Source organism: Chiloscyllium plagiosum, unplaced genomic scaffold, assembly GCF_037043375.1.
Source record: "Chiloscyllium plagiosum isolate Xiang-an unplaced genomic scaffold, Cpla_swu_hap1 HiC_scaffold_7, whole genome shotgun sequence".
Classification (NCBI taxonomy): Eukaryota; Metazoa; Chordata; class Chondrichthyes; order Orectolobiformes; family Hemiscylliidae; genus Chiloscyllium; species Chiloscyllium plagiosum.
This window is the reverse complement of record NW_028270145.1, coordinates 17,914,535-17,986,241: the sequence shown is the minus strand read 5'-3', so window position 1 is coordinate 17,986,241 and position 71,707 is coordinate 17,914,535. Positions and strand designations below refer to the sequence as shown.

Below are 71,707 nucleotides of genomic sequence, written 5' to 3'. Positions count from 1 at the left end.
CTAAGGAAACAGGGTAGGCCATTTAGGACTGAGATAGGGAGAAATGTCTTCACCCAGAGAGTGGTGAGCTTGTGGAATTCATTATCACCCAAGGCAGTCAAGGCCAGAACATCGTGTGATGTCAAGAAAGAGTTGGATGTAGTGCTTGGGGCTAAAGGAATGAAAGGACATGGGGGAAAGTGGGAACATGGTATTAAGTTGGATGTGAGACGGCCAGCCGGATTTTCCTGCTCCTCAGATGCTGCCTGACCTGCTGTGCTTTTCCAGCAACACACTCCCAACTCTGATCTCCAGCATCTGCAGACCTCACTGTCTCCTATTAAGTTGGATGATCAGCCATGATCACAATGAATAGTGGACCAGGCTGGAAGGGCTCCATGAACTACTCCAGCTCCTATATTTTGTGTTTCCATGAGTGAATGTGATGATGAGTCAATTGTTGATCAATGGCAGATTGTTCCAGGCTATTGGTGTGAGTTATTCGAACATTGTCATCTCAGTGAAGCCAGAGTTGGCAGCGAAAACTTGAAAAGAGGCAAATTTTGTCCTAAAGTGGCCCATCATTTATGGAAACTGCAAGCGTGCTTCAGGATAAGGGGATATTGCTGCAACATATATCATGTAAATATGACAATGGACTGTACTGGATACAATGGATCGAGGAGGGTCTGGGATTGGAGCACAGCAGCATTCTCTTTTGATATAATTGATTGGCCATTTTGCTGTTGACCACTTCACCAAGTTGGTACAGCTATGCCAGCTATGTACCATGCACAGTGTGGCTTTGTGGTTGTTACATTAGACAATAGACAATAGACAATAGGTGCAGGAGTAGGCCATTCAGCCCTTCGAGCCTGCACCGCCATTCAATATGATCATGGCTGATCATTCCTAATCAGTATCCTCTTCCTGCCTTATCTCCATAACCCTTGATTCCACTATCCTTGAGAGCTCTATCCAACTCTTTCTTAAATGAATCCAGAGACTGGGCTACCACTGCCCTCTGGGGCAGAGCATTCCACACAGCCACCACTCTCTGGATGAAGAGGTTTCTCCTCATCTCTGTCCTAAATGGTCTACCCCGTATTTTTAAGCTGTGTCCTCTGGTTCGGCACTCACCCATCAGCGGAAACATGTTTCCTGCTGCCAAAGTGTCCAATCCTTTCATAATCTTAAATGTCTCAATCAGATCCCCTCTCAGTCTTCTAAACTCAAGGGTATACAAGCTCAGTCGCTTCAGTCTTTCAGTGTAAGGTAATCCCGCCATTCCAGGAATTGACCTCGTGAACCTACGCTGCACTCCCTCAATAGCCAGAATGTCTTTCCTCAAATTTGGAGACCAGAACTGCACACAGTACTCCAGGTGTGGTCTCACCAGGGCCCTGTACAGCTGCAGAAGCACCTCTTTGCTTCTATACTCAATTCCTCTTGTTATGAAGGCCAGCATGCTATTAGCCTTCTTCACTACCTGCTGTACCTGCATGCTTGCCTTCATTGACTGGTGTACAAGAACACCCAGATCTCTCTGTACTGCCCCTTTACCTAAATTGATTCTATTAAGGTAGTGATCTGCCTTCCTGTTCTTGCCACCAAAGTGGATAACCATACATTTATCCACATTAAACTGCATCTGCCATGCATCTGACCACTCACCTAACTTGTCCAGGTCACCCTGTAATCTCTTAACATCTTCCTCACATTTCACCCTGCCACCCAGCTTTGTATCATCAGCAAATTTGCTAATGTTATTGCTGATACCATCTTCTATATCATTAACATATATTGTAAAAAGCTGCAGTCCCAGCACGGATCCCTGCGGTACCCCACTGGTCACTGCCTGCCATTCTGAAATGGAGCCGTTTATCACTACCCTTTGTTTCCTATCAGCCAACCAATTTTCAATCCAATCTAGTACTTTGCCCCCAATACCATGCGCCCTAATTTTACTCACTAACCTCCTATGTGGGACTTTATCAAAAGCTTTCTGAAAGTCCAGGTACACTACATCTACTGGATCTCCCTCGTCCATCTTCAGAGTTACATCCTCAAAAAATTCAAGAAGATTAGTCAAGCATGATTTCCCCTTCATAAATCCATGCTGACTCTGACCTATCCTGTTACTACTATCCAGATGTGTTGTAATATCATCCTTTATAATAGACTCCAGCATCTTTCCCACCACTGAGGTTAGACGAACTGATCTATAATTTCCTGCTTTCTCTCTCCCACCCTTCTTAAAGAGTGGTATAACATTAGCCACACTCCAATCCTCAGGAACTGATCCCGAATCTATCGAACTCTGGAAAATAATCACCAACGCATCCACGATTTCTCGAGCCACCTCCCTCAGTACCCTAGGATGTAGACCATCAGGCCCCGGGGACTTATCAACCTTCAGACCTAACAGTCTCTCCAACACCAATTCCTGGCAAATATAAATTCCCTTCAGTTCAGACATAAGATGGTTGAGCCACTGTTACCTCTGGGAGATTGCTTGTGTCTTCCCCAGTGAACACAGATCTGAAGTACCCATTTAATTCTTCTGCCATTTCTTTGTTCCCCGTAATATATTCCCCTGTTTCTGTCTTCAAGGGCCCAATTTTAGTCCTAACCATTTTTTTGCCCTGCACATACCTAAAAAAGCTTTTACTATCCTCCTTTATATTATTGGCCAATTTACCTTCGTACCTCATTTTTCCTCTGCGTATTTCCTTCTTAGTAATCCTCCGTTGCTCTTTAAAAGCTTCCCAATCCTCAGTTTTCCCACTTATCTTTGCTATGTTATACTTTTTCTCTTTTAACTTTATATGTTTTTTAACTTCCCTCGTCAGCCACGGCCACCCATGCCTCCTCCTGGGATCTTTCTTTCTTTTAGGAATGAACTGATCCTGCAACTTTTGCATTATACACAGAAATATCCGCCATTGTTCCTCCATGGTCATCCCTGCTAAGGTATTGCACCATTGAACTTTGGCCAGCTCCTACCTCATAGCTCCATTGTTCCCTTTATTCAACAGAAATACTGTCACTTCCGATTGTATCCTCTCCCTCTCAAATTGCAGATTGAAGCTTAATGTATTATGGTCACTACTTCCCAATGGCTCCTTCACTTCGAGGTCTCTGACCAATTCTGGTTCGTTACACAGTACCAGATCCAGAATTGCCTTCTCTCTGGTCGGCTCCAGCACCAGCTGTTCTAAGAATCCATCTCTGAGGCACTCCACAAAGTCTCTTTCTTGAGGTCCAATACCATCCTGATTCTCCCAGTCTACCTGCATGTTGAAATCCCCCATAACAACTGTAGTAAAATCTTTGCGATAGGCCAATTTAAGCTCCTGATTTAACTTACATCCGACATCCAGACTATTGTTTGGGGGCCTGTAGATGACTCCCAAAAGGGTCTTTTTACCCTTAGTGTTTCGCAGCTCTATCCACACTGACTCTACATCCCCTGACTCTAGGTCCCCCTGCGCAAGGGACTGAATATCCTTCCTTACCAACAAGGCCACCCCACCCCCTCTGCCCGTCAGTCTGTCCTTACGATAGCACGTGTACCCTTGAATATTCATTTCCCAGGCCCTGTCCACTTGAAGCCACGTCTCAGTTATCCCCACAATATCGTATCTGCCAATTTCCAAAAGAGCCTCAAGCTCAACCATCTTATGTCTAATGCTTCGTGCATTCATGTATTGTATTTTTAATTTGTTACTGCTCTCCCCCTTCCCATCAACCCCTATTTCACTCAACCTTACAGCATGATCCCTTTCCGAGTTTTCTGCCTCATTGATACAGTTGTCTTTCTTGACTTCTCTTGTTCTAACTTTCCCTTCAATTTCCTTTTTAAACATCCAGTTTGTCCCCTCCCCCCGCTACTTAGTTTAAATGTAGCGGTGTTGCAGTAGCAAACCTACCTGCCAGAATACTGGTCCCTAACCTATTAAGGTGTAAACCGTCTCTCTTGTAGAATTTATGCTTACCACAAAATATACCCCAGTGATCCAAGAACTTAAATCCTTGCTTCCTGCACCACTTCCGTTGCTGGTGAGAGGCAATACCAGATTGCTAACCCTTGTCCAGATGCACTGTGGCCTCTCAGTGATGGCATGGAAGCAAGAGATGCCAGTCTTTCGGCAGATAGCCAGTAAGTGGTGAGTTGTTCCACGTACCATGTGGGGTGAGGTGGAATCGTAGATGAGAGACCACCACAAGGATGGGGTAGATACTTGAGGAGAAAGTGAGGTCTGCAGATGCTGGAGATCAGAGCTGGAAATGTGGGGTAGATACTTACCGAGGGGTGAGTTTGGGAAGTTGCAGAGAGAAAAATTGCTGGACCACACAGTGAGAATCCTTCCAAAATATCTGATGCAATGTGCCCCATTGTTTCCAAAAGCCTATCACTGCCCTCAAAACTAAGTCTGAGATCATCAAATGATTTCTGTTGACCAGTGAGGTTGTAGGAAATAACACACATTTCAAATTCACTTAAGTATCATTGACAAATAAACAGACTCATGATATCCTGAGGAAAATTTTAGATATAATGAGTGTACTATTAACTGAAAATCATCTCCTTGCTTGCAGCAGTCTCATGTTGCCATGTGAATTCTGTGTGAATTCTAGAAGCATAAGTGTCTCAGCTGCATGGGAACACCACCATATGTAAGTTCCTCTGCAAGCAATACACTATCCTGATGTGAAACTATGTCAACGGTCCTTCACTATGTCCTTCACTATGGGTCAAATCCCTTCCTATTAGCATTTCAAAGCATCCTGCATCCCAAAGTCTTCAGTGGTTCAAGAAAGCAGTTCATCACCACACCCTTCAGGGCAATTAGGCCTGGGCAGTAAATGCTGGCAGAGTGAGCAATGCCCACATCCTGTGAATGGATTAAATTAGTCGAGTGTGTGGTGCTGGAAAAGCACAGCAGGTCAGGCATCATCCGAGGAGCAGTCCTCACTTTCCCCTCATGAATTAAATTAGTTGTGTATCAAGGACAGTATTGGTGTCTTTGAATTAATGGATGTGGTATTTTGATTATTATGCATAATGATTGCAACAGACACTACTGTACATGAGAAATTGGATTTGTTTAATGGCTTCAAGGTAGATTTTGGTGGTTTCCCAACAATACCTTCAGGCTCCGTACTGCACCTACCAAACTCACCCCAGAGATAGCAGTGCCTGCATAGGGACTGCTGTGAGTTCTTGTATTAGCAGCGGACTTGAATAAGGACTGTCAATGAAATATGTCAGATCATCTTTCTTTGATTTGGAGAGTGGTTTCTTTGCTTAGGAATAATATTACTGTTACCTGTATTTTAACTAAGGGATTAGGAGCCACCATAATGCTGAGCAGCATTGCATCAGGCTCTCTACCAATCTCATTGTGAAAGGAATATATTTCATCATCAATATCGAAGATGTTGCTTGAAGCTGTTTGTTCTGCAACTTTATTGCTTATGGAGAGACTCAATCATCTAAAGTTAGCTCAGATCCATGAGATGAGAGCCAGTCTTTACATAATGTTGTCCACATCTGCAGGCACTTCTGCTGACTTCCAACTCTATTCTGTTTGGTTTATTCATTGTTTCAAAAGGGAAAAAAAAACTGCATAAAATTCTAAAGGCATTGGTCAGAATCTTCAGGGGGTCGGAGAGGTGGCTGGCCTGGAGGTAGGCAGGCAATGTAATTAGTTGGCATGGCAACATCCCAAAACCTTCCTGCCTCCATCTCAATTAAGTGTTGGACAGGAAGATGCAAGCTCAATTATCCCACAGCACTGACAATTGGGATCCTTAAGTGGTCAATTAATGGTACAGTTGAGACTAGTCTTCAAATACTGTCAGGAAATCGAGGGCTGGATTGGGAAAGTGGAGTTGAAACTCAAGACCAGACATGGTCATATTGAACGATGGGGCAACCGTACAGTTTGCCTTACCCCTGCTCCTAGTTGAATGTGAGGACTGCAGATGTTAGAGATCAGAGTCGAGAGTATGGTGCTGGAAGGGCACAACAGGTCAGACAGCATCTGAGGAGCAGGAGAATCGACGTTTCGGGCATAAGCCCTTCATCAGGAATGAGACTTGTGGGCCGTGGGGACTGAGAGATAAATGGGAGGAGAGTGGGGCTGGGGGAAAGGTAGCTGGGAATGTGATAGGTAGATAAAGGTGAGGGATCTCCTGCTCCATGTTGTATGTTGATATGTAACCGGCTGTGTATTTGGCCGTTTAGCTGCTTCTTTTGTCCTGGCTCTCTGTGTTGATTCTCTCCTGTGATTTTCCATTTATTCCTAACGAGGTGTTCTTGTGGTGCCATGAAAATGATGTATCTTTCATCAGGAACTTCAAAACCCTACGGCTTTGACAAGAGATGACAACAGACTATGATTGTCTGACTCACCAATGCGGAGTTGAGGTCATTTTTAGAACGTCTGTAACCTTTCTAATTTGTCACTTCCATAATGAATTTCATGAACCAGCACTCTCCGATATTCACCAGCATGTCGTGCTTGACAGACCGTCTGTGACAAAGACTGTTGAAATACCAGTGAGTTAGCAGGAGCAGCAGCTGAATGCTAATTCATGTTGCTTTTTACTTGGTCTAGCTTCAGCTAAATGGGGAGAGAGAGAGAGAGAAAGAGAGAGAGAGATTGAGTTGAGTTTGTTAACACAAATCTTTTGCTGAGTTAAGTTTTTAATCTATGGAAATGGTTGTCTTTCTGGCTTTTATCTTTGGTAGTTAGTCCCATGACTCATCTTCACTATTTGAAGCAAAATCTGTGTAATATGCTGCAAAACTAATAGATACTGGCACACTTCCTATTGTCTTACTTCAGATACCACACACTGTCCATTGCAAATTAACCATCTTTATATTTAACATCACTGAATCTTTCAAATGAATGCACAATCCTCCTCCAGTTCTTTTTTTACAAAGATTGGTGGGGTTGTGGATAGTGAGGAGGGCTGTTGTCGGCTGCAAAGGGACCTGGATATGATGCAGAGCTGGGCTGAGGAGTGGCAGATGGAGTTCAACCCTGTCAAGTGTGAGGTTGTCCATTTTGGAAGGACAAATAAGAATGCGGAACACAGGGTTAACGGTAGGGTTCTTAGTAAGGTGGAGAAGCAGAGGGATCTTGGGGTCTATGTTCATAGATCTTTGAAAGTTGCCACTCAGGTGGATAGAGCTTGTAAGAAGGCCGATGGTGTATTAGCATTCATTAGCAGAGGGATTGAATTCAAGAGTCGTGAGGTGGGATGTTGCAGCTGTACAGGACTTTGGTTAGGTCACATTTGGAGTACTGTGTGCAGTTCTGGTCGCCTCACTTTAGGAAAGATGTGGAAGCTTTGGAAAGGGTGCAAAGGAGATTTACCAAGATGTTTAATTCGGTGACTTTTACTCTAGTGATGGAGAGGGATAAGTGTGCACTACAGGGCAAGAGTTATAGCTGGGGGCAGGGAAATTATGATGCTGTGAGGCATGACTTAGGATGTGTGGCCTGGAAAAGTAAGCTTCAAGGCAAGGGTGTAATTGATATGTGGAGCTTGTTCAAGGAGCAACTATTGAGTGTCCTTGATAAGTATGTACCCATCAGGCAGGGAGGAAAGGGTCGTGTGAGGGAGCCGTGGTTTAATAAGGAATTGGAATTCCTTGTTAAATGGAAGAGGGCGGCCTATGTAAAGATGAGGCGTGAAGGTTCAATTGGGGCGATTGAGAGTTATAAGGTAGCCAGGAAGGACCTGAAGAGAGAGCTAAGAGCAGCAAGGAGGGGACATGAAAGGTCCTTAGTTGGTAGGATGAGGGAAAACACTAAGGCTTTCTATAGGTATGTCAGGAATAAAAGAATGACTAGGGTAGGAATAGGTCCAGTCAAGGATAGTAGTGGGAAGTTGCGTGTGGAGGCTGAAGAGATTGGGGAGACACTGAATGAATACTTTTCGTCAGTATTCAATCAGGAACAGGACATTGTTGTCAATGTGAGTACTAAGTCACAATTAAGTAGAATGGATGACTTTGAGGTATGTAGAGAAGAGGTGTTGGAAATTCTGGAAAGGGTGAAAATAGATAAGTCCCCTGGGCCTGATGGCATTTATCCTAGGATTCTCTGGGAAGCAAGGGAGGAGATTGCAGAGCCATTGGCCTTGATTTTTATGTCCTCATTGTCTACAGGAGTAGTGCCAGAAGATTGGAGGCTAGCAAATGTGGTTCCCTTGTTCAAGAAGGGGAGTAGGGATAACCCTAGTAACTATAGGCCGGTGAGTCTCACTTCTGTTGTGGGCAAAATCTTAGAGAGAATTGTAAGGGATAGGATTTATGAACATCTGGATAGGAATAATGTGATCAAGGATAGTCAGCATGGTTTTGTGAAGGGCAGGTCGTGCCTCACAAACCTTATTGAATTCTTTGAGAAGGTGACTAAGGAGGTGGACGAGGGGAAAGCAGTAGATGTGGTGTATATGGATTTTAGTAAGGCGTTTGATAAGGTTCCCCATGGTAGACTACTGCAAAAAATCCGGAGGTATGGCATTGAGGGTGAGTTGGAGGTTTGGATTAGGAATTGGCTGGCTGGAAGAAGACAGAGGGTAGTAGTTGGTGGCAAAGGTTCATCATGGAGTGCCGTCACTAGCGGTGTTCCGCAAGGATCTGTTTTGGGACCATTGCTGTTTGTCATATTTATAAATGACCTGGAGGAGAGGTTAGAAGTTTGGGTGAGCAAGTTTGCGGATGATACAAAAGTCGGAGGAGTTGTAGACAGTGAGGAAGGATGTGGCAGGTTACAGCGGGATATAGATAAGCTGCAGAACTGGGCAGAAAGGTGGCAAATGGAGTTCAATGTAGCTAAGTGTGAGGTGATTCACTTTGGTAAGAGTAATAAAAAGATGGGGTACTGGGCTAACGGTCGGATACTTGGTAGTGTGGATGAGCAGAGGGATCTTGGTGTCCATGTACACAGATCTTTGAAAGTTGCCACCCAGGTAAATAGTGCGGTGAAGAAGGCATATGGCGTACTGGCTTTTATTGGTAGAGGAATTGAGTTTCGGAGTACTGAGGTCATGTTGCAGTTGTATAAGACTCTGGAGCGGCCGCATCTGGAGTATTGTGTGCAGTTTTGGTCGCCATACTATAGGAAGGATGTGGAGGCACTGGAACGGGTGCAGAGGAGGTTTACCAGGATGTTGCCTGGTATGGTAGAAAGATCGTATGAGGAAAGGCTGAGGCACTTGGGGTTGTTTTCATTGGAGAAAAGAAGGTTTAGGGGTGACTTGATTGAGGTGTATAAGATGATTAGGGGTTTAGATAGGGTCGACAGTGAGAATCTTTTTCCACGTATGGAGTCAGCTATTACAAGGGGGCATAGCTTTAAATTAAGGGGGGGTAGGTATAGGACAGATGTTAGGGGTAGGTTCTTTACTCAGCGAGTCGTGAGTTCATGGAATGCCCTGCCAGTAGCAGTGGTGGACTCTCCCTCATTATGGGCATTTAAGCGGGCATTGGATAGACATATGGAGGATAGTGGGCTAGTGTAGGTTAGGTGGGCTTGGATCGGCGCAACATCGAGGGCCGAAGGGCCTGTACTGCACTGTATTCTTCTATGTTCTATGTTCTATGTTGCCTGGAATGGAGAATAGGTCGTACGAGGATAGGTTGAGAGTGCTAGGCCTTTTCTCATTGGAGCGGCGAAGGATGAGGGGTGACTTGATAGAGGTTTATAAGATGATCAGGGGAATAGATAGAGTAGACAGTCAGAGACTTTTTCCCCGGGTGTTACAAGGGGACATAAATTTAAGGTGAAGGATGGAAGATATAGGGGGGATGTCAGGGGTAGGTTCTTTACCCAGAGAGTGGTGGGGGCATGGAATGCGCTGCCTGTGGGAGTGGTAGAGTCAGAATCATTGGTGACCTTTAAGCGACAATTGGATAGGTACATGGATAGGTGCTTAAGCTAGGACAAATGTTCGGCACAACATCGTGGGCCGAAGGGCCTGTTCTGTGCTGTATTGTTCTATATTCTATGTTCTATGTTCTGTGATGCTCTGTCTTAGACTGGCCTTGCCTGGTTTGCTTGTTGGTTTTCAAATGGTCAGAACATCTCATGTTTTGGTTTCTGCTCCTGCCCTCATCGGATCTCTTATCTCTGGTGTTCCCCCTATATCCATCCTTGGCATCCTCCTACTCCCTAATTCATTTTGTTCCTTGGCTCCATTATGTACCGACCTGGGACATGTACACTGACATGTGTGCAGTCAGATGGCATGTCCGTGATCCTAACATCAGCTGAGCAAAACTAATCCCCTTGTCAACATTGCAGACACCAAAGACATGGGGAGAAATTTTATTTGTAAAGGAATGGATGATTTTGGGTTGGATGGGGTTTAAAGTCAGAAATGTCTGTCTTCTGACACCCTAATATGCAGCATGGTGACTAAGTAGTTTGCACAGCTGCCTCATGGCACCAAGGATCTGGGTTCGATTCCACCTTGGGTGACTGTTTGTATGGAGTTTGCACATTCGCCCTGTGTCTGTATGGGTTTCCTCTGGGTGCTCCGGTTTTGTCCCACAGTCCAAAGATGTTCAGGTAGGTGGATTGGCCATGTGGGGAAATGTGAGGTTACAAGGGGAGGGGAGGGGGTGGGTCTGGGTGGGATGATCTTCGGTGGATCAGTATGGACTCGATGGGCAGAATGACCTGCTTCCACACTGTAGGGATTCTATGATTCCATACACCTCCATCCTGATCAATACCAACTCCAATGGAGGCTGGAAAAAAAGGTTTGGAAACCCCATTCAGGGAGGTGGATCGGAGATTTAAATAATGCAGGCCATGTGACCATTCTGGTTTTAAACAGGTGTTGGTTTGGTTTCCTAAGCGTCATGAAGATGAGGATTCAGGGGTAAGTGCCTTCACTTTGAACTCTGGGGTTAGGCTCTGTGTTTCACTGGCACCACCCCTTGCAATGACATTCCATACCAGGTCACAGGTCACAGCACGTGGCCACTGGCATACCCTGCCCACAACAGGAGGTCCCAGTCTCTCCACAGTGCAACCAGGCACTGGCTTTTCCACTGTGATCGACAACTCACATGATGCAACTGCTCCCCACCCAGCCTTCCCCTCCCACTGGCACCTCCAACTAGTCTCTCACCATGCATTTACCAAATGTCACAGGCAACAGTGAACTGCCCCTTGCTCCTGCTAGAGGCCCAGCCGGGAGAGAGTTGACTGAGTGCACGAGACAGGGAATAATTGCACACAGGAGAGTGAGTGTGTGCACTTGCGTGTGTGTGCATATCTGAGCTGAGTATCTGGCAAACAGTAGTGTTACTATTTTTATTGCATTTTGTGTTAGGAGTGGAGCTAGATAGAAACAGCTAAGACCCAAATCATCAGAGATATGATGAGGAGTGGGCTGAGGATGAATTAAGCAGTTGCTTTTAATTAACTCCACCCTTATGTTTACATCTGGTCACATTTATTCTGAGCTGGCCTGGATAGAATTTACATGAATCCTTGGATATGTGTGTGTATTCAGCTCACTCCCTCGTCTCAGGGTATATGCACTACACACACGTACTGTTTCAGAATCTTTCTCTCACTGATACACACTCATACTCAATCTCTTACACTTTGTCATGTCCACACACACTCACTCTCACATTTACTCTCTAACATGGACACGCACTCACTCTCTCACATTTACTCTCATTTGCATACAGACTCACTCTCTCACACTTACTCTCATGTGTATACACACTCACTCTCTCACATTTACTCTCATGTGTATACACACTCACTCTCTCACTTGTGTACCCACAACACACACTCTCTCTCACATGCACATGTGCATGCACACACATCAAATTCAGCTCCATCAGCAGTCTGCAATACTCAGTGTTCTCAGCTGAGTTAAGAGATGTTTTGCTATGTTAAAGGGGATATATGAACATATTGTGTTTATTATTGGTAGATGGTAGAAATGGCCTCAACATCCTGGGTTTGGGAAATGGGCAGGGCAAAAGACAGGCAGAGATTCCACTCTCTCTATTCAGTGACTATTGGTAACTAATGGGAAATGGCCTTCAGCCACTCAGCACTGAAGCTCACACAAGAATTAGAGATCAGCCAGTGCTCATGGAACTAGTGCTCAGCAGGTTCAATATTTTGGGAGAGTGTTGGAATTAAAACAGCCAGACAAAATTGTGCCGTTGTCCAAAGTGACTCATTTTATTTAGAGATCCATTACAAGCATGTTTAACTGTTCACTGATTCAGTCTATCGCCTACACTAAGAGGTATTGTTAATTCTTTACATGATTAAACAACTTTTGGCATTACACAATCTTCGTCAGCCTCGCTTGTGTTACATTGCTTTCCAAATTAGTGCTGTTCATCAGTACCTGGAGCTGAAACCCTGTGCATTATGCAGCATAATGGGCTTCTTCACAACTACACAGAGGTGAAGGTTAGTTTGCAAAACGGTGTTTTGCTTGGAACTGCTTATTACTTCTGCAGTGTCTACATAGGCAGTACCCTGCTCTGAGATTTGCTTCCAGTGCCCTGTGAAGGAAAAGAAAGTGAATGAATTGAAATAATGTTGAGTACATTTTAACCAAAAACAAATCTGCTGATATGCATTTTGAAGGACCTTTGTCTGGGAACCTAATGATTCACTGCTCTGCAGTTGAAATAAAAGCATTTCCTAACATATACAGGCAATCACTTATGTGACAGAAGACTTGTTGGAGGTCATTGTTTATTTACAAAAATGGAATTTAAAACAGGCATGACCACCCACTTCCATAGTTGCAGGATTCTCTAGAAACACCACATTTGATGGTTATTGATGGGACCTGTGGTGTGGGCCATGGGGAGCTGCTCTATCAGAGGTGCTTTATATCTACTGCCTTTTCACTCAGAGACAAGGGTGCTATAAACTGAGACAAGCTGAACTCTTATCAGGTTTTCTGCATTTTGTAAGATATCCCTGATCCCTGCACTCTAAAGTACACAGAAAAAGAATTTTACCAAATCAGATCTTCTCTCATACATTTTACCTCTTTGACTTGGTTCTTTTCTGAGCATGATGTTTACATAACCTCAGGCATTCCATAACTATACAGTATTCCACCACCTTTATCCTTGTAACTCCCGTTCCAGCTATTCACAGTTCTTTACCAAATAATTTTACTTGATTTAGTGATCTACCTGGATCCTCATTTCTCATAGTCACTGTTTTATTGTGTGCAAGCATCCTTTCTGAATCTTGCAGGAATCTTGCTTACTTTATATTCAAGTCTTACAGCTTGTTCTTCTCACTCTGACCCCTAGACTGTTATTGCCTGTCCTTGGCATGCTGCAATGCTCCAGTGAATCACACTATAAACTGGAGGAACAACATCTCATCTTTACACTAGGCACTTTACAACTTTCTGGACTTAAATATTGAGTTCAGCACCTTCAGATTGTGAACCCCCTTCCTTCCTTTTCTTTTAGCTTGTTACGTTTTCTGTCACCATGTCCTCTCTCTCTTCTTGCCACTCCAACGCGATGCCTGTTCTTTCAAGTCTGGCAGTTAGACACATCATTGTTCTGCCATTCTCACATTCCAATGACTTAATCTGAACTATCAACACCTTCTCTCTCCAGCACCGTGCCCCCATGTCGCTCCCCCCACCCCCTACCAATGATAGCATAAATGCTGCCCCCCTCCACATTCCATGTCAGCTCTGATGAAGAGTCATCTAGATTTGAAACATTAGCTTGTTGTCTCTCCCTGGATGCTGGAGGAGAAAGTGAGGACTGCAGATGCTGGAGATCAGAGCTGAAAATGTGTTGCTGGAAAAGCGCAGCAGGTCAGGCAGCATCCAAGGAGCAGGAGAATCGACGTTTCGGGCATGAGCCCGAAGAAGGGCTCATGAAGGGCCCAAAGAAGGGCCCAAAGAAGAAACGTCGATTCTCCTTCTCCTTGGATGCTGCCTGACCTGCTGCGCTTTTCCAGCAACACATTTTCAGCTCTCCCTGGATGCTGCCTGACCCGTTGTCATCTCCAGCATTTTTTTGTTTTCAGTACAGATTCCAGCCTCTGCAGTAATTTGCTCCTGCTGTTGATGTGGCTTGGGCTTTTAGAAACAAGTTTTGTGTCTCCCCTTTGTCTTTCACCTCCATCATCTCCCCAGCCTCCTCCACATTATCATTTGGGGAGAAACTCCAAAGATCCAATCAATTTCAAATAGCTTTATCAATAATCTTTGAGATGCATTTTATTGTTGCCCTTATCTCCTCGGCCTTCTTCCTACTGCTCTCTTTCTTTTTGTTTGCTTCTTTTATTGTTGCAGGTTGGTCCATTTTTTATATTTTTCCCGAGTTTGGTTTGTTAGTTATTAACTCCCCAGATAGTTCTGTGTTCTCACAGAGTCACAAATGCTGCAGTGCAGAAGCAGGCCATTTCGGTCCATTATGTCTGCACCCTGCTCTCTGGTGCCAAATTCATGCCAAACTCCTTCCTGCCTCTTAACCCCACCCTGCGCAACGTTTCTATTTCAACAGTCATCAAATGTGCTCCCAAATTCTTCAACTGAACCTGCCATCACCATTCTTACAGGCACTGCACTCCACACCCAGGCAACCCACCCTGTGAAAAGTTTTTTTCCTCACTTTGCGTTTGCTTCTTTTGCAATACCCTTTAAAACCGTGCTCTTTGGTCCACTATTCTTTCATGAGGAGGACTAGATGCCCCCTATCCGCCATATCCAGATTGCTCTTAATTTTGAAAGCTTCAATCAAATGACCCCTCAGCCTTCTCTTCTCCAAGAGAAAACAGTTCCAACTTCTCTCGTCTATTTTCGTAACTGAAGCTCTTCATTCCTGGAACCATTCTTGTTTGTCTCTTCTGCATTCTCTCCAATGGTTTCAATCCTTCCTAAAGTATGGCACCCAGAACTGTAACGCAGTACTTCAGCTGATATCTAACCAGTATCTTATACAGCTCCTGCGTAGCCTTGCTATTTTTGTACTCCATGCCTCTATTAATGAAGCCTAAATAGCTCTCATTACTTGTCCTGCCCCTTTCATGACTTATGCACATAAACAGCCAGGTCTATCTGCTTCTGCACACACTTTGGAATTGTACCCTTTATTTTGTTTTGTCTCTCAACTTATTTGTACCAAAATGTTTCACCTCACATGTCTCTGAATTGAACTTCATCAACCGCTTAGCTCTCCACCAACTTGTGAATATTCTTTTGATGCTGCCTTCCTCACGGTTTACAATTCTATTAGGGTTTTGTATTATCTGCAAACTTTAAAATTGTCCCTTCCACACCAAGATCTGCAAGGGTCTCAGTATTGACCCATGAGGAATTCCATTACATCAACCTTGGAAAAAGCTTTCTGCCTGAAGAATATCCTTTACCCATTATCATGTCTTCATCTTCCAGGCGGATCCTCTTTGGGTTTTCCTTCTAGTCCTGTCAAGCACTTGATTGCTCCGCTAATCAGGATCTCGATTCCCAAGCTAAGAGCTGCTACTCATCCCCTTTCACAACGTGCCCCGCCACACCCCCACCTTTAACTGGTCAGCCATGCCATCCTCTCCATTCAAAGCTGTTACTGTCCCATTAATTCCAGTCAAAGCCATATAAATTCAACCCCAAGGAATTTACATAAAGAATCCAACTGAGAAATTCAGTCCCGACCATGATTGTAAAGGGGTAGAGTTACTAATCTAGGATGTATTACTGCGCCATTGTGCAAAGTCATCTTCCTTTGTCCATAGTGCACTGTAGCTCTGCCAAATAAAGGTCCATCACAAGTAAAATATTTTTGACATGACAGTTTAGTTCAGTGTTTTATTCACTACGTGCAATCAATAAGCATTGAGTGTTCTGTTGCACGATGAACAGCAAAGAAATATTAACTTGCTATGATGACAACTCTGTCTATCCATATTTTCTTTCAAGGCACTTGTCCTTATTTCAGATATTTCTTATTCATGGTAATCCAGACTAGAAATCAAATAGGGAAGTTCTTGAACATAACTGTATAGCATAGCCAGCACCTATTCCTCTGTACTGCATCAGTCTAGTCTCGTATCAGTAGAAATGGTGAAATAGATGTCAATAGATATGTGTACAGAATGTGACTCCATCACAAGTTAACATCAAAATCTAATGTACTGAATAGCAGTGATCTGATGTGATGCTCAGGGTTAAGAAGGGAGTTTGTAGTGATTCGGTTGGTTGTGCTTTGTCAGGTATGATGAGACATTTTGTCTTGGAGTTTGATCAAACAAATTACCAGAAACTTGACTAAAGTCACTGTAGATTGCTCACGAGACAAGCCCACTTCCTCTGCTAGCTGTCTGTCTCATTTGTTAATGAATACATGTTTTGTAGTATAGAGAAGTACAAGCTGGCTACACCATGCGCCAATGCCGATGGATTTCCCTGCCTTGGTACGGCACACGGTTTAACACCAAATCAAGTTCAAAAGCTGCCCAACCTCACTTACAGCAAAGATGTGATGCAGAATTAACTTTTCTTTGCATAATATGTCAATTTCATACAGGTGGAGTGGAGGGATTCACTTCAAGTCTGGATTACAACGATAAAGAAATATGCGACTCTAGTACAAGTCCCTTGAGAGACATTATGAATAAGGAGAGTCGGTGCTATAGCAAGTTAATTTTGTGCTGTTGGTTGTTACTCTAAGCTTTCACCTCTGCATTCCAATGATGAATCTAAAGCAGAATGATAGGATTAAGCTGTCTCCTGCCTTTGCCAGTTGTGAGAAACTGCATATTATCGAGCTATAGCTGCAGACCCACAGAATAATAGTGCCCACAACCAGGCCTAAATTGGCACCAACTTGGCAATGTGACTCAGGCTTCAATCTGGCCTGCTCAGTGATGCAGAAAAGAGTTGACAGAATGATCTCATACCAAGCTTAGTCCCTTTGTCTACCATTTCAAATCATTCTCCAATTCTTTCCAATTCCTTAACCATAATAAATAAAAATGCATTAGAGGCGATGACTGGCAAACAGTAAAGACTGAATTGGAACAATAGGATCTGTGAGTCACTGTGGAAGCAGAAGGCTGTGTACTTGATATCATAAATTCCAGTCACCTCACAACCATTCAGAGAGTGCTTCAACTACTAAGGAGTTGCAGATTTTCACAAAATACTGAAGCCACTCCAATTGGGTCTTTCTTTTAACAAATATAGCCTAGCAAGCAAGTAGAGGCACTAAGCAAACTGACAGTTATATTAATATTAATCATTTGGTTAATATTGTTAAAAAGGATGAAGAATACCAATGTTGGGAATTTAAATCTTGGTTCAGCATTTGATAATGTTGGTTTGGGTCAGTGGTAGCACTCTCCCCTCACTATTCAAATCCCCATCAATGACTTCAGAACTTAATCTAGGCAGACAATCCTGTGCAGAGTGAAAGGACTGTTTCAGTGCTGAATACACCACACTTCAAGTAGAATGGCCCAATGAACATTGAGGATCTCTGACACTGTTTGAAGAAAAGTTGGCTTGGCTAAAGTTTTATCTCTAGTCCACATTAACAGGAGCAGGTTAATTAGTTCTTCAGTTCATCATTGTTTACATGTGACAAGATAACTTGTGGATTTGCACTCATTAATGATTCAAATGACATGCAACATTTTAAGGTGGTTTTGCAAAATTATAAGTTAAAGTTCTTTCTTTTCACCCCATGACATGAACTCCCAGATTTGGTGCAAATAAAGCTAAGGTCACCATAGTCTTACCAGACCACAGGGCAACTCTCTCATTATTGAGAGGGAGAGATGACTGGTGGTGGCTTAACCTGAGGGCAGCTATGCCTCAGGTGAAAGGCTGAGAAAGAGAATCCTTCATAACAGCTTCAAGTGGCATGGGGAATTGAACTCATACTATGGTGGTACCGTGTATCATAAATCACTTGTCCAGCCAACTGAGCTAACTGACACCCAATGCTTCCAGACCTGGTACAGCATAAGGTTAAACCCCAAATCAAGATCAAAAGCTGCTCATCGAAAAGCCCAACCTCACTTGTAGCAAAACTGTGATGTAGAATTAAGTTTTCTTTGCATAATATGTCAATTCTTACAGGTAGAGTGTCGGGATAAATAGGGCATTGTCAAGCTGACAGATTGTGATTGGCAGAGTGCTGCAACAATCAGTGTTGCATCCTCAACTATTTACAATCTACCTTTGTGATGTAGACAAAGAAACAGGCAGTAATGCATCTTAGTCTGGTGACGATACAAAGCCAGGCGGAACATTTGGCTGAGATGGATGATACAAAGAGGCTTCAAGGAACAAAAAGGCAATGGGACCAGAGTAGGCATTCCACCACTTGATCAAGCTCCACCATTTGGCAAGATTATGACGGGTTACTCTGCAGGTGAAGTAAGAGGGCAACATGGTGGCAGATGGAGTATAACATGAAGTCTGAGGTATTCCATTTGGTGTTAAGAGTAGAGAAGCAGAATCTTTTTAAAATAGGAGTAAAACTTGTGGATCTTGATGTTCAGAGAAATGCATGTGCGGTTACATAAAGATCAAAAAGTTTGGTAAAGCAAGCAATCAGGATAGCAATGGCATATTGGCCTTTATTGTAAAAGTATTAGGAGTACACGAATAAAGAAGTCATGCTATACATATATGGGACTTTGGTGAGATCACAAGATTACAAAGTGCAGTTTTGGTCCCCATATTTAAGGAAGAATAAACTTGTATTGAAGGCAGTACAGCAAAGGTTTGTTAACTTGCCCCTATCTTGGGAGGTCATCCCATTATGTAAAGTAGGTCTATTTAGAAGAATGAGTAGAGATCTCATTAAAACATTCAAGACTATGAAGATGCAATGTTTTCTTGTTGGGGAATCTATAATACAGATCTTCATTTCAGGTGAAGGAGCTGCTCATTTCAGACTGAGGTTAGGAGAAATTCCTTAACTCAAAGATGTGAGACCTTGGAATTCTCCACAACAGACAGCTGTGCATGCACCATTATTGAATACATTTCAGGCTGAAATAGACAGATTTTGGTCTGCCAGGGAATTGATGTAATAGGCAGGAAATTGGAGATGAAGGTCAAAATCAGCCACCATCATGTTCTTAGGTGGATCAAGCTTGTTGGGAGTATGCTATATTCCAGCTGTTATTTTTTATGTTCTCTACTCATGCCTAGTCGCTTTTAGAAGCAAAAGGAATATTTCTCAATGTTGTTCCATTACATGTTCCCTACATTTATCTTTGAAAAGCCATGTCTAACTACAGCAGTGCAAACTTTAATAGATAAAATACTGCTTTTCAGTCTGAGCTCAAACGTAGCTTAACCATGGATCCCTGGATTTCTGTAGATCAGGCTGAGCGTCAATAATTTTGGCATATGATACTCATTAATGACTCTTATTTGCAACTTGACAAGTTAAATTTGATAGCCCCATCACTGGCTCCTCACAGGCCATTACAAATAGAAAATGATCAATTAAGCAATATCTTACATTGTGCAGTCATATAGTCCATTTACTCATCCTCTGGGAAAAAGAACTCATGACAAGCTGCGGTGGTCATAGCAACGAAAGCAACAAACTCCTGAAAATCACACTCAGCATCACCGTCACTATCCAGACTTTCCATCAACTTGTCCAGGGTCTCTTGGTCTTTAATGTCCTAAGAAGTTTTTTCAAAATAAAAACAGAACTCAAACTTCAAACAGCAAAACAGATTTTTATGATACAGTGTTCTGTGTATGTTTACCTTAATCTAACACTTTTCCCTTTAAAATATATGTGCATGGTCATTTAAAGTGAAGCAGTCCAAACCCTAAGTATCAGAATGCAACATTTGATTCCCTTGCAGAACTTATTCCAATGTGGCATCCACTTCTTCCAATTGTTTTAATGAGACATAAGCTGTTAAAAAATAATTCACTTGCAAAATGTACCTTTAATGTCCTTTAGCCAGTTGATTGAAAGAAAAGTCAAGGTTTTTAAGTCAAATACTAACATTTCCTAGGCTTAGAAATATAGCAAATAGGTTGTTTGTTTCTTCAGACCAATGCACTACATTGTTCCTGCTTTCTCCACATAGTCTTTGATCCCTTTAGAGCTAATAACTATATCTAATAGCATCTTCAAAATATTTCACGCTTTGGTCTTACTCATGATCTGTGGCAGAGATTTCCACTGGCTCACCACTCTCTGGGTGAAATATTGTCTCCTCATTTCAGTCCTGATTGGCTATCCCTGTCATCCTTAGACTGGGCCCCTTGATTCTGGACTCCCTGTTCAATGGGAATATCCTTTTTGCATTTATCCTATTTGGTTCTGTTAGAACTGTTTACGTTTTTCATGAGACTACCCCCCTCATTCCTCTAAACTCCAGTGAATATAGTCCTAATCAATCCAGTCTCTCTTCACACTAGTCCTACCATTCCAGGAATTAGTCAAAATGTGTGGTGCTGGAAAAGCACAGCCACCCAAGCAGCATCTGAGGAGTAGGAGAGTTGACATTTTGAGCATAAGCTCTTATTCAGGAATGATGAAGAGTTCATGCTTGAAACGTTGACTCTTGCTCCTCGGATGCTGCCTGATTGGCTGTGCTTTTCCAGAACCACACCTTTTGACTCTGATCTCCAGAATCTGCAGTTGTCACTTTCTCCATCCCAGGAATTACTCTGATAATCCTTTGTTGCACTCCCTCCATAGGCAGAATCCTCTCTCTAAACAGACATTTATTCAAGTTTCCTTCATCATAGCTGTTCTTTCGAACTTATTTCTAATCCTGCCCTGTCCAATCCATAGAGGCTGTCTAAAGCCTTAGAAAGCATTGCCCAGACCAACAGCTTTCACAGATATTCAGAAAAAAGAAACATTAGGATATTTACTACTGTCAAATTCAGTGCAATCACTTGTTCTTTCCCACTTATGTGAAATAGTCTTAAATGCTGTGTAAGATTTGCAACCCTACAATACCCCGATGGCTTAATAATTCTGGTTTGACAATTGAACCTACGCCAGGTTTCAGTGAAGTGTTTTTTTCTGCTGGTTTCCACCTTCAAGACAATTACATCAAGGCACGTGTTAAAACTCAGCAGAACAGAGTGCAATGTGCTCTTTATTTAACGTCTGAGCAGCTCCACTGTTATTTAGTAATTCTGGAATGGGTCAGAACTGTTAATAAAATAAATTACTGAAGGGAAAAATTCCCCAAAAATGTAATCAATGCATTTTCATTGGGCTGAGCTGGGCTATGCTAGTGGCTTGTAAAACAATCATCTGAGTTGACATAGCATTGCAGATCACATGAGATATTTGTGATCACTATTTGTGAAACCGTAAGCTATTAAGGTCCTCAATACTTTCCAAGGCATATTACGCAGCACACCCAGAAGCTGAGACATAGAGATCACACTCCATCTCTGATCCCTACTCTGTTAGCTTTTCACATTTGGAGGATGGTTTAAAGACTATTGCTCGCATGATAGAGAGGTCATGGCACAGAGGAGGACATTTGGCCAATGAAGCCCATTCTGATGCTCAAGCTGCACATCATCCTCATTCAGAACTATATCCCAGTAGTTTCAAATCCCTGAACAGCATTATGGATGCACCTAGTCCACATGGGGAGCAGTGCTGTGAGAAGGCTCCTCACCACCATCTTCTCAAGGACATTTCGGAATGGTTAATAAACGCTAGCCTAGCCAGTGATGCTCACATCCTGTGAAAGTATTTAAAAATACAGTTAATCTTATATTTCCCCCACTTTATTCCTGCAACTGATAAGCTTTTTTCCCTCAATTGCCTGTTCAATTTCCTTTTGATTTCGTTGATCATCTCCAGATCCACTACCATTGTGAACTGTAAGTTCCACATAACCACCACTCACTACAAAAAATAGTTCTTCCTCACATCCCTTGGCAGGTCTTGTCCAAAACCTTAAATCTGCATCCCCTAGCTAATGGAAATAACTTTTCTTTGTCTATTTTGTCTGAACCTGTCAAAATTTTGTGTAATTCAATCAAGTTTCGCCTCAGGAGAACAGTCCCTGCTTCTCCAGTGTAACCTTTTAACAAAATTTATTCATCTCTGGCCCCATTCTGCTAAAGCTTCCTGCACCCTCTCAAGGATCTTCACATCTTTCCTATTGTATAGCAACCAGAATGGAATGGAATACTCTTCTTGTGGGTTAGATGGCTCAGTGGTTAACATTGTAACCTCAGCAATACTAAGGATCTAAGTAATAGGGTAAATGGTATAGAAAGTAGCTATGACACTTATAGGAAATACCAAGATTTCTAAGGTTTTGCAGATAAATGTTAGGTTTTGGGGTTTCAATTGTCCTGCCTTCACTTGCTGGTGCCCATGCTTGGGATTTCCTTCTTGATCCTCTCGGACTCTCTACCTCACCTTCCCTCTTTAAGCCACTCTTTAAGACCTACCCCTTTGACCAAGGTGTTGGTCATTTGACCTCATGTCACCTTATGTGGTTCAGTTTCCAGTTGGGTGACACTGTTGTGAAACACACTGGGATGTCTTATGAGGTTATTGCTGCCAAATAAGCAAAAGTTGTTGTTGGTGTTATTTATATATTTTTAAACCAGTAAATGGAAATGACATGCTGTCCCAATTTGCTCCCTAAGTTTATTTATTGAGTAGCTAAGACAAGGAAGATTTAATTCTCAATTTATGCTGATTTGGCTGATAGCCACTGAGTTTTCTAAGAGAGTCGACTTCTGAGTTAGGCCTGTGAAATTCAACTAGCTTTGCTATTCCCGACTATTTTAATACTATCTGCTGGATCTCAATAAAAGTGAATATTCGATCCTACTAACCTTATACCTGTACTGATTTGTGGATAAACGTAGGTGGTGCACTCATTACCATTATAAACACACAAATGGTTTGCTTCCGACGCAAGACCTCAGACTGTTGGACTGTTTTGCCCTTACAACAGAACTCTGTCAGCATGAAGGAAGAGAGGAAATTTAAAAAAAAGCAATATAGGCGCACAATCCTTTATCCGAAATGCTCGGGACCAGCTGGGTTTCAGAATTCAGAATTCTTCGAATTTCAGAATAAGCCATAGAGTCATAGAGATGTACAGCATGGAAACAGACCCTTCCATCCAACCCATCCACGCTGACCAGATATCCCAACCCAATCTAGTCCCACATACCAGCACCCAGCCCATGTACCTCTAAACCCTTCCTACTCATATACCCATCCAAATGCCTCTTAAATGTTGCAATTGTACCAACCTCACCACTTCCTCTGGCAGCTCATTCCATACTCGTACCACCCTCTGTGTGAAAAAGTTGCTCCTCAGGTCTCTTTTATATCTTTCCCCTCTCACTCTAAACCTATGCCCTCTAGTTCTGGACTCCCCCAAGCCAAGGAAAAGACTTTGTCTATTTATCCTAACCATGCCCCTCATCATTTTATAAACCTCTATAAGGTCAACCCTCAGCTTCAGACGCTCCAGGGAAGACAGCCCCAGTCTGTTCAGCCTCTCCCTGTAGCTCAAATCCTCCAACCCTGGCAACATCCTTGTAAATCTTTTCTGAATTCTTTCAACTTTCACAACATTTTTCCGATAGGAAGGAGGCCAGAATTGCACGCAATATTCCAACAGTGGCCTAACCAATGTCCTGTATAGCCGCAACATGACTTTCCAACTCCTGTACTCAACACTCTGACCAATAAAGGAAAGCATACCAAATGCCTTCTTCACTATCCTATCTACCTGTGACTCCACTTTCAAGGAGCTATGAATCTGCACTCCAAGGTCACTTTGTTCAGCAACACTCCCTAGGACTTTACCATTAAGTATATAAGTCCTGCTAAGATTTGCTTTCCCAAAATGCAGCACTTCGCATTTATCTGAATTAAACTCCCTCTGCCACATCTCAGCCCATTGGCCCATCTGGTCCAGATTCTGTTGTAATCTGAAGTAACCCTCTTCGCTGTCCACTACACCTCCAATTTTGGTGTCATCTGCAAACTTACTAACTGTACCTCTTATGCTTGCATCCAAATCATTTATATAAATGACAAAAAATAGAGGACCCAGCACCGATCCTTGTGGCACTGCACTGGCCACAGGCCTTCAGTCTGAAAAACAACCCTCCATCACCACCCTCTGTCTTCTATCTTTGAGCCAGTTCTGTATCCAAATGGCTAGTTCTCCATGTATTGCTGTGACAGTTTGATGGTGAATTAAAAAAAACTTACCAGAGGAACACACTCACTGAGTAAAATGGGCCTTGAGACAGAATCAAGGCATGCCTTGCTGGGCCTTGCCCCCCCCCCCCCACACGTCACATCTGAGTGACACGCATCGAGTGGGTGTCGACTTGAGTTAACTGTTTGCATGCCAAACAACCTTGTTAATGAGAAAAAAAGTCACAAAAATCCCTCAGACTTTGGAGCGTTTTGGATTTTGGATAAAGAATTGTCCAACCGGATTATCTGTTCTGAAGAAAGGGCGTCAACCTGAAACATTAACTCTGCTTCTCTCTCCACGGATGCTGCCAGACCTGCAGACTTCTTCCAACACTCTCTTTTTATATTGTCTTGCAGTCTTGTCCCTTAAGTGTCCATTATCAGTCAGCACACCTGAACAATCTGTGATATGAGTCAAAAGGTTGTAGGTTTGACATCAACATCAACATCTGGTTTTATAATGTCTGAAAGTTCAACCAGGAGCAATGAACAAGGAACAATAAATCCCTCAGAAACTGAGTCACATTAATGATTTTGATGATACCACTAATTTTTGTGATTATAAGTTGGTTTGAAGTAACATTTTAGGATTTTACTGGAATGATTGTGATGTGGTCAGCCAAATGGACTCCATACAGTGTGAGTTCCCTGATTGGGGCTGTTAATCAGGTCTAATCAGGGGGCCCTGGCTGACAGACAATAAACAGGAGTGTCAGAGGTTCTGTTCACTCTGAGAGCTGGCTCTGAGGAAGCTGAATCAGTGTCAAGGACTCTCCGCATGTAAATAAAGAGTGACTTGGTGATGGGATACCGGCCGTTATGGAATTATATCTTTCTAAACAATCTCTATTTGCCAAGGGAAGCACTGAAACAGTTAAAAACAGGCTGACAACACAATAATTGATGCTCTAGAATAATGAAAGTCTTGCTAAATACTTCACCTTGCTATATTCATCTGATCATAGAGGGTTGCCATTTAGGAAATAGCCTTCACTCTCAGTAGGTTACCTTACTGGGCAAGTGAACCAGAGAGCAGAGTTCAAATCCCATCATGGGAAATTCTGAAATCTAAATGTAATGGATTAAATGGATTGGAATAAAAGGCTAGGATCACCAATGATGGCCACGCAACTGTTTGACTGTTGTGAAAAACCATGTGATCCATTAATGGCATTTAGGTGAGAAAATCTGCAGTTGCTGATTGATCCAGCCTAAATGTGACTCCAGGCCCGCAGCAATGTGATTGACTTTTAACAGCCCTCTGAAATGGCCAAGCAGTCCACTGAGCAGTATTCAAGATAGTGATTCCCCACAACCTTTTCAAAGTGATCTAGGGATGGGCAATAACTGTACCACCCAAATTCTATGACTGACTCAGCTATGTTGCTTGCAGGGATGTTGGTAATTTAGATCAGGTATTCACACAAGGTTTGGTGAGTCGGGAGCAGAGGAATGGGAGGGACAGTCATTCCCGAGCTGCTCCTATGATCTGCTTGAGAGTTGCCTCATGATCACATTGCAATGTTGGCCTCTTGGTTTCAGGAACCTAAGACTCAGGACCACAAACAAGAACTAAGAAACAGCCCATTCTGTAGATTTTGTGACACCTAAACATGCCAACAATAAAATCAACCAATTTGTGTGGTGGGGTCGGGGTGGTTGCAGGACTATGATGAATATAGCTGACAAAATGAAATAAATTGTTCTGACGGGAGCTGGTGCAGACATGATGGGCTGAATGTCCTCCTTCTGCCTCATGAATCTCTGTGATTGTGTGAAATGGTGTCTCCACATGGAGACTGTTTGTTGTGAGAACAAAAACCACTTTGCAGCCTCAGACCTGACACCAGGTGCCTGCTAAAATCAGAAGCACAGAGACTGGAACCCACCCAAGAGCCTTTTCTCCCCTCGGTGGCTCAAAATGAACTGTACTTACACCAATGAAGTTGGAGAGCTCATTGTTAATGAGCTCCTTCAGTTCCACCTTCTTCAACTTCAGCTTATCCCCTTCTCTCCCGCTGTATTTGTGAAAAGTTTCAATAATTGTGACCATTGCGTTCTCCAGGTCAGACATTCTGTTGGAATAACCCTGCATTAGGGCAAAAAGAGAGCGAAAGGTTAGTTCTTGGTGCAGTTTCCAAGTCCCTCCATGGCCACATTACCACACCCCTTTCTCCAGCCCAGACCTCTGTAATCTCCTCCAGCCCCATACCCCCTGCGAGATATCTATATTCCTCTAATGCTACTCTCTCTGACTTGAATCGTTCCACCATTAGCGGCCATGCTTCCAGCTGCCTGAACACTAGGCCTTGAAAATCCTTCCGTAACTCTTACCACCTCTCTCTCTCCCTCCCCCCCCTCTCTCACATTCTCTCCTCCTTTTAAGACACTCATTAAACTTTACCTCCTCGAGCAAGTTTTTGAAAAACTCCTTATGCAGTTCGGTCTCTAGTTCTTTGTCTCCTGAGGGATGAAATATTTTTTCTAAAATTATACCTTGCACGAAGATGAACTCAATAGTCTCAAATATGCCTGAGTGTAAAAGTTCATCAGAAGCAGACTCTGATGGCACATCCCTATCTCTAAGGCAGGAAACCCAAGTTTAAGTCCTCGTTGCTCCAGAGGTGAGGAAGAACATCTCTGAACAGATTGGTTAGAAAATATCTAAAAGTACATCAGGAAAGTTATTGTCAGTGAAGGGTGCCACTTTATTTGTTCTGGACTCTTAACTGGGGCTCACAGTGGTTGGGTGCCAACATCCGTGGGTGACGCAGTGGCACAGTGGTTAGCACTGGTACCTCACAGTGCCGGAGACCCGGGTTCAATTCCCGCCTCAGGCAACTGTCTGTGTGGAGTTCGCACATTCTCCCCGTGTCTGTGTGGGTTTCCTCCGGGTGCTCCAGTTTCCTCCCACAGTCCAAAATGTGCAGGTCAGGTGAATTGGCCATGCTAAATTGGCCCGTAGTGTTAGGTACAGAGGTAAATGTAGGGGAATGGGTCTGGGTGCGTTGCTCTTCGGAGGGTCGGTGTGGACTTGTTGGGCTGAAAGGCCTGTTTCCACACTGTAAGTAATCTAAAGGAATCTAATCTAAAGGATAAAATCAATGCTCTTGAGAGGGGAAAAGTGAAAGAGCCTGGGTTCCATCATGATCCAGTCACTGCCTGGTGACAAACTCACATCTGCACTGTCAATGGTGACAGTACCACTTTAAAATTGTCAGCATTAACTGACAACAGAAACATTTTCATCAGCTTGCAGAGGCCATGGGTGCAGTTGCTCTCACAAAGATAGCAGTGATAAGTCCACCTCTATCAAACAGGACAGGAAAGACTGCTAGAAGCCTTGGTGGATACTCTCCCATTCAAAGCAGTCACCAGGACAGCTCCTGGTAATGAGGGCACAAGTTCCCAGAGAGAGGTGGCGAACGAATGAGAGACTCGCATTTGTAAAGGCCCTCTCCCATACCTCACAGTGTTTTGTTGCCAATGAAGCACTTCTGAAGCACAGTCACTGTTGCAATGCAGGAAATGTACCAGTCATGTGTGCGCACAGCAAGATCCCACAAGCAGCAATGTGGTGATGACCAGGTAATCTGTCTCGTGCTGTTGATTGAGGGATAAAGGTCAGGACACTGGGGATAACTTCCCTGTTCCCTTTGAAGTATGGCCACAAGCTCTTTCACATCCAGTTGTGCAGGCAGTCGGGACGTCAGTCTGATCCAGAAAGTGCCCACTCTGACAGTGCAGCGCTCCCCCAGCCCTGACACTGGAATGTCAACATGACAATTTCTGTTTGAAACCCTGGAGCTCGGTCTGCTGGGCAGCCCTGTCGTTAGAGTTCCCGCCTCTCCAGCTGTCAAGGCTTGTTAAGCGACCAACGAATGACCACTTAAAGGCCTCAACCCATCGTCATTAATGAGTGGCAGGCCTTATCATTATGTGAGTCATATGTAAATGGAGAAAGGTTGGTGTGATTAAAAACCATTTTCACTCAGTGAGTGGTTAAGGTATGAAAAGCACTTCCTGGAAGTGTGGTGGAAGTAATTCAGTTGAGACACTCACGAGGCCCCTGGATGATTATTTGAATAGAAATGATGTCCAAGGATTTTTGGGAAAAAGCAAGAGATTGGCACTAGCCAATGACTTTGATTTTGAGATGTGATGCAATGGGTACGATGGGCCAAATGGCCTCTTTATGCGCTGTAACAATTCTGTGATTTTGTGATTCAGACATGACAGGATGTTGTTGTGGTTCTGTTCGCCGAGCTGGAAACTTTTGTTGCAAACGTTTCGTCCCCTGTCTAGGTGACATCCTCAGTGCTTGGGAGCCTCCTGGGAAGCGCTTCTGTCGTGTTTCCTTCCGGAAGCGGCAGGGACAGGCCACTATAAATGCCGGAGGAAACACCACAGAAGCGCTTCACAGGAGGCTCCCAAGCACTGAGGATGTCACCTAGACAGGAGACGAAACGTCTGCAACAAAAATTTCCAGCTCGGCGAACAGAACCACAACAACGAGCACCCGAGCTACAAATCTTCTCCCATGACAGGATGATTTCAATCATGCTTTTCATTGATTTTGTTCATCACTGCAAAATCATTGGGAATACCAAGAATGCTTCCTGTAATTCTATCCATATACTGTTGGTGAAAATCCTGACTGACGGATAGACCAAAACGTGGACTCTCTAGTGATTTCTTATGACCCTTTCCTAACTGAACTGACCAAGATCTCATCATCAGCAATCACTTGCTAACACCTCAGAAATTTCATGTCACTTGTCAATATCTACAATTAATATGTAGCATGGAAAAGAGTTCAGCTCTTGTGAATTTGGGATTCAGCACTTCTCAATTTGGAACTTTATGTGGTCATCCTTTTACAAATGGATTTCGGTGTCCTGGGTCCGCACACACCCTGATTATGTTCTGATTTTCTCTCGCCAGCCTTCATATATCCGACAGCTCCCTCCCTCCCTTACTCTGTCAGTTCTGCCACCTTCTGTCACAGCCACTATCCAAACTCAATGCATCAATGCCTCCTCTCCCCTGTTCCAAGAGATGTCCCCAGACAAGAAAAGCAGTTCCTACTCAGACCAATCACGTGTTTCTTGTTCGCCGTGTACTTAATTCTAAAGGTGCAATATAAGGTGAAATTGCATTTCAATGAGGGTACCTGAGATGTTAACATTAAAAAGGTACCCTCAAAGCTTACTATCAGGAAGCACATTCTGCCATCAATCTGCTGCCAACTTAACACCCAACATTTCTCCTGTGTAAAGCCAGTTTCTTTTTCATTTTGTGTCTTTGATTGTGGACCAAAATGGTAACAGGACTGTTTTTAATCCAAGGATTGAAGAAGTCAGCGACTCCACACTATGTACTGTCCAAACTGCTGTTTGTTCCTGCAGCTACACTGGCACCAAGTGGGTGTGTACAAAGGGAGATTGAGCAGCCAATCAGTCTGTGGTATTGTGACCAGTTGTTGACAACAAAAGCCTTCTGCCTGCCAACAATGATTGGTATCTGTGATTGGCTGCTAGCTAGCAGAATAGATTGTGATTGTGAATGGTACAGCCAGAAACCTTATGTTTGCTGGAAAGGGAAGTGCTCTCTTTCACGCTGCAGTCAAAAATATCTAGAGTCTGAAGAAGGTCTGTTTTTTCCTCCTCACTCACTGCTGTAAGTTGTTCCTTTTACCCAATAAGTCAGAGACATGGTCAGTTGTGAACCAGCCACTCTTTGTTTCCAATGAATACATGGATATGAGAGGGTGTGGAGCAGTAAGTTATGGATCATCTCAGTGAACGCTGCAGGTAGCAGCTATTGAACTGCCTTCCCAGTTTTTCTCTCCACCCTCAACACCAATTTAGTTTTGTCTGTATCTGTTCGTGTGGGCAAGTTCTATAAGTTTTAACTCGTAGAGTTATATGTCGACAGTTCATAGATTTTACCTATAGCTGGAACCTATTAATTTGAAATAAATAATAAGATGAACACATAATTCAGATGGAAATAGAGGGATACAGATACTGTAAGTGAAGACAGTTTTAGTATGGAAGGGCAAAATGTGTCGGTGCAGGCTTGGATTGTTGTAGGGCCTGTTCCTGTGCTGTGTTTATATTTGTTCTTTGTTCTTGTTTAGTGCAGTCACCTTGGATTTACTTTAAGTTAACCTGGTTAAAGACAGGTTAATAAAGACAGGTAAATTGGGGACATTTTGTATACTTTGATTAAATCTTTAACTTTTGTGGTGACTTGTGATCATAGCAGGCTTAACTTCTACTGCACTAGCCCAGTGAGACAGCAGGATTACTGTTCGACAGATATTTAAAAGGGAAAAGAATTAGTACAGTGAGAGCCCTCTTAAGAGTGAGAATGGGAAGTTAATTATAGAGAATAAGAAAATGATAGATGAAATGAACAAATTTTTTGCTTCTGTATCAACTTTAGAGAATACAAAAAGAAAATTCCAGTAGTAGCTGTAAATCAGAACTTAGAAGGGACTGGGACTTAGTGGAACCATGGTCACAGGGTAGACGTACTTATCAAACTGATGGAGCTGTGGCCTGATATATCTCAGGTCCAGATAGACTTCATCCTAGGTCTTAAGAGAGGTGGTTAATGAACTAGTAGCATTGTAGGTGTTAATGTTCCAAAAGTTCCTAGATTCAGCAAAGATTCCATCAGACCAAAAAGTAGAAAATATTACCATTCTAAAAGGGAGCGAGGATGAAAACAGAAACTTTAAGTTGGTTCGCTTGATGTCAGTCATGGGAAAGGTGTTGGGTTTGGTCGTTAAAGGGATTATAACTGCACATTTTGGAAAACTCAAGGTAATTGGGAAGAGTCAACATAACTCCATAAAAGGTCAATCATGCTTAAGCAATGTATTGCAGTTCTTTGAAGGAGTAACATGAGCTGTAGATAAAGGGAAACTTGTAGACATAACCTACTTGGATTTCCAGAAGGCATTTGATAAGGTATTACAGCAAAGGTTATTGTGGGAGAGCAAAAGCTCACGATGTCGAAGGGAACACAGTGCAACTGACAGACTAGCTGGCCAGCAGAAAACAGAGAGTTTGCATAAATGTGTCTTTTCTGATTGGCAGGATGTGATGAGTGTACTACTGCAAGGAGTCTGTGCTGGAACCTTTTACAATTTACATCATTGAATTAGAGAAGGGAAATGAGGGCATGGGAACAAAATGCACAGATGCCACCAGGATAGGTAGGAAAGTTTGTTGTGAAGAAGACATAAGGAAGTTACAAGTGAATATAAATAAGTGAATGGGCAAAAATCTGACAGCTATAGTAGAATGCCAGAAAGTGAAATTATTTACTTTGGTGAGATGAATGAAAAAGCGAAGAATTACTTACAATATCTAACACCTGCAGAATTCCAACGTGCACAGGGATTTAGGAGCTGTAAGTCCAAAAGGTTGGAACAATACATGTTCAGGAAGGTTACTGAGATACTATCATTTATTGCAAGAGGAATTGAACATGAAGGTGAGGATGTTATGTATGCATCAGTTACAGAGGGTGTTGGTGAGACCACATACCGAATAACATCTGGAGAACTGAAATAAACACGAAGTATTGCAGAAAGTTTGGCAGTACTGTGGAGGGAGTAACCTGTTTAATGTTTCTAATACTACACTTTGAAGTTAAGTTTTTGATCAAGAAGTGAGTGACCAGTAAGTGCAAACAGTGCTACGGCATAAGGTGGCAATTTGAGGAAGAGGTTCAATGTCCTTAACAACTTTCCTGAGGGAATGCATGTCTGTGTCATATCTGTGGGAAACAGTTACAAAGTACTTACAGCACAGAAACAGGCAATTTGGCCCAACTGGTCCATGCTGGTGTTAATGCTCCACAAGCTCCAATTCTAGGAAGGGGATAAACCGACCATGGTTAACTCAGGAAGTTAACGATAGAATTAAATTGAAAGACAAAAAACATACAATGTGGCAACCATTCATGGTAAACCAGTGGGTATGAAAAGTTATAAAAGCCAACATAAGGTGACTGAGAAAAAGAGGGAGAAAATAAACAATGAAAGTAAATGATGAATTAGTAAGCAATGTAGAAATGGATAGTAAGAGCTTCTTTAAGTATATAAAAAGGAAGAGTGAACGTTGGCCCCTTAGGAGAAGAGATTTGGGAAATAAAACTGGGGAGCCAGAAAATGGTAGAGACATTGTTCCAATACTTTGCATGACTTTTCACAGTGTAGGATGCTAACAGAATGTCAAAAATACGAAATAAGGAAGGGGCTAAAAGGCAGGGCGTGGGAAGGAAATAAACTCTATAGCTATTGCTAGAGAGAAAATACTAGGGAAACTAATGAGTCTAAAGGCTAATAAGTCCCCAGGATTTGATGGATTACATCCTTGAAATTTAAAGGAATTTCTACCAAAATAATGGATGCACTTGTAGTAATCTTCCAAGAATTGTTACTTTTTGAAAAATGTTTCAGAGGATTGGATAACTGCCAGTGGAACACCCTTCGTCAGAAAGGGAGGGAGACAAACTTAGAGGTAATGACAGTTCGGTTAGCTTAACATCTGAACTTGGGAAAATGGTAAAGTCTATAATAAAGGATGGAGTAACAGAACATTTTGAAATGCATATTATAACAGAGCAGAGTTAGCATGATTTTATGCCTGACAAAATTATTAGAGTTATCTGACCAAGTAACATGCCAGATAGATAAAGAAGAACCAGTAGATATTATATATTTGGATTTGCAAAATGCATTCATTAAGCAACTGCACATAATGCTATTTGATAAGAGCCCAAAGGGAATGGGGTATAAAATAGGGAAGTCTTGCTAAAATTATACAAACAATAGACAGACCACACTTGGAATACTGTGATTAATTTTGGTCTGATTATCTAAGGAAAGAAATACTGGCATTGGAGACAGTTCAGAGGAGGTTGATCCTGCATATGGAAGAATAATCTTCTGAGGACAGGTTGAGTAGGTTGGAATTGTGTTCTTTGGAGTTTAGAAGAATGAGAGGTGGCCTTATTGAAACATTTAAGATTCTTGAGGTGCTTAGCAACATAGATACAGAGAGATTGTTTCATCTTGTGGGAGAGTCTAAGACCAGAAAGCATAGTCTAAGAGTATTAAACACAATGATGAGGAGGAATTCCTTCTTGAGAGGGGAGTGAATCTGTGTAATTCTTTATTGCAGAGCGCTGAGTCACAAAGTGTATTCAAGGTGAGATAGCTTGATTTGTAATCAATAAGGGGAATGAAGGGTTAAAGGGATAATGCAGGAAAGTGGAATTGAGGATTATCAGATAAGCCAGATCTCATTGAACGGCAGATTAGACTTAAAGGGTAGAATAGATTACTTATGCTCCTTTTGGTCTTATGCTCATCTTTCACATAATAACTTACATTGTCAAAGAGATGTCTATGCAGCAAATAACAAAAATATGCCTAGCCAAAATTTCAAAAAGGTTTGGGTATGTAACAAGCAGTGTGGATAAGGGGGAACCATTAGTATGGTGTATCTGGATATACAGAAAGCATTCAACAAGATATCACATAAAGATTAAAGATGCACACAGTTATGACATAGTTGGTTAGCTCAGTTGGCTGGCCAGCTGGTTTACAATGCAAAACTATACTAGCAGCACACGTTCAATTCCTGACACAGGCTGAAGTTACCATGAAGGTCCTGCCTTCTCAATCTCACCTCTTGCCTGAAGTATGGTGATGCTCCAAATACATTCACCACCAGTCAATTCTTTCTCTTGAAGGAGAGAGCAGTCTTTTGGGACTTTGGCAATTTTACCCATAATATCATGAGGGGTATAGAAAGGAAGAAACTTTTCCCTTCAATGACCAGGGGCAAAGATTTAAGGTAATGGACAGAAGGTTTAGAGGAGATGTGTGCAAAGCAGCTTTCACTTTTTTTAAAAGACTTCTTTTAAGTCATATTCTAGAGATAACTTAAGGTTTTGTATAAAAAAGGTGACATCTCAGCTCAGACAATACATAAAAGCTGTGAGGTTAGAGTCTGTCTGTATCTCAATCTTGAGTCAGACACATTCTATTTCCAAAGTCATAACATCAACTATAACACTGTAAAACCCTGTCATGGCAACCACTGCAAGACATGTCATATTATCAACATGGACACCACTATTACATGGGGACACCACCCACCATGTACGAGGCAGCTACTCATTTGGCTCAGCCAAAGTTGTCTATCTCATTTGCTGCAGGCAAGGATGCCCCAAGGCATGGTACATTGGCGAGACCAAGCAGACGCTATGACAATGGATGTGCAACACTGTGCAACAATTGCCAGACAGTGATGTTCCCTCCCAATTGGGGAACACTTTAGTGGGCAGGGAAACCTGGCCTCGGATCTTCGGGTGACCATCCTGCAAGGTGGACCTTGGGATACACAACTACGCAGAGAGGCCAAGCAGAGGCTGATAGCCAAGTTTGGTACCCATGAGAATCGTCTCAACCGGGACCTTGGGTTCATGTCACACTACAGGTGACCCCACTACACTATACACTCTCTCATACACACAGACCCATACACGCACACATACACACAAATTCTTACATGCTCACATACACTCCATCATACACACGCACTCTCTCATACACTTACACATACACCCCCTACACTCACATCCAAGCATACAACCTCTCAAAGGCTTATACTCTGTCACACTCACACACACTCTATCAAGCATGCCCACAAACAAACACACACTCTCTCATGCGCACTCACATTCACATGCACACAGTCACATGCACATAGTTACACACTCTCTCTCTCTCTCTCTCTCATGAGCGCACACACTTTCTATTTTGCGCAAAAAGCATACAATCTACAGGCAGTCAATCCATATAACATTTTATAAATACCCACTTTGGAAATAGAAGCAGTCTGACTCAAGATTGTGATACAGGCACTTTCCTAGCCTCACACCTTTAATGCATTGTCTAAGCTGAGATGTCACCTTTTTTTTACAAAACCTTTAGTTATCTCGAGAATGTGACTTAAAAGAAGTTCTGGAATTTACATATTAATGAACTGAAACCTGCAACCCATGCTAAAAGATGAAATACTTAACAGCAATCTAGGTTTGCACAATATGTCATTTCAGTTGCATGACACTGTAATCGTTTGCTATGAATTCTGTGTCTTATGATCCTGTTCCACAGACACCTGATGAAGGAGCAGCGCTTCAAAAGCTAGTGCTTCCAAATAAACCTGTTGGACTATAACCTGGTGTTGTGTGATTTTTAACGAACATGACAGAGTTCAAAGTTCAAAGAATTATTTATGTGCTTAAAGGTTAATTCATGAACAAGTGTTTTCAATTCCAATCTGTTTCATGTAGTAGATTAACTGATTTGGGGCTTGTCAGAACCTCTTCTGTTTACACCCTAAAAAGAAGCCTCGTGTACGACACCTCTTTAAACAATAGCCTGATTCATAAACTTCTAAAGTCAATTTCCTTTAGAACACCCTGAAATAAAAGAAACCTTTCAAAAGGCTATCTAAATTCAGGTGAATGATGTCTGACTTTATCAGTGTTTTCAATGAAAACGGACCATAACATTACCAATCAAGTGAGGAGCGAACAAAACCAATGTCCCTGATCATTTACAAAGAAATGATTCACCAGATCGAGCAGAAGTGTCATTTTTCCTCATATTCTGACAAGTGAAAATCTCTGAGGAATGTTGTAGTGTATTGAGTATCATAGAAAGTGAGGACTGCAGATGCTGGAGATCGGAGTTGAGAGTGTGGTGCTGGAAAAGCACGGCAGGTCAGGCAGCATCCGAGGGGCAGAAGAATCGATGTTTCGGGCATAAGCTCTTCATCAGGAGTATTTTGTCAAGGATGTTACCACATTACCAGGCATAAAACCAGAACAAGCATTTCTTATTGTCTCTTTTCTTGATCCAGAAGCTCAGAGGATCGTGCAACTTTGAAACTCTCTGCCTCAGAAGGTAGTGGAGGTGGGGGTAGGGGTCATTGAATATCTTTAAGATGGAGGTAGATGTATTCCTGTAAGACATTGCAGTCCAAGGTCATCTGGAGTTGATAGGCCATGTCAAAACATAACCACAATCTCATCGAATGTCCGAGCAGGTCCTCACGGCTGTAAGACCATAAGACATAGGAGTGAAAGTAAGGCCATTCGGCCCATCGAGTCTACTTCGCCATTTAATCATGGCTGATGGGCATTTCAACTCCACTTACCCGCATTCTCCCCGTAGCCCTTAATTCCTGAGACATCAAGAAGTTATCAATCTCTGCCTTGAAGACATTTAGCGTCCCGGCCTCCATTGCACTCCGCGGCAATGAATTCCACAGGCCCACAACTGTGTGGCTGAAGAAATGTCTCCGCATTTCTGTTCTGAATTGACCCCCTCTAATTTTAAGGCTGTGCCCACGGGTCCTAGTCTCCCGGCCTAACGGAAACAATTTCTTAGCTTACTCCGCCTCCTAATGTGTATGTCTGTACATTAAATGTTGGGGTGGACACTCCAGGGCAGTCCTGTGGGAGGGCTGCCCTTCAGATAAGGAGCTAACGTAAGGTCCTGACTGTCCTGTCAGGTGGATGCAGATGCCCCTCAGACATTATTTCAAACAAGAGAAGGAGAGTATATTTATCATCCAATGACATCACAAAAATCAGATGATGTACTGGTCATTATCACATTACAGTTTGTGTAAATTCCTGAGTACAATTTGGTTGCAGTGGCTGTATTTCAAAATGTACTTCAATTGCTATATTGTTATTCAGGACAGCCTGATGTTGTGAAAGGTGCTATATAAATGCAAGTCTTTTTTTATTGCTATTAGTGAGATCTTGTGCAGTGTTTGTCTGTGAGGGGAATTTTAACTGATCTGAACGTGTGGTGCATGGAAACAGTGTGATGTGGTGTCCCTTGCAGGTTCGGTCTGGAAGTCAATCAGATTGATGTGAGTTGGCGCAGGAATTGGGTGAGATTTCACATTAGAGTTTAAATGGTAAAGTGCAATTCAAAGTTTACTCTGTAGTTGCCCCCGTTGTCTTGGGTGAGATTTCCATCTAATTATTTCAATTGTGGAGGGGACAACTGATGGATGACCACAGGACAAGGTAACAAAATAAATAATTAAACTTTAATTCCATTTATAGTTTAAACCTGTTTCAGTGTGCTGTGATATTGAGGAAATGCAATCTGGAACAATCCAGCCCTTCGATATCCTGGTAAATAATTAGTGTGAAAACTTTTAAGTCCATTGATTGTTTAAAGCCTTTCAGACATTCACCTCTCACTCCTCCAACCCCCCACCTCTCACTTCCATACCCCTCACTGCCTCATTTCCCACTGCTCCTTGCCCCACCTCATTCCCACCCCTTATTGCCCCACACGTCACCACCCCCTCACCACCTTCCCGTCTTTTACCTCCCACTCTTCCTCCCACATCCCTCAGCTAATTGGACTGAAATTAACGCCCTCATCCTTATTTTAAATTCCTCCATTTCACATAACCCTTGGCTCCATAACCTGCCTCCATTGTCCCCTAGAACCATGAGTAATCAATTGATCTTTAGTATTGTCCTGCTGTTCCTAACCCAATCGCTTTCCATTTGGGAGACAGCTGGGAATACAGAATTGAATGTTTCCTCCTCACACATTAATGCTGTCAGAACTAATGGGATGGACAGGATTGGGGAAGCAACAAAAATAAATCGTCTGGAGGAGGCATCCTTGAAACGCATGACCTAATGTGTGGACTTAGTAATGAAGGACTGAATATAGTGCCTGTCCAGATTGTATTCTGCACCTGTCCGCTGCATTGTCTCTACAATATATTGCTAAAATATTTCTCCAATTAAACCTTATCATATTTTTGGTAAGTAGTGAGCTAGTAACCCAGTCAGCCAGTCTGTAGATCGCAGAGTAAATGCACACTGAGAAAGGTGGAATGAGAGAAAGCTTTGATCAAACAGAATTCAGTGGTGCATGTCTCACCTCCTGACCCCCACCATGCCTGTCCACCATCTACAAGGTACAGGAGTATGATGGAATACTCCCCATTTGCCTGGTTGAGTGCAGTTCCAACAATGTGCAAGAAGCTCAACACCATGTATTCAAAGCAGCCCACTTCATTAGCATTCCATCCACAACCATCCAGTAAACATTCACTCTCTGTCACTGATACACAGTGGCTGCAGTGTTTATCATCTATAAAATGTGCTGTGGAAACTCACCAAGACTCCTTTGACAGAACCTTCTGAATCCATGACCCTTATCATCTAGTAAGGCAAGGTCAGCAGATACATGGGAAGCTGATCAACTACAAATTTTCCTTCTCGCCACCACCATGCTGACTTGGAAATGTATCATCATTCTTTCACTGTCGCTGTGTCAGACTCCCTTCCTAACAGCATTGTGGGTGTACCAACAGCACCTTCTCAAGGACAATTTTTTAAAAATAAATATTTTTATTGAAGACATTTTTAAATCTTTTACAAAACATCTATATACAAAAAGATAAGAATAAAACCAAAAACAGAAAAGTAGAGACAATACAACAAAGTCATAACGCGATACTATTAGTAATGAACAACCTACTATTCTACCAGAACAAACATATCTACTTAAACTACAAACAAATTAAATAAATATTAACTTAAACTAAATTCAAGTAACTTAAATAATATCTCACTACTTTATTTCACTCATCACACCTCCACTGAGGCTCCGATCCCTGGGAGCACCATCTACAGTCCCCGTATTCTTTTTCTCCCAGTCTTCTCCTCCCGGAGCTCTACAGGCACCCATACTGATTCCCACGGCTGATATTGCTGATAAGTCTGTGTCAATATAATTTAAAAAGGACCACCACGCCTTGTAAAACTGCTCCGTTTTGTGGTGCACCATAGTTGTGAGGTAGTCTTGGGGGAGATGCTCCATCACCAGTCTACACCACCCCATAAGACCTGGTGGCTTTTCCGACGCCCAATCCACTAGAATGTTCTTCCTCGCACAGTGGGTAAGAATGTTAAACAATCTCTTCCTGTGTTCCCTCAGAGAGGGCAAATTTGGCAACCCCAGAAGAAGAAATATCGGATCCACATTAACTTCAATCCCCAGGATGTCCTTTAGCTCCTTTACTATAGCACTCCAGTGTTTCTGGATCTTACAACAGGACCAGTAACAGTGTGTAAGAGTGCCTATACTTATGTTACATTGGGGACACCCTGATGGTACTCCTCTCTTGAACTTAGCTAGCCTCTCTGGTGCCATATGAGCCCTGTGTAAGATCTTCAATTGCATGGCCTGCGCTCTATTACATACTGAAATTTTCCTCACATTTCCCCACATATCTTCCCAAACCTCCGATGAAATATCCTCTCCTAGCTCTCAATTCCACATCCTATGGAGTCCTTCCATGTCCCCCAGGGCGTGATCTTTCTGTAAACGATATAAAGTACTGAGTGAGAGAGCACCTGTACACCGGAGTACTCTTTTCTCCACATCCGGCTTGTAACACTGAGCCAGGAGCGTGGTCTTCCTCTATATATAGTCCCTTATCTGAAAGTACTGGAAAAGGTCCCTATTGGACAATCCATATTTCAGGCCTACCCCTCGAAGTCCCAGACAGAAGATTCCCTTATTCTCCCATGCCTTAAAGCTGGAGTCCATTGTCGCAGGTTTAAATCCTTGGGCTCCCACCAACGGGGTAAACGGCGAAGTCTTAGACCAATTGCCCTCGACTTGCTTCGTTATCCTCCAGGCTTTCACCATATTTAAAATGATTGGATTCTTACACTGCTTGGTCATGGATTTCATCTTATCCATTAATAATAAATGAACCAGAAGGCATCTCAACTGCAAGGCTTCAATGTTAAGCCAAATCGATTCCGGAATCCCCAGTACCCAGTCACCAACGTATGCTAACAGATAGTAAGAGTGCTTATACTAATGTTACATTGGGGACCTGATATTTGATATTTCTTCAAGTCTGGAAGATCCACCCTTCCTCACACTGCGAAAGCTGCAACTTAGTGTATTTAATTAGAGGATGCTTGTGGCACCAAATAAAGGACCCTAGCCTCCATAATACTCATCTAGGTAACAACAACGTGAGCATTCTCATGGGGTACAACACGCAAGGAAGAACATTCACTTTAATCAGGGTTATTCGGCCCAACCATAATAATGGTCATCCCTCCCACCACTGCAAATCCTATTTTATCCTCTCCAATAGTTGTACATAGTTAGCTTTATACAGCTGGTGGAAGGAAGGGGTAATAAAAATTCCCAATTACAAACAAACTTTTTGGCGACCATCTAAACAGGAACTGCATTCCATCCTCCAGGTTCGGCATTCCACTAATCTCCCTACCGGCATGGCTTCCGATTTGTAAAGTTGATCCTGTAACCCGAGAAAACGCCAAATAAATTAGTTGTTTGAATCAGTTGAGGAACAGACTTCTCTGGATTGGCCAAAAACAAGAGGACGTCATCAGCATATAGGATGGTCTTATGCTCCCCCATTCCCACCCTTGGCGTCACTATATCAGGATCCCTCCTGATAGCCTCGGCTAAAGGCTCAAATGCCAACGTGAATAACATCGGTGAGAGAGGACACCCCTGTCGAATACCACTCCCAATGTTAAAGTTATCTGACTTAGCACCGTTTGTAATGACTGCCGCCTTAGTATTGACACCCATCTGGCAAAGGATCCCCCCATACCAAAACATTCTAGGACCCCAAACAGACACAGCCTTTTCTGAGTCCGGGGAGACCACCAAACCTGGGATCAATCTTTGCTGGCATACCTGCACTATATTCAGTACCCTCCTGATATTGTTGGAGGAGTTACGGCCCTTAACAAAACGTGTCTGGTTTTCTTTTATAATACGGGGCAGGACCTTTTCAATCCCAGAGCCAGAGTCTTGGATAGAATTTTGAAATCTACGTTCAACAGCGAAATTGGTCTACATGAAGTACATTCTTCAGGGTCCTTCCTTTCTTTAAAATGAGGGAGATATTAGCCTCCCTAAGAGTAGGCGGCAGACAATCCTGTGTATAAGAATATTTGTACATCCCCAGAAGTGGCTCCACTAACATGTTTATGAATTCCTTATAGAATTCAGTTGGGAATCCATCTGGCCCCATTGTTTTCCACCCTGGAGATGCCTTATTACTTCCTGCACTTCCTGTACCGTTAAAGACGCATTCAAAAGGGAAGCCTGTTCCGTATGTATATTGGGAAGGTCCCGATTTTCAAAAAGCACTGTATTCCCATTGTACTTGTGTTCACCCCCTCCAACCCGATATAGCTCTGCAAAGTATTCCCTAAACCTAACATTGATCTTTTTCAATTTGCGGGTAATCGTACCAGCCTTCTCCCTAACAGACGTAATAGATTGGGAAGCTTTTTTTCTTCCTAGCCAAATATGCCAGATATCTACCAGGCTTATCTCCGAATTCAAACAGTCTTTTTTTGGCAAAGGAGACCTCTTTTTTTAGCCACTTGTGTGTGCATTGAGCTGAGAGCAGCCCAATGGGCCTTGACCTGCTGCACCTTGACCAATGAAGGCCTATTATAATATGCTTCCTCAGCTACCTTCAGCCAGGCCTCCAATATCTGTTGCTGCTCCTCTTTCTAGTCGCAGAATACGAAATGATCAGACCTCATAAATATGCCTTAGTGGCCTCCCAAAGTATTGCTGGATTACTGGCCGTACCTGAGTTGATATCCCAGAAAGCCCTGAACTCTCTTCTGATATATTCAACAAATTTGCTAATCCTTAACAGGAATGGGTCCATGTGCCAGTGACGTGCATCCATTCCACTACCCTTGATTTTAACATTTAAATACGCTGGTGCATGATCCGAAACACCTATATTCCCAATTTTGCACGCCAATGTCTATTAGTTGGCAGAAAAAAAACATGTCAATTCGCGTATGGCACTAGCATGGGTTGGAGTAGAACATGAAGTCTCTTCCATTAGGGTGAAGACACCTCCAGACATCCACTAGTCCCAACTCATCACACATGCTCACCAACTACTTAGACTGCGCAGGTGTACCTGCCAGGCCTTTTGGCCACCCTGTCAATCTCTGGATCTATTAGGCGATTAAAATTCCCTCCTATAATCATACGGCAAACCCCAAGATTCATTAATTTAGCCACTGCATCAATTAGAAATTTAAGAGGGTGCGCCGGGGGACATTATACATTCAAGACTCCATACTCATCCCCATGCATTAGGGCTTTAAGAATGATAAACCTTTATCTGCTCCATTACCTGGAAAGGGAGGTTCCTTCTTACCAGAATAGCCACTCGTCTACTCTTAGAGCTGAAGGAGGTGAAAAATACCCTGTCATAACCCCCCCCGCTGCAGTTTCAGATGTTCTTTATCAGTTAGATGTTCTCCTGCAGCAGGGCAATGACCACCCTTTCCTTCCTAAGGCTTGACAGCACCTTCTTTCTTTTAATAGGAGAATGGCTCCCTTTTATATTCCAGGTGCACCACCTGAACAAATCACTAGCTGTGGTTATCCAGGGCAGCCCGTGGTTTCCCAAGAGGAGAAAGCTTATCTGAGGTATGATCAGCTACAAAGACATTAACTCTATAAAGTCTAAAAACTACTCCTATAAAAACTACTACAACTAAAAAACTAATCACTCCATTTAACTGAAGCAAACACCCAAATAACCCCCAATTCTCTAGAGATCTTCCCCCTTACCCATAGGGGACACCCCTCCCAATCCTTACTACCATCTTAACCCCCTCTAGCTGAGGTCATGTCCTAGCCTCAGGCAATTCACAAATGAGGAAAACTTATTTACATTTTGAGTTAACAACGGATGCCCATCACCCCTTCCCACTAATCTTAACCACAGTTAGAGCCACCCCCAATACAAAATCAAAAGGACAGCAGTAAAAAAAGGGCCCTAGATAATATGCAATCCACCGATATATAAAGTAATTCTAGTTTTACAACAAGGCTGTACGTATAAAGCCAATAGCCACAGAAACGAAAGGGGGAGAGAGATGTGAAAAAAGGGGCAATTTAAAAAAAACCATACCATTGTCGGCAACGATGCCCCCTCCCCTTCCACCCCGACTCAAGTTCTTCAATTCAAAGAATTCACAAAGTCGTTCACCTTTTCTGCAGAGTCAAATTTATGGGCGAAATGCAACATGGCTGGGTACCTCAAGGAAAATTGAATGTTCAGGTCCCTTAATTCTTTCTTGACTTCATCAAATGTCCTTTCTCTTTTTTATTAGGGATCCTGGAAAGTCCTGAAAAAACATTATCTTTGAGCCTTTGCACATTAAAGCCTGTGAATTCCTTCCCAGTCTTCTTGCTGTTTCAACTATGAACTGTTTTTCTCTATAATACAGGAGCTGCACGAGGACCGCGCAGGGGCATAGGTCCAGCCTGGGCCTGCGCATTGCGATCCGGTGGGCCTGCTCCATGTTCACCAGGCCCGATTCCAACTCCAACTCCTGGAACTTCGGGATCTATCTGTAGAAAGCCGATGAGGTCCTCGCATTCCGGAAGACCCATGCGCCGTAAGTTTTTTTCTTCTATGTTTGCTCTCTCGGTCGTTGACTTGATCCTGATGGGACCGAACCTGGTCTTCCAGCGTTCAGGTCCTTCCTCCCGAGATCTCTGCTAAAGTCTCTGATGCCGCAGTCCTCTCCTCCACTGCCTCCAGTCTTCATTCCAGCAGCTGGATTTCCTGCTCATGCTTTTTTAGCATTGCAGACAGTAGCTCAACAGCTGCTTGAATCCACTCTCGGAGTTTGGCAAACTCCAAGAGTAAGTGCTGCTGTTCTGCTGGATCCAAATGGACAGTCCCGGGAGACTGAGCAGTAGGGGAATGCCTGTCTGCTGTGCTACTTTATGCCCTTTTCCTTTACTGGACTTCATCCTGGCCTTAAAGCTGTACCAGATGAGTTCAGCAGCTCCAAATAGTCAGTAATTTTAAATTAATACTTTTTTCTCCTGGGGGTAGTTGGTGAGGGATTGGTAAAGGTTCACCTTCCCCGGGGGGTAGGGCATAGAGCCCAGCACAGCAGACCACTCAGTCTGCCACCATCTTGGATCTCTCCTCAAGGACAATTAAAGAGAAATGTTGCGTTTATCTTCAGACTCCAAACCAGCCAGGCTTCTCCCTTTGAGACACTTACATGACATTAAGACATGTGACATTCATTATAAAGGTATTTGCTTAACATACAGTCACTTTTTCTCAGTGTTATGGAGTCAGTGTAGTGTCTTCAGTCAATCAACAATGTGTGGGTAATGTACAGTAACATCAGTAAGCACAGAACAGGAACTATGCATGATATTGTAGCTGTGCAAATAGTTAGCATTGTCAATAAACTTCAAGATATCTGGCTCACTAAAAACTGACTCATTGTTTTATATTTTACATGGGCTGACATAGACAAAGCACACCAAGCACTCCCCACACATTTAAAGAACAAATGAGACAAGAACTGCTTCGGGCTTTCGCGGGGCAACATTTCGAATCCTGCCTCCAGTTTCTTCTCGTCAAGGAATAAGGAAGACATTTCGTGAACTGGAGGCAGGGCAGTGGAGTCAAAAGGCTGATCCCACATGTCCTCAGAAACCAGGGTTAAAAGAACATTTTTCTTCAGACAAAGAGGAACAGAGATATTAAACTTGAAAATCAAAGTAACTAAAATTACAGTAAAGTGAGATGAACATTTCTTTGGATGGATGAAGCAGCAGGGGTTAAATGGGATTCTTTTGCCATAATTATCATCTGATTTTGTGAGATGACCCAGTCTAGGCAATATTCAGTCTCAAAACTAAGTCCAAAATATAACAGTTTAAACTTTCAGTCAGTCTGAAGCAAAGTGGATTTAATGTGGATTGACCTTTTGTGCATATTTAAATCAGAATTGTTCGCTGCAGGAAATACTGGTTCATTCAATGTTGCCATGGTTACAACAGCAGGGATTGCTTGATTGAATAATTTAAATTGGACAGTAGGAGCATTTGTTAGTGTGAACTAATGTGATGACAGGGAGCACTATTGTATCAGCATTGTTTTTGTGTCAATCTTTCTTTAAGATTCCTGAGGATCCAATATCCAATGCGAAGGAAACAAGGCAGGTTTATTCAGTTTTAAATAAAGCCTTAATGCAGTGACAATCCACATTTCTGGTCACTACAGTCTGATAACTAATACATTGGTGAGAGACTGGCAACCAACTGGTTGTCTATGGATACTCATGTTTCAACACCGACATTTACTGAATTAAGGGAATATCTTGAAATGGCTGTGCTATGTTGTTAACTGTTTTCGGTGCGTTGCTCAGGGACAGTACAGCAGCTCTATCATTCAAGTTTATTTTATTAAGCAGAAGCGGGAAATAAATCAGCAAGGCCTACTGCATAACTCACTTTCCCTGGAAGAAAAGCTTGCATTTTTATAGCACCTTTTACAATCTCAGAACATCACAGACTGCTTTCCCAGCCTCTGTAGCAGTGTTTGAGGTGTGGGCACTGTTGCAATGTAGCAAATGTGGCAGCCAATTTTCACACAGCATGTTCGCACAAACAGCAATTAATCAAAGACTGGTGACACTTATTGCGATATTGATACAGGGATAAATATATCCATCAAGAAGGAAGGGTGAGTGTCGCAATGGTAATGTCCCTACCACTGGGTCCAGAAGATCTGCTGGGTTCAGGTTCCACTGAGGACATGATGACTGTGAAAGATGCGCAATAATGTGGTCAAATTTGGTAGTCAACTGATAAATCCTTGTGACACGCTTCTAACAGATAATAGGAGTGGGACAGTCTCCTGGTCAGCCGGAAGCGTGTCGTAGCTTGCAGGACACCAGTATTCCCATGTTAAAAGACTCCACCCAACATTCTTAATTGCCATCAGCGCACCAGCCAACCTTGTTCTGAGGAACTCACACATATGCGCACATACAAACGTGCACACACATGCGCATGCACACACATACACACACATACATGCACATGCATACACACACACGGGCATGCACACACACAATTTCCTGCCTACATCAGAATAATGCCACACATTATTTGAAGTTAGCTGAGAAGGTATATGGAGTCTCTGCTAACATCTCATCTGAACAGCCGCACCTTCAGCAGAATTCTCTCAGTAGAACTGGAGTTCCAGCCGCAATGATGTGCTGAAGAATCTCATGCCGGTGAGAGCTTTTATCCTGACTGAAAGCAGCACTTGCAGAATTGTCTGTGAGCTTGGTGTCTTCACTGAACCTTCAGTAAAGCTAGGCAGGGAGGGAGGGGCAGTGGGGGTTTGGGGAGAGGAAGAGAGAGGCTCAGGTTGGAGATAGTGGTGAAATGGTCGCTAAAAGGCTGATGGCTGTACAGACTCTGGCATAGCAACTGCACCATGTGACCCGCGTCCTTGTTCATTTTACTTTGACTGTCTCGCGAATGAAGAATGGTTTTCTGTAAACTGAAGTTTGTGGGTGGTAATTTGCATGCAGGGAGCACCTTGAGTAGGCAGTAATAAAAGAAAAGTACTGATTGCAACTTCACTGAGAAGCATTTCAATACTTTCGAAGAAGTTGAACACATCAGCAAAAAGAAATGGGTAAGATTGCTGTATCCAACACATTAGGCAGAAGTGGGTACTGCAGATGCTGGAGATTAGAGTCAAGACTAGAGTGGTGCTGGAAAAGCACAGCAGGTCAGGCAGCATCTGAGGAGCAGGAAAATCGATGTTTCGGGTAAAAGCCCTTCATCAGGAATTTCGGGCAAAATCAGTTTTTGCCCAAAACGTTGATTTTCCTGCTCCTCGGATGCTGCCTGACCTGCTGTGCTTTTCCAGCACCACTCTAATCTTGACTATATCCAACACATTTACTTTTCTTCAATGTCTTCACTGTACGTTACAAATGATATATTGTACTCAATCAAATGGAATCTGACAACATAAGCAGGTAGTTTGATTCAGCAGGTTGGAATTAGCTCTTTGAAAGGGCTAACTAATTAATCTCACGAGTTTTGCTTTCTCTCTGCATTTTGAGTGTATTTTCGTTTCCCTTTCCAAAATAATTATTGAATTTGCTTCCATGACCCTTTCAGGTAACACATTCCAGTTCATAACAACTCATGGGTTTAGCACTTAGAAGCAATGCTTTTCTTTCATGAGCCAGTCACACTTGAAAGGCTTGGAAAAAGGACTTTGGTTCTGCATTACTGTGACCCCCTCCGGGCTCGCCCTCAGACTTGCAGCTGTATGTTTTGCAACAAGTTGGACTGGAGTCCCCAGCTTGAAAAGCACAAGTCGCAACACACAGCTTAAGAAACAAAAATTGTAAAATGAGAAATGGATGTGGTGGTAATTAAATGTCTATTCTGTGTTTCTGCAGATTCAGACTGATCTGGTGAGGGTCCCAGCCTAGCCTTTTTGGTTTGTTGGTAATCTTGATTGTCAGCATTTGCAGTTTTTCTTTTGAACTTGTTTATCAGTGATGTCCAAGCATCTCTGCTGAGAAAGTCTTGATCCCATTTCAGACAGCATCCCCACCGTGTGCTAACTCTGAGGATAGAAGAACAGTATAACAAATCTCACTCTCCTACTGTCTATCCATAGGCCTGGAAATTTTTCCTTTCCAAATCTTCACCCAATTCTCCTCCGAAGGTGATGATTGAACCTGCTTCCTCCACCCTCTCAGACAGAGCTTTTGACATTTCTCTCTGGCTAGTTTTGAATCAAGCCTGAATCTACTTGAGGAGTAGCTTTATTCCAATTCTCCCAAAGTATGACCTTATTTAAAAAGAACTTCCAGTCAGAATTTTCTGCTAACCGCCTGAAATATGATTGCCCTTAATTGACACACATCATATCAATGCTGTTTCCCAGAGAAGCAGTTTGATTCTCCTTACCTTGGTGTGATTCCAGCTAACTTTCAGCGTACAGTTGACTGCAAGTTTTTTGCTGTCCGACAGAAATGCTTTTATCCTGTCTTGAGTTGCCAATTGAAAGCTATTATTGAAATCACTGCAGTCCCTATGCGGACAGTTTTGACCAATCGGTGCCTGAGGCTTGCCACATCCCTCAGACTGGCTACATCAGTTGCAACTTAATGAAGGTTAAATGATGCAGCAAAATCTTTTAAAGTACCCATCATCTCACTGGAACCTAAGCAGAACCTCACAGTGCCATAAAACTGACAATTTGGATTGTCTCTGATGAATAGAAACAGAGGAGCTCATATTGATGCTAACCATGACTTATCTTCCATTATTATTGATTCGGAGATGCCGGTGTTGGACTGGGATGTAGAAAGTTAAAAATCACACAACACCAGGTTATAGTCCAACAGGTTTAATTGGAAGCACACTAGCTTTCGGAGCGACGCTCCTTTAATCACCTGATGAAGGAGCGTCGCTCCGAAAGCTAGTGTGTTTCCAATTAAACCTGTTGGACTATAACCTGGTGTTGTGTGATTTTTAACTCCATTATTATTGGTAGACCTAATATCTGTTGCACAACGATAAACTCTCAGCTCCGGTCAGTCCTTGTACAGTTCACTTCTGTCCAGAAGAAACAGAACCAAGTAGAGGAACAAGCCTATCCAAATACTTGGTGGAACCATGATTGGAAATTTGCATCAGGATTCAGCAACCTACCTTAGGGCAAGGAGAGAGGGCAGGAAAGATTCACAATGAGAGGTGAGGAGATTTAGTTGTCAGGGGAGGCTATGGAAACTGGGGCCCATCACTCTCGCAGAGGTGCTTATATTGATGTGCATCCTCGCAAAGGGAAAGTGCTGTGAGTGTTTAGGTCCATGTGGGCACAGTGGGATGAGAGATTAGTTATTATAGAGCACAGTGGGGTGCGAGATTAGTTATTATAGGGCACAGTGGGGTGAGAGATTAGTTATTATAGCGCACAGTGGGGTGAGAGTTTAGTTATTATAGGGCACAGTGGGGTGAGAGATTAGTTATTATAGGGCACAGTGGGGTGAGAGATTAGTTATTATAGCGCACAGTGGGTGAGAGTTTAGTTATTATAGGGCACAGTGGGGTGAGAGATTAGTTATTATAGCGCACAGTGGGGTGAGAGATTAGTTATTATAGCGCACAGTGCGGTGAGAGTTTAGTTACTGTAGGGCACAGTGGGGTGAGAGATTAGTTATTATAGGGCACAGTGGGGTGAGAGTTTAGTTACTGTAGGGCACAGTGGGGTGAGAGATTAGTTATTATAGCGCACAGTGGGGTGAGAGTTTAGTTACTGTAGGGCACAGTGGGGTGAGAGATTAGTTATTATAGCGCACAGTGCGGTGAGAGTTTAGTTACTGTAGGGCACAGTGGGGTGAGAGATTAGTTATTATAGGGCACAGTGGGGTGAGAGACTAGTTATTATAGCGCACAGTGCGGTGAAAGTTTAGTTATTATAGGGCACAGTGGGGTGAGAGTTTAGTTACTGTAGGGCACAGTGGGGTGAGAGATTAGTTACTGTAGGGCACAGTGGGGTGAGAGTTTAGTTATTATAGGGCACAGTGGGGTGAGAGATTAGTTACTGTAGGGCACAGTGGGGTGAGAGATTAGTTACTGTAGGGCACAGTGGGGTGAGAGTTTAGTTATTATAGGGCACAGTGGGATGAGAGTTTAGTTACTGTAGGGCACAGTGGGGTGAGAGTTTAGTTATTATAGGGCACAGTGGGGTGAGAGATTAGTTACTGTAGAGTACAGTGGGATGAGAGATTAGTTATTAAAGGGCACAGTGGAGTGAGAGATTAGTTACTGTAGGCCCAGTGGGGTGAGAGTTTAGTTATTACAGGGCACAGTGGGGTGAGAGATTAGTTATTACAGGGCACAGTGGGGTGAGAGTTTAGTTATTACAGGGCACAGTGGGGTGAGAGTTTAGTTATTACAGGGCACAGTGGGGTGAGAGATTAGTTATTATAGGGCACAGTGGGGTGAGAGTTTAGTTACTGTAGGGCACAGTGGGGTGAGAGATTAGTTATTATAGCGCACAGTGGGGTGAGAGTTTAGTTATTATAGGGCACAGTGGGGTGAGAGATTAGTTACTGTAGGGCACAGTGGGGTGAGAGATTAGTTATTATAGGGCACAGTGGGGTGAGAGTTTAGTTATTACAGGGCACAGTGGGGTGAGAGTTTAGTTATTACAGGGCACAGTGGGGTGAGAGATTAGTTATTACAGGGCACAGTGGGGTGAGAGTTTAGTTATTACAGGTCACAGTGGGGTGAGAGATTAGTTTATTATAGGGCACAGTGGGGTGAGAGTTTATTTATTACAGGGCACAGTGGGGTGAGAGATTAGTTATTATAGGGCACAGTGGGGTGAGAGTTTAGTTACTGTAGGGCACAGTGGGGTGAGAGATTAGTTATTATAGCGCACAGTGCGGTGAGAGTTTAGTTACTGTAGGGCACAGTGGGGTGAGAGATTAGTTATTATAGGGCACAGTGGGGTGAGAGTTTAGTTACTGTAGGGCACAGTGGGGTGAGAGATTAGTTATTATAGCGCACAGTGGGGTGAGAGTTTAGTTATTACAGGGCACAGTGGGGTGAGAGATTAGATACGGTAGGGCATAGTGGGGTGAGAGATTAGTTATTATAGGGCACAGTAGGGTGAGAGTTTAGTTATTATAGGGCACAGTGGGGTGAGAGATTAGTTATTATAGGGCACAGTGGGGTGAGTGTTTAGTTATTATAGGGCACAGTGGGTTGAGAGATTAGTTACTGTAGGATACAGTGGGGTGAGTGTTTCTGTACTCTAGGGCATAGTGTGGTGAGAGTTTAGATATAGCTGGGTACAGTGAGGTGAGTGTTTCATTATTCTAGGGTACAGTGGGGTGAGTGTTTCAGTACTCTAGGGTATAGTGTGGTGAGAGTTTAGATATAGCTGGGTACAGTGGGGTGAGTGTTTCAGTACTCTAGGGTACAGTGGGGTGAGAGTTTAGATATAGCTGGGTACAGTGGGGTGAGTGTTTAGATATAGCTGGGTACAGTGGGGTGAGTGTTTCTGTACTCTAGGGTACAGTGGGATGAGAGTTTAGCTTTAGCGCACAGTGGGGTGAGAGTTTAGTTATTATAGGGCACAGTGGGGTGAGAGATTAGTTATTATAGGGCACAGTGGGGTGAGAGATTAGTTATTATAGCGCACAGTGGGGTGAGAGTTTAGTTACAGTAGGGCACAGTGGGGTGAGAGTTATTATAGCGCACAGTGGGGTGAGAGTTTAGTTATTATAGGGCACAGTGGGGTGAGAGATTAGTTACTGTAGGGCACAGTGGGGTGAGAGATTAGTTATTATAGCGCACAGTGGGGTGAGAGTTTAGTTATTATAGGGCACAGTGGGGTGAGAGATTAGTTACTGTAGGGCACAGTGGGGTGAGAGATTAGTTATTATAGGGCACAGTGGGGTGAGAGTTTAGTTACTGTAGGGCACAGTGGGGTGAGAGATTAGTTATTATAGCGCACAGTGGGGTGAGAGTTTAGTTACTGTAGGGCACAGTGGGGTGAGAGATTAGTTACTGTAGGGCACAGTGGGGTGAGAGATTAGTTATTATAGGGCACAGTGGGGTGAGAGATTAGTTATTATAGCGCACAGTGGGGTGAGAGTTTAGTTATTATAGGGCACAGTGGGGTGAGAGATTAGTTACTGTAGGGCACAGTGGGATGAGAGATTAGTTACTGTAGGGCACAGTGGGGTGAGAGATTAGTTATTATAGGGCACAGTGGGGTGAGAGATTAGTTACTGTAGTGCACAGTGGGGTGAGAGTTTAGTTATTATAGGGCACAGTAGGGTGAGAGTTTAGTTATTATAGGGCACAGTGGGATGAGAGATTAGTTATTACAGGGCACAGTGGGGTGAGAGTTTAGTTATTATAGGGCACAGTGGGGTGAGAGATTAGTTATTATAGGACACAGTGGGGTGAGAGTTCAGTTATTATAGGGCACAGTGGGATGAGAGATTAGTTACTGTAGGGCACAGTGGGGTGAGAGATTAGTTACTGTACGGCACAGTGGGGTGAGAGCTTAGTTATTACAGGGCACAGTGGGGTGAGAGTTTAGTTATAGGGCACAGTGGGGTGAGAGTTTAGTTATTATAGGGCACAGTGGGGTGAGAGTTTAGTTACTGTAGGGCACAGTGGGGTGAGAGATTAGTTATTATAGCGCACAGTGGGGTGAGAGTTTAGTTATTACAGGGCACAGTGGGGTGAGAGATTAGATACTGTAGGGCACAGTGGGGTGAGAGATTAGTTATTATAGCGCACAGTGGGGTGAGAGTTTAGTTATTATAGGGCACAGTGGGGTGAGAGATTAGTTATTATAGGGCACAGTGGGGTGAGTGTTTAGTTATTATAGGGCACAGTGGGTTGAGAGATTAGTTACTGTAGGGTACAGTGGGGTGAGTGTTTCTGTACTCTAGGGCATAGTGTGGTGAGAGTTTAGATATAGCTGGGTACAGTGAGGTGAGTGTTTCAGTATTCTAGGGTACAGTGGGGTGAGTGTTTCAGTACTCTAGGGTATAGTGTGGTGAGAGTTTAGATATAGCTGGGTACAGTGGGGTGAGTGTTTCAGTACTCTAGGGTACAGTGGGGTGAGAGTTTAGATATAGCTGGGTACAGTGGGGTGAGTGTTTAGATATAGCTGGGTACAGTGGGGTGAGTGTTTCTGTACTCTAGGGTACAGTGGGATGAGAGTTTAGCTTTAGCTGGGTACCGTGGGGTGAGTGTTTCAGTACTCTAGGGTACAGTGAGGTGAGAGTTTAGATATAGCTGGGTACAGTGGGGTGAATGTTTCGGTACTCGAGAGTACAGTGGGGTCAGTGATTCAGTACTGTAGGGTACAGTAGGGTGAGTGATTCCGTACTGTAGGGTACAGTGGGGTGAGTGTTTCTGTACTCTAGGGTACAGTGGGATGAGAGTTTGGATATAGCTCGGTACATCGGGTGAATGTTTAGGTACAGCTGGGCACAGTGGGGTGTGTGGTCAGGTACAGCTGGGCACAGTGGGGTGTGTGGTCAGGTACAGCTGGGCACAGTGGGGTGTGTGGTCAGGTACAGCTGGGCACAGTGGGGTGTGTGGTCAGGTACAGCTGGGTACAGTGGGGTGTGTGGTCAGGTACAGCTGGGTACAGTGGGGTGTGTGGTCAGGTACAGCTGGGCACAGTGGGGTGTGTGGTCAGGTACAGCTGGGTACAGTGGGGTGTGTGGTCAGGTACAGCTGGGCACAGTGGGGTGTGTGGTCAGGTACAGCTGGGTACAGTGGGGTGTGTGGTCAGGTACAGCTGGGTACAGTGGGGTGTGTGGTCAGGTACAGCTGGGCACAGTGGGGTGTGTGGTCAGGTACAGCTGGGCACAGTGGGGTGTGTGGTCAGGTACAGCTGGGCACAGTGGGGTGTGTGGTCAGGTACAGCTGGGTACAGTGGGGTGTGTGGTCAGGTACAGCTGGGTACAGTGGGGTGTGTGGTCAGGTACAGCTGGGCACAGTGGGGTGTGTGGTCAGGTACAGCTGGGTACAGTGGGGTGTGTGGTCAGGTACAGCTGGGCACAGTGGGGTGTGTGGTCAGGTACAGCTGGGTACAGTGGGGTGTGTGGTCAGGTACAGCTGGGTACAGTGGGGTGTGTGGTCAGGTACAGCTGGGTACAGTGGGGTGTGTGGTCAGGTACAGCTGGGTACAGTGGGGTGTGTGGTCAGGTACAGCTGGGCACAGTGGGGTGTGTGGTCAGGTACAGCTGGGTACAGTGGGGTGTGTGTTCAGGTACAGCTGGGTACAGTGGGGTGTGTGGTCAGGTACAGCTGGGCACAGTGGGGTGTGTGGTCAGGTACAGCTGGGTACAGTGGGGTGTGTGGTCAGGTACAGCTGGGCACAGTGGGGTGTGTGGTCAGGTACAGCTGGGCACAGTGGGGTGTGTGGTCAGGTACAGCTGGGTACAGTGGGGTGTGTGGTCAGGTACAGCTGGGTACAGTGGGGTGTGTGGTCAGGTACAGCTGGGCACAGTGGGGTGTGTGGTCAGGTACAGCTGGGCACAGTGGGGTGTGTGGTCAGGTACAGCTGGGCACAGTGGGGTGTGTGGTCAGGTACAGCTGGGCACAGTGGGGTGTGTGGTCAGGTACAGCTGGGTACAGTGGGGTGTGTGGTCAGGTACAGCTGGGTACAGTGGGGTGTGTGGTCAGGTACAGCTGGGTACAGTGGGGTGTGTGGTCAGGTACAGCTGGGCACAGTGGGGTGTGTGGTCAGGTACAGCTGGGTACAGTGGAGTGTGTGGTCAGGTACAGCTGGGTACAGTGGGGTGTGTGGTCAGGTACAGCTGGGTACAGTGGGGTGTGTGGTCAGGTACAGCTGGGCACAGTGGGGTGTGTGGTCAGGTACAGCTGGGCACAGTGGGGTGTGTGGTCAGGTACAGCTGGGTACAGTGGGGTGTGTGGTCAGGTACAGCTGGGCACAGTGGGGTGTGTGGTCAGGTACAGCTGGGTACAGTGGAGTGTGTGGTCAGGTACAGCTGGGTACAGTGGGGTGTGTGGTCAGGTACAGCTGGGTACAGTGGGGTGTGTGGTCAGGTACAGCTGGGTACAGTGGGGTGTGTGGTCAGGTACAGCTGGGCACTGTGGGGTGTGTGGTCAGGTACAGCTGGGTACAGTGGGGTGTGTGGTCAGGTACAGCTGGGTACAGTGGAGTGTGTGGTCAGGTACAGCTGGGTACAGTGGGGTGTGTGGTCAGGTACAGCTGGGCACAGTGGGGTGTGTGGTCAGGTACAGCTGGGTACAGTGGAGTGTGTGGTCAGGTACAGCTGGGTACAGTGGGGTGTGTGGTCAGGTACAGCTGGGTACAGTGGAGTGTGTGGTCAGGTACAGCTGGGTACAGTGGGGTGTGTGGTCAGGTACAGCTGGGTACAGTGGAGTGTGTGGTCAGGTACAGCTGGGTACAGTAGGGTGAGTGTTTAGGTACAGCTGCATAAACTGGGATGAGAGTTTAGGTACAGGTATGTACAGTGGGGTGAGGGTTTAGGCACAACTGGATACAGCGGTGTGAGTTTTTAGATACAGTTGGATACAGTGGGGTGAGAGTTTAGAAACAACTGGGTCCATTGGGGAAAGAGTTTAAGTACAGCTGGGTACAGTGGGGTGAGAGTTTAGGTATTGTAGGGTACAGTGGGGTGAATGTTCAGGTACAGCTCGGTCTTAAATGGTGAGTGTTCAGGTTCAGCTGGTGACAGTGGGCCGAGAGTTTAGCAACAGCTGGGCACAGTAGGGTGTGTGTTTAGGTACAGGTGGGTAGAGTGGGGTCAGTGTTTCGGTACTTTAGGGTACAGTGGGGTCAGTGTTTAGGTACTGTAGGGTACAGTGGGGTCAGTGATTCAGTTCTGTGGGGTCAGTGTTTCGGTACTGTAGGGTACAGTGGGGTGAGTGTTTCGGTACTGTAGGGTACAGTGGGGTGAGGGTTTTGGTACTGTAGGGTACAGTGGGGTCAGTGTTTAGGTACTGTAGGATGCAGTGGTGTGAGTGTTTTGGTACAGCTCAGTCTAGATTGGTGAGTGTTCAGGTTCAGCTGGTGACAGTGGGCCGAGAGTTTAGCAACAGCTGGGCACAGTAGGGTGTGTGTTTAGTACAGCTGCGTACAGTGGGGTGAGTGTTTCGGTACTGTGGGGTACAGTGGGGTGAAAGTTTAGGTACAGCTGGATACAGTGGGGTGAGTGCTTCAGTGCAGCTGGATACAGTGGGGTGCGTATTTAGGTACAGATGGTTACAGTGGTGTGAGAGTTGAGGTAAAGGTTAGTACACGGTGGTGAATGATTAGGTACTGTAGGGTACAGTGGGGTGAATGGTTATTATTGTAGGTTACAGTGCGATGAGAGTTCAGGTACAGTAGGGGACAGTGGGGTGAGTGTTTAGGTACGGTAGGGTATAGTGGGGGGAGTGTTTAGGCACAATAAGGTACAGTAGTGTGAATGTTTAGTTACTGTAGGCTACAGTGGGGAGAGAGTTTAGCTACAGCTGGGTACAGTGGGGTAAGTATTTAGGTATAGCTGGGGACATTTGGGTGAGTGTTTAGGTACTGTAGGTTACAGAAGATGAGCGTTTAGGTAATGTGGGGCAGAGTGGGTGAGTATTTCAGTACTGTCGGGTACAATGGCATGTGTTTAGGTACTATAGGGTACAGTGGGGTGAGGGTTTTGGTGCAGTAGTATGCAGTGGGGTGAGTGTTTAGGTACTGTAGGGGAGAGTGCGTTGAGAGTTTAAGTACTGCTGCGTACAGTAGTGTGAGGTTTTAGGTACTGTAGGGTACAGTGTTGTTAGTATTTAGTTACTGTAGGGTACAGTTGGGTGAGTGTTTATGTACAGCTGTGTACAGTGACATGAGTGATTACATACTGTAAGGTACAATGGAGTGAGAGTTGAGGTACAGCTGGGTACAGTGCGGTGAGAGTTTAGGTACAGCTGGGTACAGTGCGGTGAGAGTTTAGGTATAGCTGGGTACAGTGCGGTGAGAGTTTAGGTACAGCTGGGTACAGTGCGGTGAGAGTTTAGGTATAGCTGGGTACAGTGCGGTGAGTGTTTAGGTACAGCTGGGTACAGTGCGGTGAGAGTTTAGGTACAGCTGGGTACAGTGCGGTGAGAGTTTAGGTACAGCTGGGTACAGTGCGGTGAGAGTTTAGGTACAGCTGGGTACAGTGCGGTGAGTGTTTAGGTACAGCTGGGTACAGTGCGGTGAGAGTTTAGGTATAGCTGGGTACAGTGCGGTGAGAGTTTAGGTACAGCTGGGTACAGTGCGGTGAGTGTTTAGGTACAGCTGGGTACAGTGCGGTGAGAGTTTAGGTACAGCTGGGTACAGTGCGGTGAGAGTTTAGGTACAGCTGGGTACAGTGCGGTGAGAGTTTAGGTATAGCTGGGTACAGTGCGGTGAGAGTTTAGGTACAGCTGGGTACAGTGCGGTGAGAGTTTAGGTATAGCTGGGTACAGTGCGGTGAGAGTTTAGGTATAGCTGGGTACAGTCGAGTAAGTATTTAGGTATGCTAGACTATCATGGGCTGAGTGTTTAGGTACTGTAGGGTGCAGTGTGGGTACGTGTTTAGGTATTATAGGGAAGAGTGGGGTGACTGTTTCGGTACTGTAGGGTATAGTGGGGTGAGGGTTTCGGTACTGTAGGGTACAGTGGGGTGACTGTTTCGGTACTGTAGGGTATAGTGGGGTGAGGGTTTCGGTACTGTAGGGTACAGTGGGGTGACTGTTTCGGTACTGTAGGGTATAGTGGGGTGAGGGTTTCGGTACTGTAGGGTACAGTGGGGTGACCGTTTCGGTACTGTAGGGTACAGTGGGGTGAGTGTTTCGGTACTGTAGGGTAGAGTGGGGTGAGGGTTTCGGTACTGTAGGGTAGAGTGGGGTGAGTGTTTCGGTACTGTCGGGTACAGTGGGGTCAGTGTTTCGGTACTGTAGGGTACAGTGGGGTCAGTGATTCAGTACTGTAGGGTACAGTGGGGTGAGTGATTCGGTACTGTAGGTTACAGTGGGGTGAGGGTTTCGGTACTGTAGGGTAGAGTGGGGTGAGTGTTTCGGTACTGTAGGGTACAGTGGGGTCAGTGTTTCGGTACTGTAGGGTACAGTGGGGTGAGGGTTTCGGTACTGTAGGGTACAGTGGGGTGAGTGATTCGGGACAGTAGGGTACAGTGGGGACAGTGTTTCGGTACTGTAGGGTACAGTGGGGTGAGTGTTTCGGTACTGTAGGGTACAGTGGGGTGAGTGATTCAGTACTGTGGGGTACAGTGTGGTCAGTGATTCAGTTCTGTAGGGTACAGTGGGGTGAGTGTTTCGGTACTGTAGGGTACAGTGGGGTCAGTGTTTCGGTACTGTAGGGTACAGTGGGGTGAGTGATTCAGTACTGTAGGGTACAGTGGGGTGAGTGTTTCCATACTGTAGTGTACAGTGGGGTGAGTGTTTCAGTACTGTAGGGTACAGTGGGGTGAGTGTTTCCGTACTGTAGGGTACAGTGGGGTGAGTGTTTCGGTACTGTAGGGTACAGTGGGGTGAGTGTTTCGGTACTGTAGGGTACAGTGGGGTGAGTGTTTCGGTACTGTAGAGTACAGTGGGGTGAGTGTTTCGGTACTGTATGGTACAGTGGGGTCAGTGTTTCGGTACTGTAGGGTACAGTGGGGTCAGTGATTCAGTACTGTAGGGTACAGTGGGGTGAGTGTTTCCGTACTGTAGGGTACAGTTGGGTGAGTGATTCGGTACTGTAGGGTACAGTGGGGTCAGTGTTTCGGTACTGTAGGGTACAGTGGGGTGAGTGTTTCGGTACTGTAGAATACAGTGGGGTGAGTGATTCAGTACTGTAGGATACAGTGGGGTGAGTGTTTCGGTACTGTAGGGAACAGTGGGGTGAGTGATTCGGTACTGTAGGGTACAGTGGGGTCAGTGTTTCGGTACTGTAGGGTACAGTGGGGTGAGTGTTTCGGTACTGTAGGGAACAGTGGGGTGAGTGATTCGGTACTGTAGAATACAGTGGGGTGAGTGATTCAGTACTGTAGGGTACAGTGGGGTGAGTGTTTCGGTACTGTAGGGAACAGTGGGGTGAGTGATTCGGTACTGTAGGGTACAGTGGGGTCAGTGTTTCGGTACTGTGGGGTCAGTGATTCAGTACTGTAGGGTACAGTGGGGTGAGTGTTTCGGTACTGTAGGTACAGTGGGGTGAGTGTTTCCGTACTGTAGGGTACAGTGGGGTGAGTGTTTCGGTACTGTAGGGTACAGTGGGGTGAGTGATTCAGTACTGTAGGGTACAGTGGGGTCAGTGATTCAGTACTGTAGGGTACAGTGGGGTGAGTGTTTCGGTACTGTAGGGTACAGTGGGGTGAGTGTTTCCGTACTGTAGGGTACAGTGGGGTCAGTGTTTCGGTACTGTAGGGTACAGTGGGGTGAGTGTTTCCGTACTGTAGGGTACAGTGGGGTGAGTGTTTCCGTACTGTAGGGTACAGTGGGGTGAGTGTTTCGGTACTGTAGGGTACAGTGGGGTCAATGTTTCGGTACTGTGGGGTACAGTGGGGTGAGGGTTTCAGTACTGTAGGGTACAGTGGGGTGAGGGTTTCGGTACTGTAGGGTAGAGTGGGGTGAGTGTTTCGGTACTGTAGGGTACAGTGGGGTCAGTGTTTCGGTACTGTAGGGTACAGTGGGGTGAGTGTTTCGGTACTGTAGGGAACAGTGGGGTGAGTGATTCAGTACTGTAGGGTACAGTGGGGTGAGGGTTTCGGTACTGTAGGGAACAGTGGGGTGAGTGTTTCGGTACTGTAGGGAACAGTGGGGTGAGTGATTCAGTACTGTAGGGTACAGTGGGGTGAGGGTTTCGGTACTGTAGGGTACAGTGGGGTGAGTGTATCTGTACTGTAGGGTACAGTGGGGTGAGTGTTTCCGTACTGTAGGGTACAGTGGGGTGAGTGTTTCGGTACTGTAGGGTACAGTGGGGTCAGTGATTCGGTACTGTAGGGTACAGTGGGGTGAGTGTTTCCGTACTGTAGGGTACAGTGGGGTGAGTGATTCGGTACTGTAGGGTACAGTGGGGTGAGTGTTGCCGTACTGCAGGGTACAGTGGGGTCAGTGATTCGGTACTGTAGGGTACAGTGGGGTGAGTGTTTCCGTACTGTAGGGTACAGTGGGGTGAGTGATTCGGTACTGTAGGGTACCGTGGGGTGAGTGTTTCGGTACTGTAGGGTACAGTGGGGTGAGTGATTCAGTACTGTGGGGTACAGTGGGGTCAGTGATTCAGTTCTGTAGGGTACAGTGTGGTGAGTGTTTCGGTACTGTAGGGTACAGTAGGGTGAGTGTTTCCGTACTGTAGGGTACAGTGGGGTGAGTGTTTCGGTACTGTAGGGTACAGTGGGGTGAGTGTTTCCGTACTGTAGGGTACAGTGGGGTGAGTGTTTCGGTACTGTGGGGTACAGTGGGGTGAGTGTTTCCGTACTGTAGGGTACAGTGGGGTGAGTGTTTCAGTACTGTAGGGTACAGTGGGGTGAGTGTTTCGGTACTGTAGGGTACAGTGGGGTCAGTGTTTCAGTACTGTAGGGTACAGTGGGGTGAGTGTTTCCGTACTGTAGGGTACAGTGGGGTCAGTGATTCGGTACTGTAGGGTACAGTGGGGTGAGTATTTCGGTACTGTAGGGTACAGTGGGGTGAGTGATTCAGTACTGTAGGGTACAGTGGGGTCAGTGTTTCAGTACTGTAGGGTACAGTGGGGTGAGTGTTTCCGTACTGTAGGGTACAGTGGGGTGAGTGTTTCGGTACTATAGGGTACAGTGGGGTGAGTGTTTCCGTACTGTAGGGTACAGTGGGGTGAGTGTTTCCGTACTGTGTTGTACAGTGGGGTGAGTGTTTCGGTACTGTAGGGTACAGTGGGGTGAGTGTTTCCGTACTGTAGGGTACAGTGGGGTGAGTGTTTCGGTACTGTAGGGTACAGTGGGGTGAGTGTTTCGGTACTGTAGGGTACAGTGGGGTCAGTGTTTCAGTACTGTAGGGTACAGTGGGGTGAGTGTTTCCGTACTGTAGGGTACAGTGGGGTGAGTGTTTCCGTACTGTAGGGCAGAGTGGGGTGAGTATTTCGGTACTGTAGGGTACAGTGGGGTGAGTGATTCAGTACTGTAGGGTACAGTGGGGTCAGTGTTTCAGTACTGTAGGGTACAGTGGGGTGAGTGTTTCCGTACTGTAGGGTACAGTGGGGTGAGTGTTTCGGTACTATAGGGTACAGTGGGGTGAGTGTTTCCGTACTGTAGGGTACAGTGGGGTGAGTGTTTCCGTACTGTGTTGTACAGTGGGGTGAGTGTTTCGGTACTGTAGGGTACAGTGGGGTGAGTGTTTCCGTACTGTAGGGTACAGTGGGGTGAGTGTTTCCGTACTGTAGGGTACAGTGGGGTGAGTGTTTCGGTACTGTAGGGTACAGTGGGGTGAGTGTTTCGGTACTGTAGGGAACAGTGGGGTGAGTGATTCGGTACTGTAGAATACAGTGGGGTGAGTGATTCAGTACTGTAGGGTACAGTGGGGTGAGTGTTTCGGTACTGTAGGGAACAGTGGGGTGAGTGATTCGGTACTGTAGGGTACAGTGGGGTCAGTGTTTCGGTACTGTGGGGTCAGTGATTCAGTACTGTAGGGTACAGTGGGGTGAGTGTTTCGGTACTGTAGGTACAGTGGGGTGAGTGTTTCCGTACTGTAGGGTACAGTGGGGTGAGTGTTTCGGTACTGTAGGGTACAGTGGGGTGAGTGATTCAGTACTGTAGGGTACAGTGGGGTCAGTGATTCAGTACTGTAGGGTACAGTGGGGTGAGTGTTTCGGTACTGTAGGGTACAGTGGGGTGAGTGTTTCCGTACTGTAGGGTACAGTGGGGTCAGTGTTTTGGTACTGTAGGGTACAGTGGGGTGAGTGTTTCCGTACTGTAGGGTACAGTGGGGTGAGTGTTTCCGTACTGTAGGGTACAGTGGGGTGAGTGTTTCGGTACTGTAGGGTACAGTGGGGTCAATGTTTCGGTACTGTGGGGTACAGTGGGGTGAGGGTTTCAGTACTGTAGGGTACAGTGGGGTGAGGGTTTCGGTACTGTTGGGTAGAGTGGGGTGAGTGTTTCGGTACTGTAGGGTACAGTGGGGTCAGTGTTTCGGTACTGTAGGGTACAGTGGGGTGAGTGTTTCGGTACTGTAGGGAACAGTGGGGTGAGTGATTCAGTACTGTAGGGTACAGTGGGGTGAGGGTTTCGGTACTGTAGGGAACAGTGGGGTGAGTGTTTCGGTACTGTAGGGAACAGTGGGGTGAGTGATTCAGTACTGTAGGGTACAGTGGGGTGAGGGTTTCGGTACTGTAGGGTACAGTGGGGTGAGTGTATCTGTACTGTAGGGTACAGTGGGGTGAGTGTTTCCGTACTGTAGGGTACAGTGGGGTGAGTGTTTCGGTACTGTAGGGTACAGTGGGGTCAGTGATTCGGTACTGTAGGGTACAGTGGGGTGAGTGTTTCCGTACTGTAGGGTACAGTGGGGTGAGTGATTCGGTACTGTAGGGTACAGTGGGGTGAGTGTTGCCGTACTGTAGGGTACAGTGGGGTCAGTGATTCGGTACTGTAGGGTACAGTGGGGTGAGTGTTTCCGTACTGTAGGGTACAGTGGGGTGAGTGATTCGGTACTGTAGGGTACCGTGGGGTGAGTGTTTCGGTACTGTAGGGTACAGTGGGGTGAGTGATTCAGTACTGTGGGGTACAGTGGGGTCAGTGATTCAGTTCTGTAGGGTACAGTGTGGTGAGTGTTTCGGTACTGTAGGGTACAGTAGGGTGAGTGTTTCCGTACTGTAGGGTACAGTGGGGTGAGTGTTTCGGTACTGTAGGGTACAGTGGGGTGAGTGTTTCCGTACTGTAGGGTACAGTGGGGTGAGTGTTTCGGTACTGTGGGGTACAGTGGGGTGAGTGTTTCCGTACTGTAGGGTACAGTGGGTTGAGTGTTTCAGTACTGTAGGGTACAGTGGGGTGAGTGTTTCGGTACTGTAGGGTACAGTGGGGTCAGTGTTTCAGTTCTGTAGGGTACAGTGGGGTGAGTGTTTCCGTACTGTAGGGTACAGTGGGGTGAGTGTTTCCGTACTGTAGGGCAGAGTGGGGTGAGTATTTCGGTACTGTAGGGTACAGTGGGGTGAGTGATTCAGTACTGTAGGGTACAGTGGGGTCAGTGTTTCAGTACTGTAGGGTACAGTGGGGTGAGTGTTTCCGTACTGTAGGGTACAGTGGGGTGAGTGTTTCGGTACTATAGGGTACAGTGGGGTGAGTGTTTCCGTACTGTAGGGTACAGTGGGGTGAGTGTTTCCGTACTGTGTTGTACAGTGGGGTGAGTGTTTCGGTACTGTAGGGTACAGTGGGGTGAGTGTTTCCGTACTGTAGGGTACAGTGGGGTGAGTGTTTCGGTACTGTAGGGTACAGTGGGGTGAGTGTTTCGGTACTGTAGGGTACAGTGGGGTCAGTGTTTCAGTACTGTAGGGTACAGTGGGGTGAGTGTTTCAGTACTGTAGGGTACAGTGGGGTGAGTGTTTCCGTACTGTAGGGTACAGTGGGGTGACTGTTTCGGTACTGTAGGGTATAGTGGGGTGAGGGTTTCGGTACTGTAGGGTACAGTGGGGTGAGGGTTTCGGTACTTTAGGGTAGAGTGGGGTGAGTGTTTCGGTACTGTAGGGTACAGTGGGGTGAGTGTTTCGGTACTGTAGGGTACAGTGGGGCAAGGGTTTCTGTACTGCAGGGTACAGTGGGGTGAGTGTTTCGGTACTGTAGGGAACAGTGGGGTGAGTGATTCAGTACTGTAGGGTACAGTGGGGTGAGGGTTTCGGTACTGTAGGGAACAGTGGGGTGAGTGTTTCAGTACTGTAGGGTACAGTGGGGTGAGTGTTTCCGTACTGTAGGGTACAGTGGGGTGAGTGTTTCCGTACTGTAGGGCAGAGTGGGGTGAGTATTTCGGTACTGTAGGGTACAGTGGGGTGAGTGATTCAGTACTGTAGGGTACAGTGGGGTCAGTGTTTCAGTACTGTAGGGTACAGTGGGGTGAGTGTTTCCGTACTGTAGGGTACAGTGGGGTGAGTGTTTCGGTACTATAGGGTACAGTGGGGTGAGTGTTTCCGTACTGTAGGGTACAGTGGGGTGAGTGTTTCCGTACTGTGTTGTACAGTGGGGTGAGTGTTTCGGTACTGTAGGGTACAGTGGGGTGAGTGTTTCCGTACTGTAGGGTACAGTGGGGTGAGTGTTTCCGTACTGTAGGGTACAGTGGGGTGAGTGTTTCGGTACTGTAGGGTACAGTGGGGTGAGTGTTTCGGTACTGTAGGGTACAGTGGGGTCAGTGTTTCAGTACTGTAGGGTACAGTGGGGTGAGTGTTTCAGTACTGTAGGGTACAGTGGGGTGAGTGTTTCCGTACTGTAGGGTACAGTGGGGTGACTGTTTCGGTACTGTAGGGTATAGTGGGGTGAGGGTTTCAGTACTGTAGGGTACAGTGGGGTGAGGGTTTCGGTACTTTAGGGTAGAGTGGGGTGAGTGTTTCGGTACTGTAGGGTACAGTGGGGTGAGTGTTTCGGTACTGTAGGGTACAGTGGGGCAAGGGTTTCTGTACTGCAGGGTACAGTGGGGTGAGTGTTTCGGTACTGTAGGGAACAGTGGGGTGAGTGATTCAGTACTGTAGGGTACAGTGGGGTGAGGGTTTCGGTACTGTAGGGAACAGTGGGGTGAGTGTTTCGGTACTGTAGGGTACAGTGGGGTCAGTGTTTCGGTACTGTAGGGTACAGTGGGGTGAGTGTTTCGGTACTGTAGGGAACAGTGGGGTGAGTGATTCAGTACTGTAGGGTACAGTGGGGTGAGGGTTTCGGTACTGTAGGGAACAGTGGGGTGAGTGTTTCGGTACTGTAGGGAACAGTGGGGTGAGTGATTCAGTACTGTAGGGTACAGTGGGGTGAGGGTTTCGGTACTGTAGGGTACAGTGGGGTGAGTGTATCTGTACTGTAGGGTACAGTGGGGTGAGTGTTTCCGTACTGTAGGGTACAGTGGGGTGAGTGTTTCGGTACTGTAGGGTACAGTGGGGTCAGTGATTCGGTACTGTAGGGTACAGTGGGGTGAGTGTTTCCGTACTGTAGGGTACAGTGGGGTGAGTGATTCGGTACTGTAGGGTACAGTGGGGTGAGTGTTGCCGTACTGTAGGGTACAGTGGGGTCAGTGATTCGGTACTGTAGGGTACAGTGGGGTGAGTGTTTCCGTACTGTAGGGTACAGTGGGGTGAGTGATTCGGTACTGTAGGGTACCGTGGGGTGAGTGTTTCGGTACTGTAGGGTACAGTGGGGTGAGTGATTCAGTACTGTGGGGTACAGTGGGGTCAGTGATTCAGTTCTGTAGGGTACAGTGTGGTGAGTGTTTCGGTACTGTAGGGTACAGTAGGGTGAGTGTTTCCGTACTGTAGGGTACAGTGGGGTGAGTGTTTCGGTACTGTAGGGTACAGTGGGGTGAGTGTTTCCGTACTGTAGGGTACAGTGGGGTGAGTGTTTCGGTACTGTGGGGTACAGTGGGGTGAGTGTTTCCGTACTGTAGGGTACAGTGGGGTGAGTGTTTCAGTACTGTAGGGTACAGTGGGGTGAGTGTTTCGGTACTGTAGGGTACAGTGGGGTCAGTGTTTCAGTACTGTAGGGTACAGTGGGGTGAGTGTTTCCGTACTGTAGGGTACAGTGGGGTGAGTGTTTCCGTACTGTAGGGCAGAGTGGGGTGAGTATTTCGGTACTGTAGGGTACAGTGGGGTGAGTGATTCAGTACTGTAGGGTACAGTGGGGTCAGTGTTTCAGTACTGTAGGGTACAGTGGGGTGAGTGTTTCGGTACTGTAGGGTACAGTGGGGTGAGTGTTTCGGTACTATAGGGTACAGTGGGGTGAGTGTTTCCGTACTGTAGGGTACAGTGGGGTGAGTGTTTCCGTACTGTGTTGTACAGTGGGGTGAGTGTTTCGGTACTGTAGGGTACAGTGGGGTGAGTGTTTCCGTACTGTAGGGTACAGTGGGGTGAGTGTTTCGGTACTGTAGGGTACAGTGGGGTGAGTGTTTCGGTACTGTAGGGTACAGTGGGGTCAGTGTTTCAGTACTGTAGGGTACAGTGGGGTGAGTGTTTCAGTACTGTAGGGTACAGTGGGGTGAGTGTTTCCGTACTGTAGGGTACAGTGGGGTGACTGTTTCGGTACTGTAGGGTATAGTGGGGTGAGGGTTTCGGTACTGTAGGGTACAGTGGGGTGAGGGTTTCGGTACTTTAGGGTAGAGTGGGGTGAGTGTTTCGGTACTGTAGGGTACAGTGGGGTGAGTGTTTCGGTACTGTAGGGTACAGTGGGGCAAGGGTTTCTGTACTGCAGGGTACAGTGGGGTGAGTGTTTCGGTACTGTAGGGAACAGTGGGGTGAGTGATTCAGTACTGTAGGGTACAGTGGGGTGAGGGTTTCGGTACTGTAGGGAACAGTGGGGTGAGTGTTTCGGTACTGTAGGGTACAGTGGGGTCAGTGTTTCGGTACTGTAGGGTACAGTGGGGTCAGTGATTCAGTACTGCAGGGTACAGTGGGGTCAGTGTTTCGGTACTGTAGGGAACAGTGGGGTGAGTGTTTCTGTACTGCAGGGTACAGTGGGGTCAGTGTTTCTGTACTGTAGGGAACAGTGGGGTCAGTGTTTCGGTACTGTAGGGTACAGTGGGGTCAGTGATTCAGTACTGCAGGGTACAGTGGGGTCAGTGTTTCGGTACTGTAGGGAACAGTGGGGTCAGTGTTTCGGTACTGTAGGGTACAGTGGGGTGAGTGTTTCTGTACTGCAGGGTACAGTGGGGTCAGTGTTTCTGTACTGTAGGGAACAGTGGGGTCAGTGTTTCGGTACTGTAGGGTACAGTGGGGTGAGTGATTCAGTACTGTAGGGTACAGTGGGGTGAGTGTTTCGGTACTGTAGGGTACAGTGGGGTGAGTGTTTCCGTACTGTAGGGTACAGTGGGGTGAGTGTTTCTGTACTGCAGGGTACAGTGGGGTCAGTGTTTCGGTACTGTAGGGAACAGTGGGGTGAGTGTTTCGGTTCTGTGGGGTACAGTGGGGTCAGTGTTTCGGTACTGTAGGGAACAGTGGGGTGAGTGTTTCGGTACTGCAGGGTACAGTGGGGTCAGTATTTCGTTACTGTAGGGAACAGTGTGGTGAGTGATTCAGTACTGTAGGGTACAGTGGGGTGAGTGTTTCCATACTGTAGGGTACAGTGGGGTGAGTGTTTCCGTACTGTAGGGTACAGTGGGGTGAGTGTTTCCGTACTGTAGGGTACAGTGGGGTGACTGTTTCGGTACTGTAGGGTACAGTGGGGTCAGTGTTTCGGTACTGTAGGGTACAGTGGGGTGAGTGTTTCCGTACTGTAGGGTACAGTGGGGTGAGTGTTTCCGTACTGTGGGGTACAGTGGGGTGAGTGATTCAGTACTGTGGGGTACAGTGGGGTGAGTGATTCAGTACTGTAGGGTACATTGGGGTCAGTGTTTCGGTACTGTAGGGTACAGTGGGGTGAGTGTTTCGGTACTGTAGAATACAGTGGGGTGAGTGATTCGGGACAGTAGGGTACAGTGGGGACAGTGTTTCGGTACTGTAGGGTACAGTGGGGTGAGTGTTTCGGTACTGTAGGGTACAGTGGGGTGAGTGATTCAGTACTGTGGGGTACAGTGTGGTCAGTGATTCAGTTCTGTAGGGTACAGTGGGGTGAGTGTTTCGGTACTGTAGGGTACAGTGGGGTCAGTGTTTCGGTACTGTAGGGTACAGTGGGGTGAGTGATTCAGTACTGTAGGGTACAGTGGGGTGAGTGTTTCCATACTGTAGTGTACAGTGGGGTGAGTGTTTCAGTACTGTAGGGTACAGTGGGGTGAGTGTTTCCGTACTGTAGGGTACAGTGGGGTGAGTGTTTCGGTACTGTAGGGTACAGTGGGGTGAGTGTTTCGGTACTGTAGAGTACAGTGGGGTGAGTGTTTCGGTACTGTAGGGTACAGTGGGGTCAGTGTTTCGGTACTGTAGGGTACAGTGGGGTCAGTGATTCAGTACTGTAGGGTACAGTGGGGTGAGTGTTTCCGTACCGTAGGGTACAGTTGGGTGAGTGATTCGGTACTGTAGGGTACAGTGGGGTCAGTGTTTCGGTACTGTAGGGTACAGTGGGGTGAGGGTTTCGGTACTGTAGGGTACAGTGGGGTGAGTGATTCGGGACAGTAGGGTACAGTGGGGACAGTGTTTCGGTACTGTAGGGTACAGTGGGGTGAGTGTTTCGGTACTGTAGGGTACAGTGGGGTGAGTGATTCAGTACTGTGGGGTACAGTGTGGTCAGTGATTCAGTTCTGTAGGGTACAGTGGGGTGAGTGTTTCGGTACTGTAGGGTACAGTGGGGTCAGTGTTTCGGTACTGTAGGGTACAGTGGGGTGAGTGATTCAGTACTGTAGGGTACAGTGGGGTGAGTGTTTCCATACTGTAGTGTACAGTGGGGTGAGTGTTTCAGTACTGTAGGGTACAGTGGGGTGAGTGTTTCCGTACTGTAGGGTACAGTGGGGTGAGTGTTTCGGTACTGTAGGGTACAGTGGGGTGAGTGTTTCGGTACTGTAGGGTACAGTGGGGTGAGTGTTTCGGTACTGTAGAGTACAGTGGGGTGAGTGTTTCGGTACTGTATGGTACAGTGGGGTCAGTGTTTCGGTACTGTAGGGTACAGTGGGGTCAGTGATTCAGTACTGTAGGGTACAGTGGGGTGAGTGTTTCCGTACTGTAGGGTACTGTTGGGTGAGTGATTCGGTACTGTAGGGTACAGTGGGGTCAGTGTTTCGGTACTGTAGGGTACAGTGGGGTGAGTGTTTCGGTACTGTAGAATACAGTGGGGTGAGTGATTCAGTACTGTAGGGTACAGTGGGGTGAGTGTTTCGGTACTGTAGGGAACAGTGGGGTGAGTGATTCGGTACTGTAGGGTACAGTGGGGTCAGTGTTTCGGTACTGTAGGGTACAGTGGGGTGAGTGTTTCGGTACTGTAGGGAACAGTGGGGTGAGTGATTCGGTACTGTAGAATACAGTGGGGTGAGTGATTCAGTACTGTAGGGTACAGTGGGGTGAGTGTTTCGGTACTGTAGGGAACAGTGGGGTGAGTGATTCGGTACTGTAGGGTACAGTGGGGTCAGTGTTTCGGTACTGTGGGGTCAGTGATTCAGTACTGTAGGGTACAGTGGGGTGAGTGTTTCGGTACTGTAGGTACAGTGGGGTGAGTGTTTCCGTACTGTAGGGTACAGTGGGGTGAGTGTTTCGGTACTGTAGGGTACAGTGGGGTGAGTGATTCAGTACTGTAGGGTACAGTGGGGTCAGTGATTCAGTACTGTAGGGTACAGTGGGGTGAGTGTTTCGGTACTGTAGGGTACAGTGGGGTGAGTGTTTCCGTACTGTAGGGTACAGTGGGGTCAGTGTTTCGGTACTGTAGGGTACAGTGGGGTGAGTGTTTCCGTACTGTAGGGTACAGTGGGGTGAGTGTTTCCGTACTGTAGGGTACAGTGGGGTGAGTGTTTCGGTACTGTAGGGTACAGTGGGGTCAATGTTTCGGTACTGTGGGGTACAGTGGGGTGAGGGTTTCATTACTGTAGGGTACAGTGGGGTGAGTGTTTCGGTACTGTGTGGTACAGTGGGGTGAGGGTTTCAGTACTGTAGGGTACAGTGGGGTCAGTGTTTCGGTACTGTGGGGTACAGTGGGGTGAGGGTTTCGGTACTGTAGGGTACAGTGGGGTGAGTGATTCAGTACTGTAGGGTACAGTGGGGTGAGTGTTTCCGTACTGTAGGGTACAGTGGGGTGAGTGTTTCGGTACTGTAGGGTACAGTGGGGTGAGTGTTTCCCTACTGTAGGGTACAGTGGGGTGAGTGATTCAGTACTGTAGGGTATAGTGGGGTGAGTGTTTCCGTACTGTGGGGTACAGTGGGGTGAGTGTTTCCTTACTGTAGGGTACAGTGGGGTGAGTGTTTCGGTACTGTAGGGTACAGTGGGGTGAGTGTTTCCGTACTGTAGGGTACAGTGGGGTGAGTGATTCAGTACTGTAGGGTATAGTGGGGTGAGTGTTTCCGTACTGTAGGGTACAGTGGGGTGAGTGATTCAGTACTGTAGGGTATAGTGGGGTGAGTGTTTCCATTCTGTAGGGTACAGTGGGGTGAGTGTTTCGGTACTGTAGGGTACAGTGTGGTCAGTGTTTCCGTACTGTAGGGTACAGTGGGGTGAGTGATTCAGTACTGTAGGGTATAGTGGGGTGAGTGTTTCCGTACTGTAGGGTACAGTGGGGTGAGTGTTTCAGTACTGTAGGGTACAGTGGGGTGCGTGATTCAGTACTGTAGGGTATAGTGGGGTGAGTGTTTCCGTACTGTAGGGTACAGTGGGGTCAGTGTTTCGGTACTGTAGGGTACAGTGGGGTGAGTGTTTCCGTACTGTAGGGTACAGTGGGGTGAGTGATTCAGTACTGTAGGGTACAGTGGGGTGAGTGATTCAGTACTGTAGGATATAGTGGGGTGAGTGTTTCCGTACTGTAGGGTACAGTGGTGTGAGTGATTCAGTACTGTAGGGTATAGTGGGGTGAGTGTTTCCGTACTGTAGGGTACAGTGGGGTGAGTGTTTCGGTACTGTAGGGTACAGTGGGGTCAGTGATTCAGTACTGTAGGGTACAGTGTGGTGAATGTTTCCGTACTGCAGGGTACAGTGGGGTGAGTGTTTCGGTACTGTAGGGTACAGTGGGGTGAGTGATTCAGTACTGTGGGGTACAGTGGGGTGAGTGTTTCCGTACTGTAGGGTACAGTTGGGTGAGTGTTTCGGTACTGTAGGGTACAGTGGGGTGAGTGTTTCGGTACTGTATGGTACAGTGGGGTCAGTGTTTCAGTACTGTAGGGTACAGTGGGTTGAGTGATTCAGTACTGTAGGGTACAGTGGGGTGAGGGTTTCGGTACTGTAGGGTACAGTGGGGTGAGTGTTTCCGTACTGTAGGGTACAGTGGGGTGAGTGATTCAGTACTGTGGGGTACAGTGGGGTGAGTGTTTCCGTACTGTAGGGTACAGTTGGGTGAGTGTTTCGGTACTGTAGGGTACAGTGGGGTGAGTGTTTCGGTACTGTATGGTACAGTGGGGTCAGTGTTTCAGTACTGTAGGGTACAGTGGGTTGAGTGATTCAGTATTGTAGGGTACAGTGGGGTGAGGGTTTCGGTACTGTAGGGTACAGTGGGGTGAGGGTTTCGGTACTGTAGGGTACAGTGGGGTGAGGGTTTCGGTACTGTATGGTACAGTGGGGTGAGGGTTTCGGTACTGTAGGGTACAGTGGGTTGAGTGATTCATTACTGTAGGGTACAGTGGGGTGACTGTTTCGGTACTGTAGGGTAGAGTGGGGTGAGGGTTTCGGTACTGTAGGGTACAGTGGGGTCAGTGTTTCGGTACTGTAGGGTACAGTGGGGTGAGGGTTTCCGTACTGTAGGGTACAGTGGGGTGAGTGATTCAGTACTGTAGGGTACAGTGGGGTGACTGTTTCGGTACTGCAGGGTACAGTGGGGTGAGTGTTTCGGTACTGTAGGGTACAGTGGGGTCAGTGTTTCGGTACTGTAGGGTACAGTGGGGTGAGGGTTTCCGTACTGTAGGGTACAGTGGGGTGAGTGATTCAGTACTGTAGGGTACAGTGGGGTGACTGTTTCGGTACTGTATGGTACAGTGGGGTGAGGGTTTCGGTACTGTAGGGTACAGTGGGGTCAGTGTTTCCATACTGTAGGGTACAGTGGGTTGAGTGATTCAATACTGTATGGTACAGTCGGGTGTGGGTTTCGGTACTGTAGGGTACAGTGGGGTCAGTGTTTCGGTACTGTAGGGTACAGTGGGGTGAGAGTTTCCGTACTTTAGGGTACAGTGGGGTGAGTGATTCAGTACTGCAGGGTACAGT

The 71,707-nt window shown here is 45.5% G+C and overlaps 1 protein-coding gene across 2 annotated transcripts; it reads right to left on the bottom strand.

Moving 5' to 3' along the window:
- Window positions 1-12,197: 12,197 nt before the first annotated feature.
- On the bottom strand, window positions 12,198-48,326 carry s100b (S100 calcium binding protein, beta (neural)). Of its 2 annotated transcripts, XM_087988595.1 has the most exons (5): window positions 48,195-48,249; window positions 32,064-32,129; window positions 26,178-26,330; window positions 19,520-19,688; window positions 12,198-12,556 (listed from the first exon to the last, which is right to left on the bottom strand). In XM_087988595.1, the coding sequence occupies exons 2-4, from the start codon at window positions 32,097-32,099 to the stop codon at window positions 19,542-19,544; spliced, it is 336 nt and encodes a 111-aa protein (XP_087844721.1). In that variant the 5' UTR covers window positions 32,100-32,129; window positions 48,195-48,249; the 3' UTR covers window positions 12,198-12,556; window positions 19,520-19,541. The 2 variants fall into 2 exon arrangements, with proteins under 2 accessions (XP_087844721.1, XP_087844722.1); XM_087988596.1 differs by lacking the exon at window positions 32,064-32,129 and having other exon boundaries at window positions 48,195-48,326.
- Between the last annotated feature and the right edge of the window lie 23,381 nt (window positions 48,327-71,707).

What these genes read in the sequence shown, in the direction of transcription:
- s100b (XM_087988595.1), bottom strand. Translation starts at nt 32,099, where the DNA reads ATGGACCAGTTGGGCCAAATTGCCTGTTTCTGTGCT. An exon ending in AAATTGCCTGTTTCTGTGCT is followed by an intron (nt 26,331 to 32,063) that starts GTAAGTACTTTG and finishes GCCCTAATGCAG; the next exon opens with GGTTATTCCAACAGAATGTC. An exon ending in AGCTCTCCAACTTCATTGGT is followed by an intron (nt 19,689 to 26,177) that starts GTAAGTACAGTT and finishes AAAACTTCTTAG; the next exon opens with GACATTAAAGACCAAGAGAC.